This window comes from Narcine bancroftii, chromosome 4 (genome assembly GCF_036971445.1).
Source record: "Narcine bancroftii isolate sNarBan1 chromosome 4, sNarBan1.hap1, whole genome shotgun sequence".
Lineage (NCBI taxonomy): Eukaryota > Metazoa > Chordata > Chondrichthyes > Torpediniformes > Narcinidae > Narcine > Narcine bancroftii.
Genome location: NC_091472.1, coordinates 179,761,247 through 179,833,335, shown reverse-complemented (window position 1 = coordinate 179,833,335; position 72,089 = coordinate 179,761,247). Strand labels below are relative to the sequence as shown.

The 72,089-nt window shown below is 41.3% G+C and overlaps 1 long non-coding RNA gene across 1 annotated transcript; it reads left to right on the top strand.

The window, feature by feature from the left end:
- Nucleotides 1–53,934: 53,934 nt before the first annotated feature.
- Nucleotides 53,935–65,196, top strand: LOC138759994 (uncharacterized). The gene is made up of 3 exons (XR_011355308.1): nt 53,935–54,013; nt 64,508–64,598; nt 64,690–65,196. It is a non-coding gene; the product is annotated as an uncharacterized lncRNA (long non-coding RNA).
- The last annotated feature ends 6,893 nt before the right edge of the window (nt 65,197–72,089 follow it).

Sequence of the window (72,089 nt, the reverse complement as noted above, 5' to 3'; positions counted from 1 at the left end):
AGGTCTGAGGAATGTCTGGCTCGCTCTGCATGAAAACACCACTGTGCTAGCTGACTCAAAGAGTTCAGGCCATGTGAGGATGGGGCTTTTAAATAACATTGAAACAGTTCTTCACCTTTCAGTTCTATCTATACTGATGTCAAAACCAGGAAAGCACAGCAGAGACTCTACTTTCTCAGAACCCTGAGGAAGCTTTGCATGTCCCTGAGGTCTCTTACCTCCTTTTACAGATACACCATAGAAAGTATCTTATCTGGATGCTGGGTACGGGACCTCCACTGCCCAAGAGCGCACAAAAGTGAAGAGAGTGAGTGGTATACACAGCTCAAGCCATCAGGAAAACCAACATCCCCACTAGCAACTCCATGGGAGAGCTGCTAAAATATGAAAGGACCTATCCTACCCCAGTTTCCCTCTCTTCTCTCCCCATCCATTGGGCCAGAAGGTACATGTGCCTGAGAATGAGAACATCCAGAATCAAGTGCTGTTTATTTCTTGCCATTGACTGGATCTCTCAATGGCAAAAGTTGATGCCTGTGCACATCACATTTCTAAATGGACAATGAATCACAGACATGACCTCTTCAGTAATTTATTTATCTATTTATTTATTTATTTATTTATTAGGTAGTGTTTTTATGGAAGTGTAATTTATAGCAATTTTTGAATCTCTAATGCACAATGATGCTGTCATAAAACAATAAATATTGCCACACATGTTCATGACAATACATTCTGATTCTGATTTTCTCTATTCCCCGCACAACGCTACTTCAATTTTCCTCTCCCCCCTGCATTATTTGATTGCTGCTCACTGTTGTCTGATATATTTGTTATTATATTGCACTACCTGTTACATAGCTTTTTTACTGCATTTCGTTACACATGACAATGAACCAATTTATTTTTTTCTTTGAAGATACAGCACTGCAGAAGGCCCTTACGGCCCAATTACACTTAATTAGCCGACCAACTGCGTACTTTTTGCAGGTTGGGAGGAAACCGAAGCACCCAGACTCCTGACAGACAGCTTCGGATTCAAACCTGGGCTTCTGACAGGGTAACAACCTTACACTAACAGCTAGATCGCCGTGCAGCCTATAATGGCCTGCTTCATCTTAAAGGCATAGGACGCATGCAAATACCAGAAGGATGACTTGATAGATGTCGAGGTGCATGTCCATGTAAAGCACACAGTGAATTGACACTGATTATCCAAAGCATATTACACGTGCATAAAGTATACAGTCATATAATCCATAAATAAATTGTGCCATAATATGGAATTTTTAGACGATTGCCTCTAAATCTTTGTTGTGTAACCAATGATTTTCACCGAGTTAACTGCGATTATAATCCTTGGCTTTAACTGCCTCTTTTCAGAAAAGACAGCACCATGTGGCGGGTTAAAAGAAATTGTAAGGAAAAACAAAATATCTGAAATTAAAACTGAAAATAATGGATATAGGTAAAAGGGCAACAGTTGCTGCACAATATTTTGCATTTCTTATTTATTCTTTGTTTTTTTTTATTAAATCAGAGGTGACATAATGCAGGGTGTATGCAATTGACAAATGGAAGTAATGCACACGGCTGTCAAATTGAACTGAATTTATCCAAATTGGTGCCAGTTACTACTTTTAATTCATCCTCTTTGCATTAAAAGATAGACTTCTGTGTGGAAGTAATCTATATCCTCTATACCCTGGGGGTGCATTTTCTAAAATAAATGCGTGTGACCTGGGATCGCTCACTTCCATGTACTTCTGTTATGTCATGAACTCTGGAGTCTCGGAGGCTTTGCAGAATGACTAATCTGAGCTCCCGCGGCAGAAGTGTGCGTCACTCGCGCAAGGTGCTGTGACCCAGTGATGGAGGGGTCATCGGTCTCTGCCCGTCGCCACCAACTTGCTGTGACACGACAGCCGAGCGAGGGTCTACTGGAGCCATAACACTGGCAACCCGACACTCAAATAAACCTCGTGGAAACCAGCCTTTAATTAATAATTAACATTGCGAAGAGAAGTGCAACAGTGCACCCTATAAAGGCAGAGGAATCTGAAAGCCTCTAATTATTCAGCCTAATCACTCTTTAAAAAGGCCACTGTGGCAGCTTGAGAGATTTGTTTCTTTAGCTGGGCTGATGGAGCCTGGAGCCAAAGTGTGAGCAAAGCCCTGGGACCAAGTAACGACCCATAAAATGTTACTCCAAGGTATGTTGTCTAACCCCTCTGGGTCAGAGGTCGGCAACAATCTGAGATAATGACAACTAATAATGTCATCTGATCAGGTCAGAAAAAGCAATGAGATCTGAGAGAAAATTATTCAGAACAAAAGGGGGGGGGGAGAAAAAAGAAGCAAACTCTTTATCCTTTGTTTAGACTTCAATAATCCTTTCTCATTTGTTCACTCTTTCCATTTCCCTCATTATAGGCAGCTCTCAGCCCAGGCTCGCTCTGACTATTCCTGACGGCATTCCTTTGCTTGTACAGACAAATCTTTGGCCAGTTCACCATTCAGGTACCATGCTATGCACAGCCACCATTAAAGCATCTCACTCCGCTCCCCATGCCAGAAGCCACTATTGTGTCCTCCTTTCTCTCTCTGATTATCTGCCATCAGCTGCTCAACCTTCGAGCCCACAAGAACACAAGACAGAGCAACAAAAGAAAAAAACAATCAGCTGGCTGAATTCAGCAGGTCGAGCAGCATCAGTGGGAGAACAAGAATGGTCAATGCTTATCAGTCTTGATGAAAGGGCTCCAGGCCAATTCATTGCCTCTTCTTTTTTTTCTCCCGCTAATGCTGCTGAGACGCTGAGCTCCTCCAGTTTCCAGCTCATTAAACTGGCTCCATTAATTGTGGAAGTTTCCATGTAGGAGATGACCAAGGAGATGATTATGCCTGCGGCAATCTCTGAAGGAACTATTTAATGAATCCAATTCTGCACAGCATTTTTTCCAAAGCTCTGTAATATTTTGTTTTCCTTTTATAAAGAGCGTGGCAACTATAGATTAGCCTGGGGCGTTCATCACATGGAATGGATTCAATATGTGGATGATACGTGACTACAATCAGACCTTCTCCCAGATCAACGCAATGCACCTGGCCCACTGACCTCCCCTCAGAGTCACCGCTCCATTTATTCTTCAAATTTGATTGAAGACAGTTTTGAGGAAAAGACTGTGCTGATTTTCCTTGGCAAAGGGGAGGGTGAGGGCAAGTATGACGGAGGGGGAGAAAATTATGAGGGCCATAAACTGGGCAGATGGTTGCTGCCTTTTCTCTGTGTTTAATCCCAGAGGGACTGGGATATTGGATAGGGAGAAGGAGTGAGTGGTTTTGAGCAGGATCTAAATGGTCTGAGAGTGGTTGGAAGTTTGGATTACATGGTCAAAGTGGAGGGCAGGTACTCACCTTAAGGGCAGATCAAGATGAGCACTTGAATCTGTACGGCATAGAAGGCTATGGGGTAAGGGCTGATAAATGGGATGCTCATACATGGCAAGCTATGGAGCTTGATTCTTGTGCTCCCTGCTCAGGGACAATCGGTACCCAGGGCTAATCAGGGCCAAGACTGAGGGGTACAGTGTACCAGCATGATGAGTCATGTGCTGGAGTGAAGTTAGAAGAGCAACACAAAGAGGTTGAGATATCATTGTGTCTCCTTTCTCACCTCACTGATTCTGGTGAGTCCAGTGAACTGCAGGAAGTGGAAAGAACACTCTCTTGCTGTGGCCATCTCCAGCCATATGTGTAAACCCTCTCTTTCTACCACTGGGGGTATCTCCCAGCTTCAACATGACATCCGGTGAGGTGTCAGGAACAGCGAGTGGGGCCCGTGCACAAGAAACACCCTCCTGCTTGCAGTGGAGGCAAATGCAGAGTGCAGCATTGGAAATGTGCCTTCAAACACCACCGCTGCGTATGGGCTGTGTGCTTTCCCAGAGCATGCGGTCTGCCAGTTGCTCGGGGAGCCTGAAATTATTGGCTGGGTTAAGCCCACTCCAAAAATTTGCATTGCCAGCAGGATCATCTTTTTGGAGCGCCGCTAAGCCACTGGAAAGTTCAGAGTACCCAGAAGTTGGAAAACCGTGAAGATTAATGTCCCTATCCAATCTCCCCCTAGTGCTGTTTGACCCGCTGATTGTACCCCCATCCATAGTTGGCAGAGAGCAATAATGTAATCTGCAAATAAAATAACAATGCATTTCTCCGCCGACACCCTCCCCCCCCCCCCCCCCCCTTACCCCAGTACAAATAACATTGACAGTGTGGGCTCCTTGCATTCTGCAAAACTATTATGCTTCATGGGATATCACGTATCCTGCTACTTTATTTTACAAGTTCACATATTTTTATATCCTCCAGTTAGTTAGTTTCAGGCCTGGACCTATCCACTTTAATCCTTGCAGATCTTCAGCACCTCAGCGCTCTCTACTCACATACGAGTTGATGATTGGCACTTATACTTGAGCATGAGGGAGGCATTGAGAGCTGCTCGGATTAGCTTCTGTGGCCCTTTCCAGCTCATTCTCTTTCCTGGTTGCTGGCTGGGCTCCCTTCCCCTTTTTCTCAGGGGCGACCACTGAGTCTTACCTCGTTGCTGCTCACTGCAATTCCTACAACATACAAAATGGGCTCTTCAGCCCTTCTAGTCTGTGTTGAACTACTTATTCTGCCTAGTCCCACTGACCTGCACTCAGTCCACAGTCCTCAATACCTCCCCCCCCACCACACCCATCCCATCCATGTACCTGTGCAAATTGATCTTAAATATTAAAATTGAGCCCTCATTCACTTCAGCTGGCAGCTCGTTCCACACTCCCGCCACTCTCTGTGTGAAGAAATTCCCCCTCTCGTTCCCCATAAACTTTTCCCTTTTCATACCCACGTCAAAACCCACGTCCTCTGGTTTGTAACTCACCTACCCTCAGTGGAAAAAGCCTATCTCTCTATATCCCTCATAATTTTGTATACCTTTATCAAATCTCCCCTCATTCTTCTGCGCTCTGGAATAAAGTCCTAACCTGTTACCTTGTAACTCAGTTCCTGAAGTCCTGGCAACAACCTAGTAAATCTTCCCATCACTTTTATTGCTACCTTACCTGTGGTTAGGTGATGAAAACTGCATGCAATTAACTGGACAACAGATCCGTGTGCCCCTGATGTGTGCCGGTCTGTATTCACTGCACTCCTGTACACAAGCCTCCCAAAAGTAGGTACAGTGATGGCCCTGTGCTTCTCTTGCTAGACTAGTAGTCTAAAGGTTTGGATCTGAGTTCAAATCTCTTCATGATAGCGGCACAATTTGAATTCAGGAATTTGGGAACCACTCTCTTTGATAATGAAGACAACACTAACTATTGGGGAAAATCTATCTGATTCATTCTAACCCTCCGGGAGCATGCAGAGTGCAGTGGTTATTTGCCATCTATACCTGGTCTGGCATGTACAAATCCCTATCTTAATACCCTCTGAAGAGACCTGGCAGTTTCAGGAAGTTGGCTCACCATCACTTACCCAGGGGGCCATTAGAGATGGGCAATAAATGCTGGCATTATTAGTGATGCACCGATACACAAATGTAAAAACAGCATGTCATGCAGAATTTAATACAGCTGCCTGCCTTTGCTCAGTTTCTCTTCACCTCTCCCTCTTCATTCCACAGCCACTTGAGTTCAGTGTAATGATGGCAACAGACTAAACACTGGTAAAGGGAGTAAAAATCGATTAATACAATGGTCAGCATGGCAGGGTGGCTGAAGGGCCTGTTTTTTGCACTGTACAACTCTGTGGTCTCTCCTCAAACCTCCCCTCTGTAACTCCTTATGTTCTATGGTCATCCTGGGAAAGCCAATGAATGAGGAAAGAAGCTGCCAAGTGCCTTTGCCCCAAAATTCACACAGAGGTCAGTGGTTATATAGTACAAGCCTGACAGATACAATTACAACAGTGAAAAGGCACTTGGACAGGGTCTTGGATAGGAAATGGGGCTAATGCTGGCAAATAGGATAGATCAGAGAGGCATCACGGTCAGCATGGATGAGTTGGGTCAAAGGGCCTGTTTTTGTGCTCTACAACTCTGAAGTGAAACATGAAAGTCTGCATACACTGTGAATTTAGTAAAATCACAGAGATGGCGGGGGACCTCAGCCGGCCTCGCAACGTCCATTCGAGATATATAACCTACGTTTTAGGCCTGAGCCTTCCTTCCGCCGTCTCTGTGTTTTAATTCTATGACTCTGCTCTTCGACTGTCCTCAAGCTCACTCTTGGTGGCCTCCAACTCAATATCACTCTGCCCGCACTCCCAAACACTCCTTAAGCAAAGTGAGCATGAACATCAACAGACTCGAGCCTTGACTTGAAATGATTACAGTTTCATTTCTCACTCCCTCAGTCTAACTCTAATCTTCTGAACCATTGTTAACAACATGGGAGAGGGGAAAAAAGTACCTCAGCTGTCATCTGGACCAGATCAGGGAGTTGTAACACAAACATTTTTAATATGCTATAAGAACATAATACCAATAAAGAGATTATTTTCAGGGAAATAATCTTTTCTCATCGTGTGATACTGACACAAGGCAGATGCTGCTTCATATGTTCCACACAACAATGCTCACTTGCCTCGCATTTGAACAAACCTGACCTATTTTGGAGGTGATGACAATTAACCTTTGGAAGAATTGAGAGATAATAATGCTGAGCCATCCATTTAACACAGTAAATAGTCATGTGTGTTCAGGGATTAATGCAATCTCAGGATTCTGATAAATGCATCAACCACTCAAGCTCTGCTTTTTTGGTTTATATTGTAGGAAACCTTTATAAATAAAGTAATGTATACTGGGTAGCCAAATTCATGGGTATAATTTTCAGTAAAGCAGTCTTCCTGTTACACGATACTGAGGCAATGCAGGTCAGCCTTCATAATTGTAGTGACTCCTCTGTTCCTGTCACACAAGTATTTAAATCTTGGAAGCAGTCCTAAAGTGATTCCTTTTCCACAATACACATCTAATACTGATATCTCTCGAGGCCTGTGTTAATATGCAGTAAGCTATATTATTACAGTGACCAGACTGAATTTGGTTAATAGTTTAGTTGGGTGCAAGCCTATTTAAGATGGCCTGTCAGAAGCATGTCAGTCTCTAACCAAGAAGTCTCAGTGGCTCAGATGCAGCCCCTCCCCCATCATGTCATCTGTACAATGGTTAAAATGTTGCTCTTAACTGATGTTGACTGTCCTGTCAATTCTCAGCTAACATTAAAAAGATTAAAGCTGAGGGTAACCTAATGGAGCCAAAACTACTCACAACAAATGCCAAAGCAGTGAGTGGATTCAATAGCCATTTGGAGAACTCAAATCAAATGAACCAAGAATGGAGTTGTGACAGAGTTTCAGGCTATTGTATCGCCTCCCTCCATTCGTATAATGATTGATCTGATGCTGGATTCAAATGCATTGACTTGCCTGATCTGCAAGACCTTTGATGGTCCAGAATCTTGTCTCTTGCAGCCCAGGATATACTGAGACCCCATGTTCTCAACTCTATGAAAACCCAAAGAGTCACAACCCTTAAATTCCTTCACCCCCTGATCCATGAAGCCATATCTCCCAGTTGTGACCTTGGGGACGACTGTTCTTGTGGGACAATCCTATTCCTCTATTGATTGGTCATGAATTTGAGAGATCTCTAGCTTAGAAGAATTTTCTTCCTCTTAAATATGTGGCAATAAATTCCCACCATTCAAATCGCTTGCAGAACTTTTCAGCTCTTTGATAATCATAATAATATGGCACAGACTAGATGGGCCTGATTCTGTGCAGTAGTTTTTTGTGCTTTCTTTTTATTACAGCAGGGGTCTGTATATAGGGCCCTGAAACTGACTTCTAATGTGTTATGTAATCTTGAAGGATGTGGATAACATGGGCAAGCATTGGCTCAGCATCATCACAGCTCCTCCAAATGATTAACAGGACTGCTCTGAGTTGGACTCATGAACCTGCCCACCTGCATACACTGGGCTGGGCACCAAGGTGACCAAAAAGACTGGGGAGACATCTGATGAAGCACAGTGATGCCAGAGAGCTAACTAGGTCACGTGCAGTTCATGACTGAGGGCCTGCCCCTCAAATGCCCTGAAATGGTTTGATAGGCGTCAAGGATGAAGATGGAGCCTTGCCTCCTATTGAAGTTTGACCCTTTTGACGTTTCTGTTCGACCAGACTTCAGAGACATTTAAAGAATACAAAATTACTTTACATAATTAAAAAACAATAAAAACTAAATGAAATCAATCAAAACACATTGGAGCACTGGCAAATAACTGATATAAATAAAACGGATCTTTCTCCTCTCTGATCTCTCTGTTCGAAGCCCTCTACCAGGTCTAACCAGTGCAGAACAGGGGAGATGGCTTCCCTGTTGAACCTTTGGAGAATCATAGTTCCAAGCAAGCTCATCGCCAGATTCCAGGGTCTTAATCTCGGCATTCCATTTTGCTGACTTCCTGTCCTGTAGAAAGCAATCAGTGAGGATCAGAGACAGCCCTTCTTCCACCATCACTGTGAATGCTGGTACCTCACAGGGCTGTGTACTAAGTTCCTGACTAATACTCTCTGTAAACACATAACTGCGCAGTCAAGCAGCACTCCAACTCCATTTACAAATTTGAAGAAGACACCACAGCCAGATCTTGAACAATGATGAGACAGTGCCAGGACAACAACCTTTGCTTCAGTGTCAGTAAGACAAAGGCGTTTCAGAAGAGGGGTTGTGCCCACACTCCTGCCTGCATCAATGGTTCTAAGACAGAGGTCTAAATATCTCCAATGATCTCTCCTGGTCCAATAACATGGACACAATGGCCAGGAAAGCACACTAATGTGTTGACTTGCTCTAAGGAAAGTCATCATGTTTCCCCATGTCCCTCAGTCATAAATGAATGAGCAGAAGTATCCTGTCGGGGTGCATCACTGAAAGACACTGCAATGCGGTGAACTCAGCTCAGACCATCACACAAACTACCCCCCCCCCCCCCCCCCACCATCTCCACTCCATTTACTCCGTCTACTCTTTGCACTGCCTCGGAAAAGCAGCCAACATGTTAAATGACTCATTCCACCGCAGCCATGTTCTCTTCTTCCTCCCACCAGGAAGAAAATATATGTGTGAAATCATCCACCACCAAGGACAATTTTTTTCTCGCTAGTATCAGACTTCTAAATGAACCACGTTTTTAGTCAAGCCACGTTGCCCTAACAGGGTAACCCTCAGTACTCTGTACTGTACTTAATTTGTTCAACCTACATATGGATTGACTGACTGCACTGCACACAAAACATGACTCACTCTACCTCGGAGCTTGTGACAACGAAATAGAATCATGAATACTTGAATTGATGGCTGTTTTCCTTGGACCAAAAGAGGTGGAACAAAGATTGAAGCGCATAAAATTGAAAGAGGCCTAGAGAGAGCAAGCAGGAAGGACACCCTTCCCTTAGCAGAGATTTAAGTTAGTTAGGAAACAGAGGAAAGGAGAGCAGAGTAAACCCTTTTCACTCAATGAGAAGAGGAGGTTGGAATTCACAAGAAGAAATTATATTGGTGCCAGAAATCTTTATGACATTTAAAATTACCTGCAGCACCTTGAAGAACCAAAACTTGAGGACTTTGGTCCAGGAGCTAGGGCAGTGGTTTCAACCTTTTTCTTTCCACTCACATGCCACTTTAAGTAATCCCTATACCATTAGGTGCTCTGTGATTAGTAAGGGATTGCTTAAGGTGGGATGTGAGTGGGAAGGGAAGGTTAAAGATCACTGCTCTAGACCCAATTGTTACTGAAATATTTTGCTTGAGTAAAATTGTCATTGACCTATTTCCATTGGAGTTATGAAACCGTGAACATAACGAGTCAATCAGGTCCGATTAAAACAGTGGTTTTCAAACTTTTTCTTTCCACCAACATACCACCCTAAGCAATCCCTTACTAATCACAGAGCCCCTGATAGCATAGGGATTGCTTAAGGTGGTATGTGAGTGGAAGGAAAAAGGTTGAGAATCACTGAGCTATGGTGAGGGATTAAACTAAAGACTGCTTTTGCCCAGTCATGGTGCAACGAGCTGAAAGATAGTGTATATGGTTACTTGAAAGTGAAGATGGTTGACATCCAAGTCACTAGTCTTTGAAGCAAAGTGAGCAAGAAATTGTGCTGATGGGTTTAATGCAGTGGTTCTCAACCTTTTTCTTTCCACTCACATGCCACTTTAAGCATTCCCACCACCACCATCTGCAATAGGACCATTGTCTGTGAAAGGCACCTTCAGCGCTGAGATGCAATTCCAAATCAAATCAACACCCCTTAACAAACTTCCTCGCCCAATTGCCCACAGTCTCAGATCCAAACTTTCTCGGTCAGAAGAGCTGGCTTTGTTGGAATCATGCGGGCAATACATTTGACAAAGCAGCTGGTTAGAAATTAGAACAGCAGCAATGAAAAAAAGCAGAACAAATTACAAGCTGTTATTATACTCAGGGTGACAACAAAAAGCCTCTTGTTACCTGAATTCTAGGCTTTTGAATCTACTTGCAATTTACCTCGCACAGGTTACACCTGAGTAATTAAAACATACTTTGAGTTAAAACAACAATCCCTGATGTAACATTTCATTTTTCACGTAGTAATAAATTCCTAATTACCTTGCATGCTGAGGCAAAATCCAAGAACAATGGGATTTGTTTTCACATTGCGAAACGTGCAAGATATTTCACAAAAGGACAAACAACAATGTTGTTTCGACTGCAATGCCCGGAAAAATCTCTGAAAAATTAACATAAATTACTGCCTGTGCAGTTGTTCACACTGGGTGCCTATTTAGACTTCAAGAACCTGAGCTCAACAGTCCTGGTGGTTGGACTTGCAGTACAATGGATGACTGTCAACAAATTTCTCCGGTATGATTTACACAGCAGGCTTCCTCTAAAAAATTGTAAGGGTCCCAGAGGATAAATCCCGATGCAGGAATTGACTCAAAACTCCTTTTTAGACTGCCCGAGTTGCGGCAAAATTCCTTGATTGTGCCCTCATATGCCTGCGGTCTAAAAAACCCCAATTGACACCCAAACCTCACTGGAAATTTCAATTGCAAAATTCTCAGAGAAATTTCAGTCTCACCAGCAGCATTGATCCAAGTTCCACAGTTTGTTCTGGGATTTAGAATGACTCCAAGATTGAGAGCACTCTGCTTATCTCTTCTGAAAATTCTCCAGAAAAAAAGAAATCTGCAACGCAAAAGCAGGGTTCATGACAGGTTCAGAGATAATATTTTAATCTCCCAGCATTTAGCTGACACTTTAGGGTCAGTTGAAAGAGGCTATGCCAAGGAAGGACAAGTGAGGATGGTGCAACAAGGCAAATATGGATAAGAGATAGGGTTAGCTTGAGATCAAGCGGCAGAAGTTAATGGAGGTGACTGTGCACGTGTGAGAATTGTCATTTATGGACATGACTCTCACTTTGTTTCTCTCTCCACACATCCTGCCTGAGCTGCAGAAGATTTCTGCGTATTTTTCTTTCACTGGAGGTTGTCCACATCCAATGGCGTTTGTAACTTTCATCACAGGATTTCATGAGGAGCTTCCACTTCTGTCAAAAGGATGAGAAAATGTGACTCATATTTCATGTTAATGTGGTTATGCTGCCAAACTGGATGCAGTGCCATCAGATCTCTGAGAATTACTGCCTCCACTGAAGTCCATCTAAACTGGAGAATGGCAGATGCTGGAATCCATTGACTAGCAACTCAACAGCACAGTGTGAGAAACGGAAAATCAGGCTCTCAGAGGAGACCCAACCTGAAACAGTCGCTCCAGCTCGCTACATCTATAGCATGTCCTGTTGCTCTTAACCCAGGCTGCCGTGGAACTCTGCAGGCAAGAATTCTGTTTGTTCCACCATGGCGCTGGACTCACTAAAATATTCGTGTGGCTGCAATGAGAAATGTCGGACAAATTGGGACAGGATCATTCTGGGAGAAGAGGTATCATTCAGTGAGTAAAACAGTTCATGCCATCAAATTGGTTCATTCTCATTTCTGCTTTTTTTCTATATTACTCTTAGGTTGAAACAGTTGATCATTGTCTTTTGTTCAGATACATAGGGTTATTAGGAAGCCTAGCCTCTTCTCCCAGCTTAGTGCAGTGCTGAGTGAAGGCACAATGAGCACTTCCAGCTCTTGCAGGAAACCTGACCATTTCTCACCATGGTGAAAGGCGCCACCCAGTGGCTTGGCCTGAGAACTTGTTAAACTCACAGGACATTGCAGGCGGACTCATCTCTGAGCTTTGCTGATGCCTTTCAATCATAGCAACCGTTTTAAGACAAGGCATGAGAGCAGGAAGTGAAAATGTCTCCCTTTCGGATTCATAAAATCACGGGCTATCTGGTGGCTGGTATAATGGGGACACCTTGGTTGGGTATATGGATGTAAGAAAACAAGAGGATCAGGGGCTGTGAGACTGGGGTGGGTTAGATAGATGGTGTAGTAGGTCAGCTCAGCATTGTGGGCCGAAGGGCCTGTACTCTAGTCGTCAAGTTTAACATCATCTGATTGCAAAGAACAGCCTGATTAACCAGTCTTCTCTGAGCCTCATGCAAAACATGCAACCAGACATAAGATACATATAGACAAACAATATATATGCAGGACAAGTAATCATATATACAAATAAATATTGTTTAATAAAAATGAGAGCCTTGAATGGTTAATGTGAGGAGTTCTGTTGGTCGTTCAGCATTCTCACTGCCCGTGGGAAGATGCTGTTCCTCAGCCTGGTGGTGCTGGCTCTCATGCTCCTGTATCTCTTTCCTGAAGATGAAAGATGCTGTGTGTGAGGTGGAAGGGATCCTCAATGATTTTAAGCACCCTCTTCAGACAAAATTTCCCAGTAGATCACATCAATGGAGGGAGGGTGACTCCATTGATCCTGCATACGACTCTTATGGTCCTGTGGATTGACCTCCAATCCATTTCGCTGCAGCAACCATACCATACTGCAATGCAGCCAGCCAGCATGCTCTAGCTGGAGCTCATGTAGAATGTTGACATGATAGGATGAGAGGAGATGTGTGTTCACTTAGGTTACTAGTGAAGTGGACTTCAAGGATTTTGGTGCTCTTCATTCTCTCCACTACAAAGTTATTGATTTCAGTATTCTATCTTTATATTTACATTTGCAAGTGCTTGTTTTATTCCAAGCTTTTGGTGGCAGAAAATTGATTAATGCAGAAGTCCTATTTTTAAAAAAATCCATGCCTTTCTCCTTGAACGTGCTTCTTTTAAATCTTTATTTCGTAGGAATTGTGCATGTGTGGGTTTCTATCTTGTTCCTTTAAATTATGGTTGCATTCAACAGCATGGAGAAGGAACAGAATACAGAACACTGAAAGAACTCAGCAGGTCAATGTGTGGAGACAGAGATGGAAGTCCTTTTCCCTCCACAGATACTGATTGGCCTGCTGAGTTCTTTCAGAATTCCTATTTTTGATCCAAGTTCCAGCAATTTGCAGTTTCTTTTGCTTTCATGTTCAAAAAGGATGCATTAATTTAGTGTGTGTGTGTGTGTGTGTGTGTGTGTGTGTGTGTGTGTGTAATTTAACTTTTAGACTTCGATTGGAAGGATGAGGTTATACAGTCCTGAAAATGATCAGAAATGATGAAGATCAGCTTGACTCCAGCACGGCGAGAAGTGATTAAAGCTTTAAACAACTTAGTTACCAGACAGTAGATGGGAGCGACTGCAGTCATGTGGTGTTTTGTTTTCTGCCGTTGGGTGAGGCTCTCCACTTCAATGATTTGCTTCTCTCTCTTTTCTACTTAATGGGGAGTTGTAGGTCAATGGAACAGAATTTAACAAGTGTTAGCACATGACCATGATATTCTTATTCATTCAAGACAGCTTTTCAATGAAAGTTGCACACTGGACTTCTATCCTTTAGCAATTATGGAGAATAATCTACTCAGATTTTTCATCATTTCCTGTATCATACTTTGACTCAAGACAGGAAATTGAATGCCAGAATTTCTGATTGCCAGTATGTAGGGAGCCAACTGGGACTAGTAATTACCCATGGTAGCCTTAGCCTGCCTTCTGATGTGCCAATTTGGCTCAGATGATAATAGCCTGAACACATCTGGTTCATGCGGTTTTGACTCTGAGTCCAATCCAGGGCTGGGATCTTTAATCCAGGCTGATGATTCATGGCAGCACTTAGGAATTGTTGAATTGCTGGATATTAAACCAGTGCTTGCTGCTTCCAGCAGAACGATTAGATATTAAGAAAATAATAATTCTGAGAGAAACAAGTAAGTAGCAACTTTGGCATTCTCATCAACAGTCTTTCACCAATACTCTGTGTCATCAACTGACTGTTTGATCAACCAGTCATTGCTTTTTTGCGGGATTTTGCTCTAGGTTCCTGTGAGTGTGCACATAATAATACTCATTTCTACAGAGTATTACAAGATACATCCAAGCTCTACAATGAAGCACAATTTAAAGAAACTTTACTCAGTTTTCATCTCCTCCGAGAGGCATGGTAGTATCGTTCCAAAAATTTTGCCTTCACCTCTACAATTCTCATGGCCATCAGTAAATCACCTTACTAGCACCACCACCACCTTATTCCCATTCTTGATTTCTTTCTTCTTTTTGTTTTACTTGTCTTCAATTATTTCATTTGTATTTTAATACTGTTTCTTATTTCCAAGTGGCTGAACTGGGGAAAAAAAGAAATTTAAAACTCCATCTTCCAAAAACAATGTATGGAGTTTGTAGGTTAATGGCGTATTTGGGTAGCTTGGGCTCGTAGGCCAGATGGGCCTTGTTACCATGCTGCGGATCGAAATTAAATTAAATGCTGGTAATCTTGTAGATGACAGTGTTTCAACTAATATTTTCATGGAAATAAAAGGAAAAGCATAGAAATACAACATTGCTTAATCCCATGCTATTTAGGTCCCTTTTAAATAACATTTTGAAAGAACACAATGTGAAGATATTGGTGAACTTTGAACACCACCTCCAATTCTCTCATGAGGTAATGATGTATTAGCACCTCAATATTTATCATTTACTGCTGACTGTCAGCTAACTATTGGCAAAAAAATTAACATGTACTATAATGTCTGATTGTATAATATGTAGGGGGGAAAACGACAAATGCCCAATCAGTAATCCTGATTAAAAAATCAAAGCTGAAACTGTTAGTAACTCAACCCTGTGTGTGTGTGTGTGTGTGTGTGTGTGTGTGTGTGTGTGTGTGTGTGTGTGTGTGTGTGTGTGTGTGTGTGTGTGTGTGTGAGAGAGAGAGAGAGATAACATTTGGAGGAAAATGATGGGATGCTTGTATATAAAAAAATTGCCAGCATATACCACAGCACTATATCACTTAAAAAAAACAATTAAACTGTAACCAAGAGAGTGAGCATCTCCTGCCAGTGGCAGGCAATGAGCTGAGTACAAAGTGGGTGTTGAATTAAGACTGAAAGTTGACCCAGCCTGATAATAAGGTTCAGGGTCAGTCTAAAGGTCCAGACTAATCTCTGTGATTCTATCTCTCAGATCTACAGCTAACCTGCTGCTTCTTATCAATGGTATTGAGGCACCATCGCATTGATTGGATTGAGTTTCTCCTTTGGCAAAACAGTTGAGAAATGGACTTGTGAGCTCTGTGTTTTGATCTGTTGCCTTTGGAGATGTTTTGTCCACAATTGTGGTGAGGATTAGCCCTGCGCTCCTGCCCCTTTGATCTGCTGGAGTCTTGTCTAGTTCCAAATGACTTTATTTTTAATCAGTGGCGATGTGATTAGCTTCATATTTAATGTGGATCATGTTCTGATGGAAGGGATAAGACGTAGAAATTGCCTCTCCTGCATTTGGCTATTTGAGGTTGATCTCTCTCTCTAAAGGTAGTCAAAGAGTAATTTGTGATTACACATCTGCTGTGTTGAGACGTCATCTTACAAAATTGTGCACAGCAGAACCAGATGCTTTTCTTTACTTTCAGTTGTGCTGTTACCTTGTGCTCACACAGGACTGACACAAGTATTTAAAGGCAATTTCACAAAAATAAACGAAACTGTTGAAGGACTTTAATTGCAACAGTTCTGACCCATATCCTGATGTTGAATTGAAACCATGATTCAAAGCCTCTGTTCTGAAAGCAAAATCCCATGTTTGCAACACAGGATCCCATTTGCCCATCATGTCTGTGCAGGGTCACAGAGCATTCCCACTCCCCCACCAACTTTCCCAGTTGCTTATTCTTCCTACATTCCCATCAACTCCTTCTATTTTCTACCATTTATCTTGGGGCAACCTAGAGTGGCCAATTAATTTACTGATGAACATGTCCTTGAGGTGTGGGAGGAAACCAGGCCACATGGAGCAACCCATGAGGGTCAAGGAAGAAACATACCAAACATTTAGAACCAGGGAATCATGGGGCACTACGGAACTGAAAAAAAAAACCTTCAGCCCTTCTAGTCTGTGCTAAACTATTATTCTGCCTAGTTCCACTGACCTGTCTTCTATATCTCACCTATCCATGTACCTGTCCAAATTTTTCTCTAATATGGAAATTGAATCCGCATTCACCACTTCAACTGGCAGCACATTCTACACTCCCATTATTCTCTGTGTGAAGAAGTTTCCCCTCTCACCCTTAACTTATTTGAAGTGAAGGATTCTAGATTTCTGAGATACTTCTGTGAAAGTCTCCTTTAGACTTCTATCCAAAATTGCCCAGCTCTCATTTCATCAAATCATTAAATCTTTATTCTTTCATCAGTGAAAATTTCAAATGCTTCGGTCCTGAAAACCACATCAAAATTTTCAATGCCCAAATCACCCATAATCTGTTATGACACAAAGAAAATTGACCTGATTTAGATGCAGGAACTGCTTAGCCATATATGAGAAACATATTCAAATGTAATAGCAAAGTCAAATTCTGCACCAGCGTGTGTAGCACTGAGAGGTCTAGGAGAGGGCACAAATGGGCTGGGTCTGAACTTATTTCCCCATTCTACACTATGTAGCCCAGAATTGGCAACTTCCTGGCACTAAAGACGCATTTGTCCCTGTTGTATGTTAGGTTCCTTTCTTCGGCTGCCTGGAAGAAGCGTTTTAAATTCGTGTCATGATCCTCCTGAGTGTGGCCACAGATTATCATGTTGTCTAAGTAGGGGAACATCGCTTTCAGTTGGAACTCATCTACTATTTGCTCCATTTCTCTCTGAAACAGGGACACTTCATTGGTGACACCGAAGAGGAGTCGCAGAAATTGATACAGCCTGCTGTCTGCCTCAAATGCCATGTAAATGCGATCGCTGTTTCTAATGGGCAGTTGGAGGTATGCTGCCTTCAGGTCTATGGTGGAGAACACCTTATACTGCGCAATGTTGTTGACCATGTCTGCTATGCATAGCAGGTGGTAGGCATCTAGTTGTATAAATTTGTTGATGGTCTGGCTGTAATCCACTACCATGCGCAGTTTTTCTCCTGACTTTACTACAACCACCTGGGCTCTCCAGGGGCTGGTGCTCTGCTCTATGATGCCCTCCTGTAGTAGCCTGCGGACCTCTGTCCTAATGAAGGCTCTGTCCCTCGGGCTGTACCTCCTGCTCTTTGTGGCTATTGGTGTGCATTCTGGGGTCAGGTGTGTGAACAGTGGAGGGGATTCTGTGTTCGGGACAGACAGGCTGCAGTGTTGTTTCTTCGTAAGGCGTAGTGGGGGGTGAGGCCCATTGTGCACGATTGTAATGTTTTCTAACTGGCACTGAAAATCTAACCCCAATAGTACCGGGGCACAGAGGTGAGGGAGTACTAGTCATTTGAACCCTTCATATTTTGTGCCTTGGATTTCTAGAGTAACCCCGCAAAACTGTTTTACCTCAGCCGCAAGGCTGCTGGCTGTAAACAGGATCTGGTGCTCACTTGGGCGTGTGGGGAGGGCAAGGCGGTTGACTAACCCCTGGTCAATAAAACTTTCAGTACTTCCACCATTCTATTAAGCAATTTACCCTCACATCATTAATTTTGATGCACACAGTGGCATCAGATACATAGTGTGGATTCGCCTGATTCATGCATAACTAAGCAAGTCTGGCATATCCTTCATGTCCTTCCATCCGATAGTATTCGGTGTCATATTCATCTCCTGAAGACTGTGTCCTCTACTTTGTAGCATTTGTCCAAGATGGCCGGCTGCACATGGCATTCTTCTTCTTCTGTTTGTCTGTGGAGAAAGAAGAGCTTTCCCGCCTCTCATTAGCATGAGAATGGGCCTTGGCTGTGGCCTTGGGGCTTTTGCAGACTTTTGCATAATGCCCACATTTTCCACAGTTGGAACAGACATTTTCTCTGGCAGGGCAGAGGGCTCTGGGGTGCTTTCTTTGTCCACAGAAAAAGCACTTGGGACCCTCAAGGTGTGCTGCTGCTGTGAATTCCTGCGAGGCAGCATACTTTTCTTTTCGTGGGGCTAGAGAGTCCAGCAGTGTGATGTTTGTCCTAGCCCCAGGGTCCTGTGAATACTCCTTCAATTCTTTCCTGGTCCTTTCTAAAGCTTCTGCAATAGTCTCTGCCTCATTTAGCCCCACCATTCCTTTCTCCAGCAATCGATGTCTCGTCTCAGTGGACCGTATGCCCGCAACAATTCTGTCCCTAATAAGGTCCTCCGCATACTCCTGAGCTGATACTGCTTTAAAGTTGCAGCCTCTCACCAGGTCTTTCAGAGAGAGTTTAACAGCAGCATTAATAGCTCTTTATCCAATGCCTCAGCACCCTCCACGTAATTTAGAAAGCATCTCTGCCAGCAGGTGAAGTGTGTGCCAGCTCCGGGATTTCTGGGTCGAGCTCCAGCTTGTCTGGTCGCAGCACATGGCTAAGCCACAGTCTCTGGTCCCTTAGGTGTAGCAAGGGTGGACCCTGGGGTACTGGGAGCTGCTGGTAGAGCCTCTATGGGGCTTGTGTCTGCTGGAGAAGTAACCTGGGTGCTTGGGGCTGTTGGCTGAGTCTCTGGCTTTGGGACATTTGCAGCAGGCTTAGGGGGGATCCCAACGGTAATGTCAGATCTCCATGGTACTGGGGAAACTGCTGCTGGGGGAGTGATGGTAGCAGTGTCTGCTTTCCTTGGCTCTGGAATGGTCAGGAATTCTGCACATACGTGGCGATCAGGAGTATGATGTAGAGATCCCTCCACCCGCACTTGTAATGGTCCATTTCTGATCAGACCGGGGTTTAGGGTCAGTGGTACCTGTACCGGCGAACCCATGGGCAGGCAGGGCTCTTGCCTGTTTCTTACCTGCCCTATCATACTTCTGTGGTCTTCCTCGCATTCCACCATGATTCCAGTACAGTGGTCCCTCTGCATCTCTGTCCTCGGATGCACGTACATGTCAGTCATCCCTGGATTCCATTCCTCAGGAAAAGTCTCCAGGTGGTCGGGAATGTACCTTGGAGCAGAAGCAGCTTCCATCCTATTAGCTATCGTATTAGTTTATTAAATTGTACTGACAATAACCACATCAGCAGTGCAAGTATAAGACAGCTTTAATAAACTAATATGTCCACTAAGAGGTCTTGTCTCTCTGCAAGACAAACCTGGAAGGCTAGATTGTAGTTCTGGACTGCTTTATATACAAGGTCACCAGGATGACCCCTGGTGACCTAGTGATGTAATTACATATCACCACATTGACGAACCAAAGAAGCAAAGATTCTGAGAAAAGCTATTTTAATTGTCACAATGCCAGCAGGGAAACAGACCATACAGCTCAACCTCCATCTGTTCGCTTCCATTCATGCAGATCTCAGTTCTCACCAGAATTAGCCAGCTCGTTTCCATATCCAACAGTCACATCATTTGTGCGACCTCTTTAAACTGCAGACCCTCCAGCTATTGCTATTGCTTTCTGATGTGTTTGCAGCTTCTCCTTCACTCTAAATGTTAGGCTTGGGGCATTGAGTGACCGAGCGATGAGGGTGGAAAGGGCGATCAACAGGGGCAGGAGGTCAAGAGCAGGGGAAATAACCCAGCAGGTATCTGAAGTTGGGAGCAAAGATTGGGGTGCCACTTCTGTGGATGGGGAGAGGTGAGAATCTGAGTATCTGCTGAAAGGAAAGTTAACAAGATGAGCTGCATGTCAGAAGAAAGGAGAGGTCAGCAGATTGGAGGGGGCAGGATAGATGTAGTGAAGTGCCATTAAGGCCCAAGGACTGTGGCTCTTCTCTTGCCCACTGGCTGTGGGACAAAGGCCATATTCTCCAAATCGCCCAACAACAGTGTGGCAACAGTGTGACAATATGCCCTTGATGTGGAAATCTCATCAGGATCACAGAATGATCCCTACTACCAAGAACCCAGTTTATTTCCCGACTGGAAGGATCTGATCTAGAATTGGTAGCAATCATGATTAAATTGATTTTCCATCACTCAGTGCTGAAAAAAAGAGCAAAATGGTCAAATTTCTGGGCAACAGATTTTTTTTAACTTTTAACTAATCAACTATATTAATGTCTGAATTTCTTAGCTCTCCATCTAGTTTTATGGAATACTTATTTTGGAAAATGTATTTATTATCATCCCACAAAGAGTAAAAAACATCTTCCTCAATTCCCCCACTAAAAAGAGCACCTTGTTCCCAGTCCCATCTCTCCCATTCCCTGCACTATTTGGAGTTCTCCAGAATAATTTATGTTTGCTGTTCCTGATTTCAATCCTTAAAAAGCAGAACCTTTCAAAGTGCAGGCATCTGAACAATATGGGCAATGTGGAAAAAAAAACACCGATAACAAATGGATGAAATCCTGTTCTTCAGGACCAGTTTTTGCAGCCAGTCCCTCTGCCCTTCCTTTTAATGCAACCAGCCCATCGCTCTGCCATAAGCCTATCATGACACCACTTCCTCCTTCTCTATATGTTCGTCAGCACGTTGAGTTGCCAGTATTATGCAAGATACAGGTGGGAAGGTGAATGACACACAGGGTTTTGTGAATGCATCCTGTTGTTGCTGTGGATCAATGTCCGAGATGAGGTGCCAGAATACTGCTTGTCTCCAGCCCAAATACTGCAGAGAGATGGTTTTATCATTGAATCGGGATTTAAATTTCAAACCATACCAATGCCTAATCCTATAGAAATAATCTGGATGGCAGATTTTATGTGACAGTACATTGCATGTCACTTAAAGTCACAACTTTAAGAAAACTGACACAAAAAAAGGCAAATGACATTTTATTTTCCACGCACAGAGAGTTATTACGATCTGGACAGGGCTGCCTGAAAGATTGGTGGAGGTAGGTTAATTCAGCAGAACAGCCAAGGGGATTTGGGAGTATGTTGAAAAAATGCTGATTCACGAAAAGAGCAGAGCAGCTGTACTAGTTTATTAACCATTCCAAGAATCCACCATATACTCAATGGGCCGAGTGCCTACTTCTCTGCAGCATCATTCTATAACTCCATGGCTTGTCTTTCTTTTATTCGATCCATAATTTTGTCGCTGAACACAATTGATCCACTGCACTGGCATTGGTGCGGGCCAAAGATAACACTATGCAGTGCCCTCTCTGTTTGTCCTGATGAGGTTGTTGATACTCTCCTTTCAGTTCCAGATTGCAAAATGTCAAGGAATATTCTATTCTCTGTTATTCAGCAGAATTGTGGACTAAAGAGCCAGTCATCAATTGCCTCATTAACTGAAGGCTATGAAGTGTGTTTGAATTTCCCTCAAACATCATGCATCTTTCTACCAACTATTTCTGAGAAACAAATCATAACATTTAACATGAATTGTGTAGTTTCTTAATACAGTAAACAGTAGTCTGAGGAAAATAACATTTTACCTGTCAATTTAACTTTCAACTCAGTTGATGTTGCCACAAAGGGAAGGATTTCTTTTAAATGTGGAGTACAAAACAGTCCAAATAACATTGCAGCCAGTGTATTGAAACCACATTTGGCTTTTGCATTGATAAATAGACAGTCATTGTAGATATCCTCCAGCTGTTTTTGATTGAATGCAGTTTATCAAACTTCACGACTAACCAAATATATTCTTGATCCAGGAATCACAGTCTCGTCTCTAAGTTAGTTTGTCATTGGGCCATTTATCTTTTTGCTTGTTGGAAGATTTTGTTTTTAATGCGTAAGAGTTTGCCGTCACATCCAGGCATTGCATCAATGAGATTGCCTCAATAGGATACTTGATTGACTGTAAAAAATTGTGAGATGACATGAGATTATGAAGGTTGTTGCAGAAATGCAAAGCTTTCTTCAAATTGCCTGGTCGAATTATGAGTAGCTTAAAGAAGTAAATCACTCTCTTGTTAAATTGAAGGTTGTTGAAGTGTCCTGATGTTGTTTCTGACAATAATAAGTAACTTATAGAAATATTCTTCTCTGCTCTTGAACGCTATTATAACATGCAGCAGATGGGACCATCTAAAGCTGGCACATCTGCAGCAAACTCTGGTTATCTGCCCTCTGTGTCTCTGCATTCAAGTTTCAATTTATTATCTCAGAGATAAAACAGTGTCATATGATGTGAAATTTATTTTTGCCTGCTGCAGGGCAGACAGATTCACCACCAGCAGGAACTGCCTCAGCGCCTCTTAGAGTCAGACTTACAGTCCGAGAGAGAAGGATCTCTGAGCAAAGGTGAAAATCTGAGATAACTTGAGGCCAGGTCATTGGGAACATAACTCCTCAGCCTACCACTGAGTTCCTAGATAGGTGAAGGAGAGAGTTTAAATCAGGACTGGCTGGCAATAGAAACACCAGCAGAATCATTTGGACATGATCACCAAACCTGGGGGAAATGTTCACTGAAGATGCTTTTCTTTTTCCCACTTTGTTTTAACATTTTAATTTTCTATCAGTATAGTACATTTCTGTTCGGCTACGAATCATGGGTCCTCTACCGGCACCACCTACGGCTCCTAGAACGCTTCCACCAGCGTTGTCTCCGCTCCATCCTCAACATCCATTGGAGCGCTTACATCCCTAACGTCGAAGTACTCGAGATGGCAGAGGTCGACAGCATCGAGTCCATGCTGCTGAAGATCCAGCTGCGCTGGATGGGTCACATCTCCAGAATGGAGGACCATCGCCTTCCCAAGATCGTGTTATATGGCGAGCTCTCCACTGGCCACCGTGACAGAGGTGCACCAAAGAAAAGGTACAAGGACTGCCTAAAGAAATCTCTTGGTGTCTGCCACATTGACCACCGCCAGTGGGCTGATATCGCCTCAAACCATGCATCTTGGCGCCTCACAGTTCGGCGGGCAGCAACCTCCTTTGAAGAAGACCGCAGAGCCCACCTCACTGACAAAAGACAAAGGAGGAAAAACCCAACACCCAACCCCAACCCACCAATTTTCCCCTGCAACTGTGTCTGCCTGTCCCGCATCGGACTTGTCAGCCACAAACGAGCCTGCAGCTGACGTGGACATTTACCCCCTCCATAAATCTTCGTCCGCGAAGCCAAGCCAAAGATAGTACATTTCCAATTATCTGAAAATCACTTAACTGAAATTCTCAGTTATTCTCCCAACGACAGATTTAGGTTTGTGGGAGAGGCCAGGACATTACATGTGGCTCCTAATGATAAAACTTATACTATTTGACTCTTTATTCTGCAGCTCCTTCCAGGTTAGTCTCCTTCTACCAATGTTCTCCCATCTTGTCCATTGACCTTGTTTTGGTTGAGATATGATTTTGGCAAACGTAGTTGCTTCTTCTTGTGGGTGCACTTCCTCCACCACCTGCTGCCAATGTTCAGATGGATTTGCTTTCTGCCAGGTGGGTTTCTCAGCCGAAGTCCCCTCTACCTTGTTCCACATAACCCATTATGTCCTGGTGTCGGAGGGCTGATTTTGCAATCCATACTGCTTCAGCTGGCGTCCATTTTCTGCCTGTTTCTAAGGCTGGGGCATCACCTCTTATGCACAGGTCCCACAGCCTCACTTTGGGACATATGTAATCCTCCACAAGGCTAGACAATGGCAATGAAAGGATTACATGCCCATAAAGCCCTACTCTAGTAAGATATCTGGGTAGTCCGAGTCACTTCTTAATTTACAAACGAATCAGTCTCTCCATTTTCTCAATGTTTGATAGAGTAGCTTTGTATATTGTTAATGGCTACAGGATTCATGGTAGCAGCCTGAACTGGAGGCACCAGACCTTTAGCTTTCCTGGGAGAGCAGTTAATTAGCTCAAGGCAGGCGAGTATATCCTGCCTGAGTTTCTCAACCTGCTCGGTGTCTTTTAAGATTGCATTAGACCAATGTCCCAGGCTTTTGATTGGTTTCTTCAGGACGGTTGGTATCAGTTCTTCATTAATGCAAAACCTTTCGTCTGCAAGCCTGCCCTTGACAATGGAAAATACATCGAGATTTTCTTGGTTGGATTTCCATTCGTCCCCATTTCATGTCTTTATGAAGCTTATTGAGGAGATGCTTAGTGCAGGCTTTTGTTGTTATTGTGGTCATGTCTAAGTGGAGGTAGAGTGAATCAAAGGCAGTCCAACCTAGCTATTATTGAACTCGGTGTTCCTTGGCATCTGCAGAGTTCTAGGTATGCAAATTTGTATGAAATGTGAGCAACTGCCAAGAACCGGGGCTGAATTTTGTTCAACTGCTTAAATTACGTGATCCTTGTGATTTTAGATATCAGGGAGTCTCAAAGATGTTAAAAGGTAACAGCAACCAGGATCCAATTGTTTTCCCTGTCCTACTTCCATTATAATCATGTTATCATACAATTTATAAAACTATCTGAATCTTGCTCTATATCCATTTTCCCCTTCAGCTCCCTTTCTTTTTGCATTTTGTTCAAGACGTACTGAAACTTTTCTTGCAAATTTCAGTAACGTCTAATCTGAATGGTGTGAGGTTTGGAACAGGAGATGTCTCAATGTGAATTCTTTTCATCCACATAAGAAAAATAAGCATTCTTCCAAGACATTCAAAATTTGCATATTGTTGTATGTATGCAATATTTCCAAAAATAGTTAAATCATTTAAAATTAGACTTCTGCACCAGCTGTGATAAATGCAACAAAGTATGCTCAGATTAATGTGCAGAAGTAAAAATTGCTTCAAAATTAGAAGGTTATGACTTTAATCAAGGCTGGATCATCAGGCTTTTGGGGAAGTGCTCTTAATAGATGAACCCTCTTCTCGGTAAGACCTTGCAGGGTCCTATTTGCCTTTTTAGGATCCAGGTAAAGGATCCAACACCATTAATTAAAGGAAGGACAGTATAATTCCACCGACCAATATTTGTTCTTCAATCAACAGGCTCTCTGCTGCTATTATGACTGCATCCCAGCCACTGTAGACTGAAGCTGGTCGACATAAAAGGTCTTTATTCATCACATTCAGTTGATCTTCTGGAGAATCTGTTTTTTCTCTCTCCTGACACTCTATACTCAGTAATGTTTCATATTTTTAAACATAAAGATCGCAATAAACAATTAACTGAAGATTAAAAAGCTATAATTGCCCTGTTAGCTTTAAAATTCTGAGTGTAGACTTTGCAGAATTAAATATTTACAATGGGAACACATACAAATCCAGAACCTCTGAATAAACAAGGGTTCGGAGCACAAAACATCGGACACCCAAATCCTATTACTTTTATTACAATGTTGGGTGATGTCTCCCTGGATAGAGCCAGAATGTTAATTAACAAAACAGACATGTCCTGCTCCTGCACTGTCTATATTCTTTCTTTGGCTTGGCTTCGCGGACGAAGATTTATGGAGGGGGTAAAAAGTCCACGTCAGCTGCAGGCTCGTTTGTGGCTGACCAGTCCGATGCGGGACAGGCAGACACGGTTGCAGCGGTTGCAGGGGAAAATTGGTGGGTTGGGGTTGGGTGTTGGGTTTTTCCTCCTTTGCCTTTTGTCAGTGAGGTGGGCTCTGCGGTCTTCTTCAAAGGAGGTTGCTGCCCGCCAAACTGTGAGGCGCCAAGATGCACGGTTTGAGGCGGTATCAGCCCACTGGCGGTGGTCAATGTGGCAGGCACCAAGAGATTTCTTTAGGCAGTCCTTGTACCTTTTCTTTGGTGCACCTCTGTCACGGTGGCCAGTGGAGAGCTCGCCATATAACACGATCTTGGGAAGGCGATGGTCCTCCATTCTGGAGACGTGACCCATCCAGCGCAGCTGGATCTTCAGCAGCGTGGACTAGATGCTGTCGACCTCTGCCATCTCGAGTACTTCGACGTTAGGGATGAAAGCGCTCCAATGGATGTTGAGGATGGAGCGGAGACAACGCCGGTGGAAGCGTTCTAGGAGCCGTAGGTGGTGCCGGTAGAGGACCCATGATTCGGAGCCGAACAGGAGTGTGGGTATGACAACGGCTCTGTATACGCTTATCTTTGTGAGGTTTTTCAGTTGGTTGTTTTTCCAGACTCTTTTGTGTAGTCTTCCAAAGGCGCTATTTGCCTTGGCGAGTCTGTTGTCTATCTCATTGTCGATCCTTGCATCTGATGAAATGGTGCAGCCGAGATAGGTAAACTGGTTGACCGTTTTGAGTTTTGTGTGCCCGATGGAGATGTGGGGGGGCTGGTAGTCATGGTGGGGAGCTGGCTGATGGAGGACCTCAGTTTTTTTCAGGCTGACTTCCAGGCCAAACATTTTGGCAGTTTCCGCAAAGCAGGACGTCAAGCGCTGAAGAGCTGGCTCTGAATGGGCAACTAAAGCGGCATCGTCTGCAAAGAGTAGTTCACGGACAAGTTGCTCTTGTGTCTTGGTGTGAGCTTGCAGGCGCCTCAGATTGAAGAGACTGCCATCCATGCGGTACCGGATGTAAACAGCGTCTTCATTGTAACTGTCTATATTAAATGGCAGAAATACATCTTTAATGCACAAGATCACCACTAAATACCTTTCCTGATTCCATTGTAGGGGTTTCAATGTGGGCTGATTAACATGAATATTAACAATGGTACAGAATAAGAATGTCCCACGTAGAATGGTTGGTTTCAATGGCCTTGAAGAATCAGTGGAATTTTAAACTGTGAAGAGATTTTTTTTTGAAGAGTGGTTCCGTTTAGTATTAATGCCTGCTACCAATATAATCCAATAACTCTTGAATGATTCCCAACAATTGGGGTGAGACAATTAGAGTCATGGGGTTAGTGCAATGCTGTTAAAGCGACAGCGATCGGGACCAAAGTTCGAATCCCACGCTGTCTGTAAGGAGCATGTACGTTTTCTCTGAGTCTGTGTGGATTTTCTCCGGGTGATCCAGTTTCCTCCCTCTGTTCAAAATGTACCGTGGGTTGTAGGTCAATTGGGTGTAATTGGGTGGTACTGTGTCATGGACTAGAAGGGTCTCTTAAGGTGCTGAATGTTGAAATTTATAAGTGCATTGCTCTTTTTGAGATCATGCTGTGTAGAATTCAACTGTTGCAATTAAATAGTTATGAATGTGACTGCAAAACAACTTCATTAACTATAAAGTTAGCATATTTGGGAAAAGTTCCCTTGAATTTAGCACTCAGTGGCAATTCACAATTCTGGTTAAACCCGACAGTGCCATTACTTTTGAAATCTGCAGGGCAAGTCCATACATCTGATGAAAGATGCACCTTGCAAAAGTTGTCACACTGCAGTAATTTCTTCCTGCAGCTGAGCAAGTGCACTTGACTCATTGATTACTTTATCAGTGATAGCCTCAGAACCTTCGTCAGTACTGCTCTCTTTTCCAAACTTTATGAAGATAGTCCAGCTGTTTTTATCAGGTGGCGTGTTTCAAGGTTGGCTGGCGTGCTTCTTACCACACATCAGTGACCACTCTTTAAAATACTTCATAGTTATGAAGCACTTTGGAATATTTTATGGTTGTGGAAACAGCTGAAAGAAAGGCATGTAATGGAAAGTTGCAGAACACATGAATTCCAATAGAATGAGTACTTGATTTCATCAAAGTTGCCTCTTACAGAGGAGACCAAAATTACATCTGAGCTGGTGTTCTTCAGAAGGCAGTTTAACCCAGAGTGCACCAGCATGTATGAAACCCCAGAGCACAAGTTATGACATCACCCGCTGACTTGGGGCTTCATTTTCAGAAAAGTACTCAGCCCAGAAGAACAGAACAGAGAATGGAAGTTAGAGGTTTGGGGAGAAAGCAGATGAAATATACTAGATGGGGGACTTAATTACATTGAATCACGTACTCAGAAAGGTGGAGGGAGAATACAGACATAGGAGCAGAATTAGGTCATTTGGCCCATTGAGGCTGCTCCTCCATTCAAGTCATGGCTGTTATTGTTTTTCTTTCACCCCCGATTGCTTCCTAATTTACAGCCTGGATTAGTTATTAGTCAGAATGAAATCTCCAAATGGTAAAAAAAAGTTGTTGGACACAGAGAAACAAAACTAAAGCCTGCATTAACAGCAAACAACATGATGGAGGGAGTTAAGAGTGCGTATTTTTGGAGTGCAACCTAACTAGTTAATTGACGAACAGGTACCAATGGGCTCTTCACTGATTTAAGAGTCAAAATCCAGCCTCGAGCACCAAATTATAAATGAAACGGGGGCCTTTGTTACTTGTACGTAGAATGCACCCTATTTTGAGAGTTCATTCAGTTTGGAAATAACTCCAGAAAATGGAATGGTTAATGTAGGGGGCAGCATCAAGTCAATTTAATTGTCATCTGACTGCCCAAGTACAACCCAATGAAATAACATTCTCCAGTCCTCGGTACAAAACGTGTAGACACACAACCAAACATTACACACATACAGACAAATACTACATATGCAGGAAAGTAATTTTTAAAATCTATAAAAATAACTAATTAAATTATGCTTTGTACAAATGAGAGATTCAGATAGTTAGAGGGACAGCATATTTAGCAATGGGGGTGGTATGGTTAGCATAAGGGATGGCATGGTCAGTGAAGGGGTGGCATGGTCAGTGAAGGGGTGGCATGGTCAGTGAAGGGGTGGCATGGTTAGCATAATGGATGGCATGGTCAGTGAAGGGGTGGCATGGTTAGCATAAGGGATGGCATGGTCAGTGAAGGGGTGGTGTGGTTAGCATAAGGATGGCATGGTCAGTGAAGGGGTGGCATGGTTAGCATAAGGGATGGCATGGTCAGTGAAAGGGTGGCATGGTCAGTGAAGGGGTGGCGTGGTTACCATAAGGGATGGGATGGTCAGTGAAGGGGTGGCATTGTCAGTGAAGGGGTGGCATGGTTAGCATAAGGGATGGGATGGTCAGTGAAGGGGTGGCATGGTTAGCATAAGGGATGGCATGGTCAGTGAAGGGGTGGCATGGTCAGTGAAGGGGTGGCATGGTTAGCATAAGGGATGGGATGGTCAGTGAAGGGGTGGCATGGTCAGTGAAGGGGTGGCGTGGTTAGCATAAGGATGGCATGGTCAGTGAATGGGTGGCGTGGTTAGCATAAGGATGGCATGGTCAGTGAAGGGGTGGCGTGGTTAGCATAAGGGATGGCATGGTCACTGAAGGGGTGGCATGGTTTGCATAAGGGATGGCATGGTCAGTGAAGGGGTGGCATGGTTAGCATAAGGGATGGGAGGGGTTCTAATCTTTTACTGTCTGTTTGGAGTTTGTACGTTCTCCCCATATATGTGTGGGTTTCCTTCAGGTGCTCTGCGTTCCTCCCAGCCTTGAAAACATATGGGTGTTGATCAATTGGGTGGCATAGACTCATGGGCCATGTTACTGTTCTGCATGTTGAAATTTAAAAATTTAATTTAAAATTTAACGATTTAAATATAATTAAAAACTGCTACTTGGTGTTACAAAAAAAGTCAAATTAATTGATTCTGAAATATGGGCATCTTCTTCCTATCAATAAACGTAGTTAATGTTTCTTAATAAACACAACACTCTGAGAGAAAGTAGTGGAGGTTTTCCCCACCAAACTTTGGGAAGGAAGGAAAAAATTAATGGCATCTTGTGTGCTGCAACTTATCTTATCATGCATCCTTGCAATGTGACCTCATTAGTCTTCAGTATAAAGATCCTTGTTTAAAAATTAAAGTAGTTATGAAAGTGAGATCTAAAGCAGGGAAACTATGAAGTTATTCTTCAGCTTGATTCAGAAGCTTGTTGGTGTTGGTGGAAATGTTTCCATTTATTACATATTGCTGCTTGGAGGGGTGGTGAAGTTGATCAATTGCTTTGACGGCAGCTATTTTTAAAAATATATATATTGATCTCAGCCTAGCTAAATTCTTGCTAATTTAGTAAGCGAGTCTTCAAACCAGGCAATGGCCAACACGTTGTATGAAGTGAAATGATACAACAGCAGTTGGCCCAGATGGACAACATTTCCTGAAATTCCCTGGCATTCCAGTGGGTTAAAATTACTCTGAAGTTGAACCATAAACCTATTAAATCAAAGTATTAAACAATCAAATTTATCCTCTATACCTTATCTTCTCATAGTAACAACCGAAAAATGTAGGGGATAATTTTCTATCTTTAGTAATCTTCAAAGTATGTTTAAAATTAGTTTAAGCTTCATCTTATGACAGTTGAGATTCATTGATGGTGTGTTCTTATATAATATTGGCATTCAACTATTTTACATTCAAAATGGAGCACTTTCCTGTCATAGTCTCACCACAGAGTTTTGTATCTGTTCAAGATCATGAATGCTATTAATGAGCTTTGTTCATATGTGGTTAGCCAATCAAAGGAGAATCCTGTTGGAAAAAATAACTTTGATTGAAGTGCTACACAAGCCACATGTTCCAGAGTTTCCATGACTCATTCATTTCATGTTTGAAGCTCATAAGTAAGTACACTGACAGCCTGCATTGAAGAAAGAATTGAGGATAAATAACCAATAACATTCCGGGGTTAGAAAAGAATCTGCAATATTGGCAACCAAATTAATCTGTTGTGCATTGCTTCCAGCTTCTGTGTTTTCCTATCATTCCCAGATTTTCTTATTTTATGTTGTTAGTGGGTTCTCAGTACACTGGCTGATTACAAAATAATCATGGTCCAAAACTCAAGAAAAGGAAATCAGAGAACTGCTGAGCACTGAGTCTGAAAGGATAATTAATAAACGCACAGTGCATAAGCAAAAGGAATATAAACCACAAACTGAGGAATAATTCCAATCCATCTCTGGAAGAGCTGCCAAGATCACATTCAATCAGTAACCCTATTTCACTAAGGTAGGATTATTGTATTTAATCAGAATTTTGTAGCCAGCAATGACAATAAAATGGCGATAAATTACAAGCTAATAAAACATTCAAAAATTCAATCAACGTTTATGAAAACTGATGCAATATTGAGGGTACAATCATAATTTAATTGTTTTTAAATATTTTTTATTTTCAATATTTATTGTAATTGCATTGGGTTCTGAAATAATCACCTGTAAATACATTGGCCTTTGACCCTTTAATTGTCCCACATTTAAATCCAATGTCTGCAGTGGCCTCTACTCTGAATTCTGGAACTCCGTCCATAAATCTCTCAGCCTCTCTACATTACTGTCCCTTGAGACATTCCTTAAAACTTTAGTCACCTGAACAACAGAAAAGTACAAAGAACCATTCTTATTAGATTCATTTTTGTTCAATGGACAGTTAGTTAATAACATTTAAAAAAATAAAACCTTTCAAACCTGCCTAGCCGTGGGTGTCCTTGGGTCTGAAAATAGCTTAAGGTTGTAATTCTGCAAAGTGGAACAATTAGAGGAACCTTGCCGTGGTGATTAGTTTGTTTTGGCTCACGATCAGTGTTGAAGGCCAGGTTCAGCTTCCAGCCCAATGATTTGTAACTCGTGCAAAAGGTTATGGAAACCCAGTTTTTTTTTTTTGCAGGATGCAGTGTTTTGCCTGAAATCACTTCAAATCTTTCTGCAGGTTTGGATAATTTCAGCTGAAGGTGCGATATGGTGGAAGCTCAATCTCACTGCGCTTCTCCTCAAGAACTGGGAGCAAAGGAACTTTGTATATGTTTAAAGTCCACATCAGAAAACCCTGCCAATGTGTGCCATCAATCAAGTGAAAAGATGAGATAATCCTATCGGTGCTCTGTCTTCGGATGCTGCACTGCATTGCCACCTTCTGATTTTATGAGCTAAAAGATCATTCACGATGTTACGTGCAAGTGGTTGAAATACGACTGGGAATCAGCCCCAGCTTAACCTATTAAATACACTGTAACTGCATATCTCAAGGTAAATGAAAAATAAGAGGAATCTCCCTGCGCAACATGTCAAACAGTTTCTATTTTGAAGCTGTTTCTAAAGTCTTTGATCACTTCCAAAATTAATAGCTTTTAACAAGGATCTAAGTAAAAGACCGTTTTGTGTGCCCGATGGATGTTTGGCCTGGAAGTCAGCCTGAAGAAAATGGAGGTCCTCCATCAGCCAGCTCCCCACCATGACTACCAGCCCCCCCACATCTCCATCGGGCACACAAAACTCAAAACGGTCAACCAGTTTACCTATCTCGGCTGCACCATTTCATCAGATGCAAGGATCGACAACGAGATAAACAGACTCTCCAAGGCAAATAGCGCCTTTGCAAGACTACACAAAAGAATCTGGAAAAACAACCAACTGAAAAATCTCACAAAGATTAGCGTATACAGAGCCGTTGTCATACCCACACTCCTGTTCGGCTCCGAATCATGGGTCCTCTACCGGCATCACCTACGGCTCCTAGAACGCTTCCACCAGCGTTGTCTCCGCTCCATCCTCAAAATTCATTGGAGCGACTTCATCCCTAACATCGAAGTACTCGAGATGGCAGAGGCCGACAGCATCGAGTCCACACTGCTGAAGATCCAGCTGCGCTGGGTGGGTCACGTCTCCAGAATGGAGGACCATCGCCTTCCCAAGATCGTGTTATATGGCGAGCTCTCCACTGGCCACCGTGACAGAGGTGCACCAAAGAAGAGGTACAAGGACTGCCTAAAGAAATCTCTTGGTGCCTACCACATTGACCACCGCCAGTGGGCTGATATCGCCTCAAACCGTGCATCTTGGCGCCTCACAGTTCGGCGGGCAGCAACCTCCTTTGAAGAAGACCGCAGAGCCCACCTCACTGACAAAAGACAAAGGAGGAAAAACCCAACACCCAACCCCAACCAACCAATTTTCCCCTGCAACCGCTGCAACCGTGTCTGCCTGTCCCGCATCGGACGTCAGCCACAATCGAGCCTGCAGCTGACGTGGACTTTTACCCCCTCCATAAACCTTCGTCCGCGAAGCCAAGCCAAAGTAAAGTAAAAGAACAGGAAGTCATTAATCTAATCAGGTGAAGATTCAAATGGTACAATCTTTTTTAATATGAAGGATTTCAGCAAAAGATCAATGTTTCTAAAGAGAATAATGTTGATCAAAAGTGTGAGAAATACACAACCTAGCATCTGGAAATTGAAAATGAAGGTTAACACAATCTTTCGCCAAGTCCCCTTCCAGAGGAGATGAACAGAAGAAGAAGAAAAAAGTTTTATTTCATGAGAGTTCCTACTTTTTTCTCTTTCCTTTTCACCCTCAATGATATTCCTATCTGACTTCAATGCGTAAGATACAATAGGTCATGGAAGAAGAGGTGTTTCATCCCTTCCCCTTCTAAAAGCCAGGCAGAGAGAGTGGATCGAGTGAAGTTTGAAGATTTTTAGAAACTCATAATAAACCCCAACTTTCCACCTCACTGACTTTCACTTTAATTATGGAGCAGAATTTGAAGGGTTGGGGTTAAATAAACATACTAATGTGATGTGCCACAGATTTTCAGCTTAACTTTAGCTTGCAGGAAATTCAGCTGGTAAAGAAGGATGGGGGGGGGGGGGGGGGCGGGGCTGAGTGGAAAATGCAAATTTCTTTACAGCACTGCTCATGGCATACACCAAGTTCAGTAATAGTTTCTCCTCTGCCTGCTCTCTATTCCCCCTCCTCCTGAAGGAATATATAGCAGATACAACTCCCATCCCAGCACTAGGGATCAGATTTACCCCTCCCATATAAATGGGGGAAGTCAGACTTCCCCTCAGGATTTTCAGCCTTTCCCCAAACCCATGGCCAGAACCAACCCAAAATATTCCCCAACAACCCATGAACTTCCCAAGTGCTTAATTCTGAATGGTTCACATGTGGCAATGGAGCCATCCCTATCATTATGGGTTTAAGGCAGTGAATCTGCAGTCATATTAAACCTGTATAACAAGTGCCCAACCAGCAACTGTTCCTCCGGCCCAAACACTGTCGACAAAATCTGCTTCATTATGTAAATGGGTAATGGAATCCAAGAATTTCACAGGGCATTTAGCAAGATGGTGGTGCATCTGATAGAGCTTCTGTCTTACAATTCACTAAGCCAACTCTTGATCTCTGGTGCTGTCCATGGCGTTTGCATGTCAGCTTTCTTGCATGTCCAACTGGCCGCTGTAAACTGCCCCAAATGGTTATGCGAGTGGTAAAATCTGGTACAGTTCTGGAAATGTGGGGAAACTGAAATGGGCTCATTGTCGGATTGGTGTTTGATGGTCGCCATGGACTCGGTGGGTTTTAAGGCCCTATTTCCATGATGAATGAATCCCTAGCTCAGTTTTTTTTTCAAGAGCAGGTTCTAAAAATGTGATCACCATGTTCATTTATCATTTACTTCAAAATCCCTTTCCATGTTTTACTTGACTCTTCCTACCCATGCTGCAGGAAAGATATCAAATAAACTCAAGCACAACATCACTGCAGTTTTTGCACACCAATGAATGTCCAATAGTCTCCAGCTTGCAAGCATCCTACGTGACAGTCACAGCCATCTGATGTTAAAACCATTTCTTTTCAATGCTATTCTCAGTGGAAGCTGAGCTGACATTCCAAGAGATGTTTCAAGTCAGACAGCATGGAAAAGGTCCATGGTTGCCCATGTGCAAATATGCTTGACGCAACACTTCACACCATTCTGTGTTCTTATTCATGTCCACAGTAAACAAAAATAATATATTTACCCGAATTGTTGTTGATACATTCATAGTTGAAGATATTTGAATTCCCCATCCCCAAATGCCCACAGGACGATAATGGTGAGCTGCCTCTTGTACTGCTACTGTCCAAATGATGAACTTTCATGGTGCTCTTGGATCAGTAGGTCCAGAATTTAGACCTTGCCAAGGCAAAGGAACAGTAACGTATTTCCTGTTGGAATGGTCTGCGAATTGCGGGCTGGTGTGTTGTTGGTGATATTTCCATAGATCTCCTGCTCTTCTTCTGGACATCCTGACTAAGTATTGTGAAAAACTTGCTGCAAGGCTCCTGTGCTGTGATTGGTGTAGAATGTGGATATGGCAGCAATCAGGCAAGTTGGAGGCCTTTGATGCTACCAGGATTAAGTGTTTTTGGAGCATATTTCTCCAGGCAAGTGGACAATATTCCATAATTCTTTGGGGCAGTGGCTCTCAACCTTTTTCTTTCCACTCACATACTACTTTTACCCCTATGCCATCGGTGCTCTATGATTAGTAAGGTGGTACGTGAGTGGGAAGGGAAGGTCGAGAATCACTGCTCTAGACCCAATTGTTACTGAACTATTTTGCTTGAGAAAAATTGTCATTGACCCATTTCCTCTGGAGTGATGAAACCGGGCACATAACAAGACAATGAGGTATGATTAAACCAGTGGTTTTCCAACCTTTCCTTTCCACCCACATAACACCTTAAGCAATCCCTTACTAGTCACAGAGCACCAATGGCATAGGGATTACTTAAAGTGGTAAGTGAATGAAAAGAAAAAGGTTGAGAACCACTGCTTTAGAGTATTGGCAGTCGGGGAGGGAGGAGGGGTTTGGTGAGTCCCTCACTGCAGAATACCTATCCTCTGATTATCATGCTCGCCACAATATTTATATGGCTGATGCATTGAAGTCTCTGGTGTGATGCTTATGTTTCAATGGAACATGTGGGATATTGATGGTGGGAAAATTCACTGATGTTAAAGAAAGATGGTTGGACTCTCTCTTGTTAACAATCAAATGACAGGGCATTGGAAGATATAGCAAATGTGGAGGAAAAATGGAGAAGATGCCATTTCAGTTCAAGACACTGTATCTGAACTGAAAGGAGAAAAAAAATCCTGCCTCTGGTATTGGGAGGAGGGAAAATAGAAGATAGGCTCCTGGATGGAGAAGGAATGAGGATTACATCTCCTATGGTTAGAAGTGATGTTAATGGGGACTGGGTGGGAGGGGTGGGGAAAGTTATCATGAAGTGAGTGCTCCCTGAGGAGGGCAGAGAATGTGGAAGAGGGACAGTTTGCAGAAAGGCTGTGAGATGAAATATCAGATGCAGAGGTTAGTTGGGTGAAAATGGAGGAGCAAGGGAACTCTATTACTTTTCTGTCTGGGGAGAGAGAATGTGTGGGAAATGGAGAAATTACAATATGAGGGAACCTGATGGGACCAGGTAAGGGAAAGGGGAATGTTCCAGATTGCAGCATTTGCAGTGTCTTTTATCTATCTCATTGTGAAATGATAATGTGTTTATTGTCATGCACATAAGAGCATGAGTATATATATCACTGAAATTCATACTTGCCACAGCTAGTTACTTTCTTTTAATAAAAACAACTGTTAAGGATGGCCATCATCTGACACTTGTATAAAGTGCACGTTACCTATCAACTCATCTGAGAAGGTTGTCCATGTCAGACAGCATGCAAAGACAGCTTCATTTTTCTAAAAAGTAGAAATGAGCATTGGGTAATCATTTACATATCTGCCAGCGTCACAGACACTGAACATTTTCCCTGTAGAGGTAGGAGAATCATCGAATGAAGAAAGAGAACTAAATGGTGGAGGAAATGTGTTTGGGTGAGGACAAGAACAAAAGGTAAAAGAGAAAGGACAAATCAGGGCTGTAAGTAGGTTGAATGGATATTGATACCCAGAGGCACCAGGAAATATCAGAGCTTGCAAACCCAACAGTGTACTGCTGATTAGACCCAGAGAAAGGAAAAAAGTGCAAAAAGGAAAAAAAAAAGGTAATTTATCTGAATGCTTGCAAATCCATAGCAAGATGGATGAATCAGTGGCAACTCAATGATGAGCCCAACCACTCCGAATGCAGCATCTTACAACTACGTTCTTCCCCCAGGCAGCGAGAACATGGAACAACCAAAGGAACTGCTCACACTAACCATCTGGGACTCTGCTTTTAATATGCAGTATTCATTTATTTATTTTTACATTATTTGTCCTGTGTATGCATTGTTTGTATGTGTGCCGCGTTTGGTTGTGTGCCTGCAGGTTTGGCACTAATAACCCATTTGGACGTGTTGTAACTGTGCAATCATATGACAATGAACTTGAACAAACAGAAATAAATGATTTGAATATGGTATGATTGTACAGTGAATATGAGCGACAGAATCTGGAGGGACTGGATGGAGGTGTGGAGAAAAAGCAGGGCGGGTAGTGCAGGTGAATGAATATTTGATGGGTGGCATGGGCTTTGTGGTCAAAGGACTTGTTTCTGTTCTGTATCTATGTGTGTGCTGAGCAATTTCTTCATCCATTCAGATCTTAACCTTTCTAGTCTTCTTCTGGTGAGGGATAAGCAAGGGGCAAAATGACTATCTTGTTATGTGCCCTCTGTCCAAGTGTAGCGTTGCAACTTGGATGGTCTGGTTGGGAGAGTGAAATAGGGATATGAAAACAATCTGTATTTAACTAGCAGGTTTTGCATAGAAAAATATCCAACGGTCCTGGAGAGCTGAATTAGAGATAAAAGCAGGCAACACACCGTGGAAGATGTTAGAAGATAGAAATAGTCATCAAGGAGGAACATTTTCCAAAGACAAATTAATTTTAATTTGAAGTTCATCAATTTTAGATTCAATCTTACTGATTTTTTTCTTAAAAAACTTTTTTTTCCCCAGCTTTGGACTTTTCCTCTTCTGAGCTTGAAGTATCTTCACTTTCATACGCTTCATGCTCTGAAGTTGATATGCCGGACTGTCTCCTTAAGAGACTTTGAATTTTTTCTTAGCCTGCTTTTCTATTGCACCACACATGACCAATTTCTCGCGTGTGCGAGAAGCACTTTTAAGTTTTCCACTGGTGCCATCTTTGCGCTCATGTGAAGAGGGCTTCGGAGGAAGGTCCTTCACCTGGATCTTCGCCGGCAGATCCAGAAAGTACTTCAGCAGCCTCCTTCGACACTAAGCTAGGCCCATATTTTTCTTCTTCTCTTCTGATTTTTTAGTAGGAGTTAGCTTAAAAGTTTTTTTCTTTTAGGTGACATCTTGAAAATTTAGTTATATCCTTTATACTAACTTCAAGATATTTTAATCTTGGAAAAAACTCTTCTAAGTAAGTTATTTTTACTAATCCTATGGGAGTTGTGAGGTTACGTGACATCCCTCACGGCATCATGTGATCCCCCCCACCAAGGAGGAACTTGATGACAGATGGAGTGACAGAGTTTTTGGGATGCAATCACATCAATAGCTCGTAAGGTGGGGAGGGGAGACGCAATTTTGGTAATGGCAAGGATATAGCATTTTCGTGAACTGGGCCAAGCGACAGGCAATGCTTGCAATGCACAGAAGAGCTGGAGAAATTCAGGAGGTCACACAGCATCTATTGAAAGTAAAAGTAACCAATGTCTTAGGTCAGAGTTTCTCTGGCAGTTTTGAGCACTGTAGAGCTTCAAGTTTAACTCCACAACAGACTGCACTTGGGCTTTTTGTGATATGATTCATCTTGGCAGCAGATAGTGTTTTGGAATTGAAGTGTCACATTCATTGCTTCATTTTAATGCAGAAACAATGCAGCGGGAGAGGAGCATTGCACTCTGTGCCCGATGGAGACAGTTAGGATCTTTAACAGCTCATTTAGAATAGCTTGATGGTAGAATTACCATATATAGTTTCAAAGTACTGTAAACCATATTATCTAACACATCTAAAGATGAACTATGGTACAGAGAGTAATTGGGGCTCTTTAAATTGCTTTTTCAATAAATTGCTTAATAAGACAGGTGCCTGTGTTCAGGCCAGTCAAATCAGAAGAGTGAACAAATATTGTAGCTGAGGTAATTAACTGCCCTTCCTGAGGTATCTATTCTGGTACTGTCAGTAATAAACGGTACACCCTTAACCCGAGACCAGGACAAACTTTAAACATTGTGAAATTCTATCCTCAGCTGCAGAATCAGTCTTTTGAAAGGAATTATCTAAAAAAAGGACATCTGTTTCCCATTTCTTTTACACACAAGCTCGAGTTTTGCATGTTAGCAGCAGGCAATGATTTAGGTTCACAGGATCTTTTCAACTTGAACCTATTTCCAAAGGAAAACAGGGAGGGGGAAGAAAAAAAACCTGCTTCTTTGTGTAAAATTTGTCATGTTGATAACATTTGATTTCTACATGCAAACAAACTAATGCGTGCACTTCATCAGAGTGTAGTGATGCTTGGAACAGATAGGCTGAGTACTTTCCGTGTCTCTCCTCTGAAGAGGTATCAGTGCGATAACTAGCAAGCACTATTTGGTGCCAGCTGAAGATGAATAGTGTTTGGAGTTGGACTGAAGGCCCCCTTCCACTTTCAAGGGTAAGTGGTTGGATATGGCGCCTCTGGTCTGCAAGCACACCCAAGTAGCTGATCATCGAGGGCAGAGAACCAGACAGCTCCGAAATTCAGTTGAGCCCAGGCATCTACGGAGAATGTGCAATCAATAGTAAAAGTCTACATCCCTCAAAAAACACCAGAAGCATAGCAGAACCAGTAGCACTCAAAGCCTCATGTAATCATAGAGTCAGCCTTGCTGCTCATTAAGCTTCTGCCAGCCCATCAGAGAACAATCCCATCAGTTCCATCAACCTGATTTTTTTCCTCCTCAATGTTAGAAATGGTTTTTGATCAAATGCCTGTTCAGTCTATTTCCAGCCCCTATAGGCAATCAAGGCCATTTAACCATGTTGCCATAATATACCACATCTCCTCAACCTCTTCTCAAATTGCTTTGCTCCAATGAAATGAACTCTAGCTCCTCCAGACTAACTTCGAATTCAACATCCCTGCAGCTGCTAAATCATCTCCTCTAGGGCTTTCATATCCTTCCTCAAGTGTGCAGGTGAAAACTCAACAAAATAGCACCATGTTTTGTAAAAGTGTAAAATAATTATATGGCTCCCGATCTTTGCATTTTGATAAAATATCTGTTTATGAAGCTTCGACAGTGTACATTTTATGAACCCACTTTCAACACCTGTCCTTTTCAAGCCATTTATATCCAGATTTTTCCAATCCTTGAACTCTTCATGTGTTGTAAGCTTATGTTATTTTTAAGTGAGTGTTACTTTGGGGGTTAGAGCAGGGTGCAAACTACAGACAGCCTGGCACCCTTAAGCGATATTGAGTCCAAACATTAAACAGAGTTAATGGTTTCAACTATGAATCCAGAACAATGGATTTTTTACTCAAAGAAAGACATCTGGTGAGAGGTTATATGATTATGAGTCATCTTTTTTATTGAAACAGAAAAAGAAAGCAACATTGATCAAACAAGTGATCTAAAAAACAGAGTTGGAATGGCTCTGTGAAATGGACACTTCTGCTGTTTCTCCTTGTCAAGGAAAACAGTGAACCACTGTGACCACTGAAATGGTCATTTTTATTGGCCCATATTTCGGTAAAAGAAGCAAAAGAATTGCTTCATTGGATCATGATCATTCTGATGGTCATTTTGACTGATCCTTGCATGGGTCTTTGGAAGGATTGTGGAACAGAAATGTTCCACAAATGTTTCATTTCCCTTACAGAAGGAAGAGTGGAGTGTGACAATCATTCACATGAAAGAATATTTCTCTGGAAGCATCTTGACCAGGATTCATGAGTTTTGTGCAGTCTGATCACTTAGTGTCTCATCTACTTCATAATTACTTCTGTGCCTCAGTTTAAAGGTTCTGAGTTTCAACACAGGATTGTGCCTGAGCTGTAATGGTTTGGGTAGGTAATACATGCGCGCGTGCACACGCACGCGCACACACACACACACACACACACACACACACACACACACACACACACACGTATATTTGCAGATATTTGAGGTTATGTTTCAATTTAATTATGATGTTATATTATCAGTAATTAGTAACAAAAATATTGTTTTAAAAATAACTGTCTTTGCTAAATTTCTATTGATGCTGGTCTATGACATAACAAATTGGGGGATAATCTGGAATCTAATCAAAATTGGAGCTTATTAATCAATTTATTTTTGATTTAGTTAGTTGCATTCCTTTTTGAAAGTCAATTAAAAGGCTTGTGTGTGTGGAAAAATAGCAGCAATGGATATTGACAAGTTTGTGGGATCGCCAATGTCTGCAGATTTGCAGAGGGTGAAAAAGAATGAGATGTTGACTATCACCCAAAAGTTGGAATTGTGGGGGTAAAAGAAGTGATGAACAAGGCAGAGATCCAGAATGTTCCAGTTGACTACTATATAGAAAAAGTGAAGTTTGAAGATGAGGAGAAATCATTTCCTGAGACTAAATCCTTTGAGCAGCAGTTAAAGTTGGAACAGATTGAGCTATAAAAATGTAGATGAGGTGACGGAAGCAGAGAAAAAAAAGGTGGTTTTGAGTTAGAAAAATGTAGAATTGATGAGGCAGAGAAAAAAAAGGAGATTTGAGGAGAAGGAGCAGAGGAACAAAGGGAGTGTGAGGAAAGAAGGATGTCCACCTTCTGATACTAGTGAGACGTTTATGTGCAATATGGAGGTTAGGTTAGTTCCTCCATTTGATGAAGCTGAACTTGATAAATACTTCCAGGATTTTGAGAAAGTTGCTAAGAGTTTAAAGTGGCCAAGAGACCATTGGACCCTTATGTTACAAAACATGATTAAAGGGAAAGCCCAGTAGCCTTACTCTGCACTTAGAATCTGACAAGCTGCCGATTATAATACTGTAAAGTAAGGTGCGCTTAAGGTTTATAAATTGGTTTCAGAAGCATTTAAACAAATATTCAGGAATTTGAGAAAAATCGGTGAACCAGTCTTATATGGGTTTTGTATACGACAAAGCTGTGTGCTTTGACCGATGGCACATCAAAATAAATAAATAATGATTATTAAAGACTGAAAGAGATGGTGTTATTTGTGGTAATTAAAAGGCACATTCCTAATAACATAAAATCATATTTGGATGAAAAGGGAGCGTAAACTTGGCATGAATCATCGGAATTTGCAGATGAGTATATTTTAATTCACAGCTAAATTTGTGACAAGTAGAACCTTCCAAAAGAGTAATATGGACTATTGAAGTAAGTTAGAAAATAAATCGGGAAGTAGTGCTAGAGGTAAAGCAGAAGGGAACCAAGAAAAGGAAAAACCTTTGGGTCCCCTTTGCCACTGTTGTAAGAAACATGTGTCATGTGTTAACAATTTGTTCTGTGCTGAGGATAAAGAGAGAAAAGGAAGCAGTGCAGATGCCTGTATTCAAAGAGATGAAACACATAGACATTTTTAAAAGGTTTCAGAACTCCTGATAACATTAGGGATGAATTCAAATATTTTGTGTCAGAAGGTTTGGTAAAGAAAGGAACACCTTAAGTGACAGTGAAAATCCTTCAAGCTACTGGGGCTGTCCAGTCACTCATACTGGCCAGTCTTATGGAGTTTAAGACTGCCATGGGTGAAATACATTTGATTCAAGGTTTGAGGGGTGATTCGGAGTCAATGCCCCTCCATAGGATAATGTTGAAATCAGAATTAGTTGATGGACATGATACAATAGAAATCTGATCAAGTTTACCAGAGTTTGTTTTAGGAAATGACCTTTCAGAGGATAATGTTGTCCCTGCAGTGAGGTTGACAGCTAAGCCAGTCATCAATGAGTCAAAGACAGATTCTGACATATATCCAGCTTGTGCAGTGACTTGGGCTGTGGTGAAAAAGCTTGACAGTGCAAACGGTGCTGTGCAAACAAATTTAAAAGGAACTGAAATCTGTGAATAGTGCACAACAACGCTCAGGTTGTAATCACCTACAAAAGTCTTTACATCCTTCTTTACTGGACCAGATTTCTGGTGTTAAACCTAAGAGTAAGGATTGATTTTTATCCTGAAAATAATTTATAGAGAGGCAGAACAGAGATCCTGATTTGACTGAAGGGAGAGATAAGGCTCTTTCTACCGATGAAATTAAGAAAGAGCCAGTTGGATATTATTTCAAGGAAGGCTTGAGATGAGGAAGTGGAGACCCCCTGAAATTCCTGCCAATGAAAAATGGGCAGTTGCTTACCAAGTTGTAGTTCCTAAAGTCTCTGGGGATGAAATTTTAATTTTGGTCCACAGCGCACCTTTGGATGGTCATCTTGGTGTAAAGAAAATTATGTACAAGATTATGAAACAGTTCTATAGGCCTGGTTTAAGGAAGGATGTTGGGACATTTTGCCAGACATGTCGCATTTGTGGTTAAACCAAATCAGGGTCCCCCAGTAGCTCCTTTACAACCCATTGCTGCTTTTGACTAACCCTTTTCTAAAGTTATTGTGGTTCGTGTTGGCCCATTGCCCAAGACGAAATCTGGGAATCAGTATTTGTTAAATGTCATGTGTTCAGCCTCCAGGTTCTAGAAGCAATGCTCCCTGAGAAATATTAAAGCAAAAACTGTGTCGAGATCTCTTGTAAATTTTTTCACTTTCGTTGGCTTGCCTAAAGTGATCAAATGAGACCAGGGAAGTAATTTTTTGTTGGGACTGTTTCAGCAGATAGTTTATAAATTGGGAGCTAAACAGATCACGTCATCTGCACATCATCCAGAATCGCAAAGAGAGGTTCCATTTGACCATCAAAAAACCATGATGAGGACCTGTTATTGTGGGAATGAGAAGGACTGGGATGAGGGTGTCCATTTTCTTTTGTTTGTAGTGAGAGAGTCTGTACAAGAATCATTAGGCTTTATTCTTTTTGAGCTGCTATTTGGACATCAAGTTAGAGAACCTTGAGTGTTGTTGAAGGAGCAAAGGGTTAAGGAGGATGTGCTGTTGAATTTGTTAGATTATGTTTCAAAGTTTAAAGATTGTTTGCAGAAAGTCTATAAATTAGCTGAAGGAAAATTGAAAATGGTTCAAAGGTATGATTTTATAAAAAGGCTAGGGTGAGAACTTTTAAACCAGGGCATAAAGTGTTAATCCTTTTCCCAACAAATTTCAATCCACTTGAGGCAAAATTTTCAGGCCCATATGAAGTAGAATCAAAGATGAATGCAGTTATAACACCTGATCGGAGACATAAAGTGCAGTTACCATTGAACATGTTAAAACCTTATTTTGAGAATTTGGCTTTGAGCAAGGAACATCTTTCACCAGAGGTATTAGTTATTGACAAAACTGACGAGTTTTGGGATCATGAGATGGTACAAGCTGACTCTCCTGAGGGTCACTATAAACAAAATATTGTCCCAGTTCCTCTGTCTAATTTGAGTATTTGGCAGAATTTAGATACCAAGTTGGCTCATCTTCAGCCCTAGGAAAAGGAACAAATGAAGCAGCTGCTTTTAAAATTTAGGAACCTGTTTCCAGATGTGTTCTAAGAGACCCCCAATAACTTGTCAAGATGCCTAATGATGGAGATGCAAAACATATCAAACCAGGTCCGTATCAAATAAATGCTGAAAAGTGCAAACTGGTAGATCAAGAAATTGAATATATATTAAAGAAAGATATTATTTGACGTTCTACCTCAGATTGGAGTTTACCTTGTGCGCTGGTGCCTAAATCAGATGGGACTGATTCTGCATTGATTATAGAAAAATTAATGTGATAACAAAGACAGATTCTTATCCTATCCTTAGGTGGATAATTGTGTGGACAAGGTTGGAAAGGCTAAGCTTCCCACAAAGATGGACTTATTAAAGTCCACTAGTGTGTTCCCTTAACAGACAGGGGTAGGGAAATTTCTGCATTTGCAACTTTATCAGGGCTACATGAATATAATGTTTTACCATTTGGAATGAAAAATGCTCCAGAAACATTCCAAAGAATGATCAATTCTGTGATTCAAGATTTAGAGCACACAAATTGATGATTTGGTTACAGGAAATTACACCTGGGAAGCACTCATCTCTGAGTTAGAGAAATTGTTTGACAAATTTTCAAAGGCCTACCTTAGTGTTAATTTAGCTAAAATTGAATTTGGCCATGCTGCTGCGGCTTATCTTGGTTATGTTGTTAGTCAGGGCTAGTTGGCACCTATTCAGGTGAAATTTCAGATGTTTGCTGAGTTTCTTGTTCCCCGGGTAAGAAAGCTGTTAGGGTTTTTTTGGGAATGGTAGGGTATTATAAAAAGTACTTTAAAAACTTTTGCTGATATCACACCTCCTTTAACTAGCCTTCTGAAGAAGGGTGAAAAGTTTATTTTTACAGAACTTTGTCAGGAAGCACTTGACAAACTGAAAGCCATTTTATGTCACCAGCCTGTGCTTAAGTCGTCTGACCTTGAGAAGCTAATGATGAAGCTGCGGGAGAAGTGTTATTACAAAAGAATGATTGTGATGATATTGACCATCTGATGGGTTACTTATCCAGAAAATTCAATGAACATCAAAATAATTTTTCGACTATTGAGAAATAATTATTGACCCTTGTACTGCTTTGCAGCATTTTGATGTTTACATTTACACAGCCAAGGGAACACTTGTATACTGACCATATCCTTTAGTGTTTTTAATTAAAATGAAAAAAAAAATTGTTAAACTGCAGTTTAATTCTGCAAGAATATGATTTAATGTTCTAATATTAAATGCAAGGATAATGTAATTGCTGATTTCCTTTCAAGATGGTAATTTTGCAATGTTGCTAAAAAAATATATTTGCCTGTATTATATTATATAACAACAGTGTGCAGTATTAAAAATGTAGGTTGCTGTTAAACCTTTGCTCTTAAAAGCTTAACATTTTTCTCTTGGGAAGGTGTTGCAGGCTTCTGTTATTTTTCGGTGAATGTAACTTTGGGGGTTTGAGCAGGGTGCAAAGCACAGATTTTATAACAACCCATTTCTCTTTGTTCGGGAAAACAGTGAACCACTGTGACCATTGTAATGGTCATTTTGATTGACCCATATCTGATAAAAGAACCAGGAGAGTGGATCATGACCACTGACCCTTGAAAATATAAAATCAGCATGTGTTAAACGTGGAACTAAATAAAATTGGAGAAAATAAATCAGTAAAATTTATATATAAGCGGAATCAATATTGTTGATTACTGATAAAGATACATCCTTATTGAAGCATTTACACATGTTTGGAATAAAATGAATCAAGATATTGGTGGAGGGTTTTTAATCACCTAAAATGTCATTGATTAATCCCCTTTTATTTATTTCGAGAGACAATCAGTTCTTAAATGCATGTTATCGTAAAGGAATTGTTAATATGGAAGACTGCTATGAGAGATGACAATTAATGTCATTTGAACAAATGAGGAACAAGAATTATATACCATTATGTACTACTTTTTTGTTATTTTCAATTAAGGCCATATTTGAAGGATAAATTAGGGCCAGCAATGTTTTTGCCTGATTGTACTGAGGGAGGACTTGTTATTAGGAGTGGGAATGTCCAAAAAATGTTCTTTGATATAATAATTATTATAAGAAGAAACTCCTAAATTAGAATTATATAGATCTAGGCAGAGATGGGAAACAGATTTGAATATTATGGTAGATCAACAAATTTGGGAAAATTTATGTATAGATTCTATGACTAATACTATTAAATGAAAGGTACAGATTAGTTCAATACATGAATTATATCTTACACCACAGAAGTTGAATAGATTGAAAACAGATTTATCAGATCAATGTTTTAGATGTGGTGAGGATATAGGATCTTTTAAACATTCAACATGGTCTTGTCCAAATGTGAGACCTTTTTAGGTGCCTATAAGTAATTTTCTACAAGTTACAGGAGCTGTTTTTCCATTAAATGCTGATTTTTTTTATTAGGAAATATTGAAGGTACACTTCCTAAATTGAAAGTATCAACTTATCCATTGAAATTTGTTAAATTAGCATTAGCAGTTGTGAAAAAATGTATTGCAATTACTTCGAAATCAGATACATCTTTAACATTGCCAAGGCGGCCTGCTGAAATTCCAAGTTATATCCCTTTGGAAAAATTACTTATAATTTAAAAAATAAATATTCTGTGGCAGCCCACCACCACAGCAAATAAGCCAGATCTGGGCAGTGAGTGCAACGTAAAGCCAGCAAACCATGCAATAGCACTGGCCCTAGCAGGCGGACGAATGCCTAAAGCATCCTAAAGGCCCAGCGACCCTAAAATGGAGCTGGCCCCGCTGTACAGCCAACAGACTGGGGTAGTGCATAGGGAAGAAGCTATTGTCATGCAATGGTGTACCCGGACATAGGAAAACTCACCTTTTTCATGTAGAATGTGATGTCAATAATCGGGGCAAACAGCGGGAACTGGAATGATATAAAAGTCGGGCTTGAGCCCTAATCAATGAGAGCTTAACTTGACCACACTCTTGAGTGTTGTACTTTCATGTAGCACATGGCTATAATTGGTGACCCAAATGGTTTAGACGGCATATAACCCCAACAATGAGTGAGCAAGCAGTAGTCCATGCAGTCACCCTCAAGCTGCTGACCCTCTGGACATGGATGGATTTGAAAACTGATAGTCTCCAAGCTGCCAAGATGATGGGTCTGACCTGTCTAGTGGCCACGTCGCACAGGAGGGTGAGGAGGAGGTTAAAAAACTGGAAGATCTGGGCATCATAAGGCAGTCAGACAGCCCATACACATGCTGCCTAAGGCTACTGGAGGTTGGAAACCATGTGGTGACTACTGCTGCCTCCGTGAGGCCACCACACTGGATCAATATTCCAAGCCGCACATCCAAGACTTTGAGGCCAACCTGCGCAGGGAAAATATCTTCTTGAAAGTGGACGTCGTACAGAGATATCGTCAGGTTACAGTGCACTCGGATGATATTCCCAAGATGGCCATCAAAACTCCTTTTGGTCTATTTGAGTTTCTGCTGATGCTGTTCAGATTACAAAACACCACACAGACTTTCCAGCGGTTGATGGAAACTGTGGGCCGAGACCTGGACAGCACTTTTGTCTACTTAGACGACATCCTCATGGTGAGCAAGGACTGTCAGGAACATATGATGCACCTCCACAAGCTCTACACCCAGCTGAGCGAATTCAGACTGACCATCAATCTGGCCAAATGCCAGTTCGGGCTGGAGACCATTGACATCCTAGGGCACAGGATAACCAGGGAAGGAGCCACACTGCTACCTAGCAAAGTAGAGGCCATCCAAAAGTTTCCCAGGGCCCAGGGGACTGCAGGTCAACTTCTACCACAGATTCATCCCCTCAGCAACCCGGATCATGCGGCCATTGTTCACCTAGATGGCTGACAAAGCAAAGGATATTACATGGGACAATGACTCAGCAGAATCCTTTGTGAAGGCCAAGGAAGTCCTGGCAGGCACTGCTCTACTTGTAGACCCCAGGGCAGATGCTCCAACAGTCCTGACAGTGGGCACTTCAGGAACGGCAATCGGCAGAGTCCTGGAGCAACAGTTTGAAGGAAGTTGGCAATCGCTGGCTTTCTTCAGCAAGCATCTGCGAGCCCCAGAGCTTTTGACAGGTGCTGTATTTGGCCTTCTGTCATTTGAAGTATTTCCTTGAGAGCACGACTTTCACAGCCTTCATGGATCACAAACCCCTGACTTTTGCCCTGGCAAAAATTTTGGACCCCGAGTCAGCCCACCAGCAGTGTCACCTCTCGTACATTTCCGAGTACACCACGGATGTTAGGCATGTCTCAGGAAAAGACAACGTGGTGGGCGATGCACTGTCCTGGAAGAGTATCCACGCGCTGTTGAAAGGAGTTGACTTTATGGCATTGGCAGAGGTGCAGCAAGAGGACAAGGAGATGTCCCAGTACAGAATTTCCATATCAGGACTACAACTTTGGGACATCCCAGTGGGTGCAGGTAAACTCACACTCATGTGTGACGTGGCCACTGGACAGTTCAGACCCATCATCCTGATGGCTTGGAGACAAACCAGTTTTTGACTCCATGCACAGACTGGAGCATCCATCCATCAGAACCATGGTCCGGCTGGTGACCAGCAAGTATGTGTGGCATGGTTCACGGAAGCAGGACAATTAATGGGCGAAGGCATGCATGCAGTGTCAAATGGCATGGTACAGAGGCATACCAAGACCCCACTGCAGCACTTTGAGCCCGCCGAGCAAAGGTTTGACTATGTCCACATGGACATAGTGGGGCTCTCGTCAGTATCTCAGGGTTACCGCTACTTGTTCATGATGGTTGATAATTTCACCAGGTGGCTGGAGGCAGTCCCCCGGCAGACACTTCCATGACTTTATGCCCCAGGGCCATCATCGCGTCCTGGGTGGCAAGGTTTGGATTGTCTTCACACATCATATCCAGCAAGGGAGCCCAGTTCACCTCCAGCCTGTGATCTGATCTCACCAGCCTGTGAGGTGCCCAGCTGCACCATGAAACGGCCTACCACCCACAGTCAAATGGACTGATTGAGCACTTCCACAGGTACCTCAAGGCTGTGCTCATGGCCAGACTCCACAGACCCAACTGGGCAGACGAGCACCACACCCAAGGAGGACCTCAACACCTCATCGGCGAACTAGTTTATGGAGCTCCACTGGTCATCCCAGGAGAAATCTCACCATCCTCCAGCAGGCAACAAGATGACCCACCAGCCCTTCTCCGCAGACTGAGAGAGTCATCAACCTGGCCCCAACACCACCATCCCAGCACAGCACTGCAAGGACCAACATACCCAAGGACCTGCGGGACTGTGAATATGTCTTCATTCGCAAGAGCATGCATAACTCTCCGCTACGCTATGAAGGCCCTTTCTGGATCCTACACAACAACAAGGCCACATTCAAGTTGGAGATCGGAGGTGAAACTGAGATCTTCACCCCAGACAGGTTGAACCCAGCATGCCTAGAACCAGCGGAAACACCAGCGCCACGCAAAAGAGGCAGGCTGCCAAAACCTGCTAAAACTCTACCTCCGGGAATCACGGACAATTCTGCCAATTCTTTGGGGTGGGGGTGGTCAAGTTGTGGCCTGCTGCCGCAGCGAGCAAGTCGGCACTCTGGGCAGTGAGCACGAGCGTAAAACCAACAAACCACGCAGTGGCTCTGGCCCCAGCAAGCAAACCTGCAGGTGAATGGCTAAAGGGCCAGAAACCCTAAAATGGTGCTGACCCACTGTACAGCCAACAGACTGGGGCAGCGCACTGGGAAGAAGGTATTGTCATGCAAGGGTCTACCCACGCGTGAGAAAACCCGTCTTTGCCATGCAGAATGCAACATCAGTAATCGGGGCAAACGGCAAGAACTGGAATGGTATAAAAATCTGGCTTTGGCCCTAATAAAGGAGAGCTTAACCTGACCACACTCGTGAGTGTCATTCTTTTGTGTAGCGCACAGCTACAATTCTATGTTTTTACAAATTTGGTGCTCATATACTCAGGTAATGGGATTAAATTTATAGTGATATCCTTTCTATATCTCTCTAATCCTGCAGAACCCTCCTCTATATGTTTGTGTTTGAACTGATGAGTTGTGACATTTCTCTCTGCAATCCAAGATTCTTTCTTACTTTTTTTCCCTCTCTTTTTATATTTTTTTCCTTTTTTGGGGATGGGAGGTTGGGTGGAAGGGAGGGGTTTTGGAATTGGTTGAAAACTATCATGTATGTAATCAATTTGTCCTTTTTTTGATATCTGCATCTTATAATAATTGTAATCACTACACGTATGGAGTATTAAATAAAATATTCAAAACAAAAATTCATCTGACTTTGCCTGCATCTTTGAAAGCATCTTAGAAGTCACACGTTTGTTTCTCTAATGCAAGGAGGAGAGGAGTTGTGACAATCATTCATATGAAAAAAAATCATTTCTCTGGAAGAAACTTGACAAGGATTCATAAACTTTGAGCAGTGTGATCACTCAGTGCCCCATCTACTTCATAACTACTTCTGAACATCAGTTTAAAGGTTCTGGAAACCAACACAGGATTTCTAAGATTGAACTTTGAATTGACTTTCCAGAATTGTACATAAACTGTAATGATTTGGGTAATTCACGCATACGCTCTCGCGCATACGCTCTCACGCACACGCTCTTGCGCACACACACACGCTCTCGCGCTCACACGCACACACTCACATACACATATATATATAACTATATTTGTACATAATTGTGACTGTTTAGATTCAAGCAAGATGTTATATTATCAGTAGTTATTAATTAAAATATTGTTTCAAAAATAACATTCTCTTTCTGAATTCCTGCTGGTCTATGTCATAACATTACGGCATTGCTGCAACCTGTCTAGGCTGTCCTCATTTTTTCCTGACTTATCCTATCATTCTGCATTGAATTTAATTGGTCATATCTGCTCATTCCGTGCTGATATCTGCATTCTATAGCCATCCATTACCATTTGCAGCACCACTTAATACTTGTTCCCACATTGTTCGTGTTTCACTTTCCTTCTGCACACCCACATCCATGTCATAGAGCTGCCAAAGAGGCTTGTCACATCACAGTGCAGTCTAGTATCCGTGTCCCAATAGTACTGCATCGTTTTACTATTCTAAATGCACATAGATTTTTCCTTTGAGATAGATTAACGCACTTGGTGTGCTTTCACACAATTCTCTGAAAAGAAGTTTCTTTGTGACAATGTTCCTGATAAATTTGGCAGAATTGAATGTGCGTGTTCTTTTAAAAGAAGCATCAACATCTCACAGAGGAACACCATGTGCCAGATGATTGTAAGTTCAAGAGCTGGAACAAAAACAATTGGTATTTATTAATGGAGTAAGCTATCACAAGGTCTTTTACAGAAGAATAATCAAGCAGAATTTGACACCAAGCCAAAAGTAAGTGAAACGCAGATGACCAAAAGCATAAACAAGTGGCTGTCAAGGATTATTTTAAAGATCCAAAGAGATGTTCGATTTCCACAACTGAATTATATAGCAACAGCTAATCGAGGGAACATCTTTGCACTGCTTCTTCATTAATAGCCCTTTACCATTTGGAAAGACAAGGTACAAAGAACACTATCCACCTTGACCTCCCTGCCACCCCCAATTTTCAAACCCCAACCCCTTTCTGCAATTCAGATTATCTAGATGAAGAATGTGGTCATTCCTCCACTTTGTTAGGTCAAAATCTTGAAATTATACTGTTGTCCCAATCAAGCCCCACATTCAAACTGTAGCAACAGAATCATGCTTTCAGTTGAACAAATCAGTCAGCCATGATTTTTAACCTTGGAAAACTTTTATCTTTTTATTTCAGTAAGTTTAATGTCCTCATTTCCAATGTACTTGTTTTCCCAAATTTTGTTATTTTGCACCCATTGTGGCATGAATATACTTCTTTGGTATCCCTTATTCATAATACCACCAGGAGACTTCTTTCTCTACGCACTCTATACCATCAATCCAATGCATTCTCTTAAAATGTTACCATCACTCACGTGTACCCTTAAACCATACACGTGTACATTGTTTAAAGATCTATTAGATAGGATTCAGCCTCTCAATGTCCAGTGCTGGCAAGGCTTAGACTGTGGTCTTTCCCCATGACTGTAGTGTGCTTCAGTGGTACCCTTATCACTCAAGCAGACTACAGCACCCTGCAATATGCCAGTCAGCAGTATTCACTTGTTCCATCATCTGTTGGAATACCAAAAGGCTTCAGGCAGACTGAAGTGTGCCGTTCACTGATTTGATAAGGACCATTGGTTCAGAATGATGAAGTAGTCAACTGTCATTTCATTACACGCTCTTTGTGTAACCACTGTGTCAGGATGATAAACTAGTTATTATATCCATCCTCATTATGGCGAGACTGTTAGAAAGCTTGAATAAATCAAATGTAATTTCTTATAATGTTGGATTGCAGGATTATCTTTGGTGGAGCTTAATTTTTTTTAAATAAAAACTGATGTGCTTGATGGTAACCTGTAAAAGAAAGGCTAGAAGGCCCGCCTTTACCCCAGCCTAATTTATGGCAGTAGAAATAGTTGTTGGTTTCTAAACTCATTTTGTCCTTTAAGGAGGTTTGCCACTATGCAAGAAGACTATGCAGATCCATCTTATCGGTCATTCAATATTAACCTCTCACAGACCCTGTGATAAGCAGTGAGAAGGCTGAATTACCAAAGGAACTGCTCACACTAACCATCTGAGAGACTCGGACATGCAGGAAACAATATTTATTTATTTAGAGAGAGAAGGAGATGGTGTGTGAGAGAGAGAGAGTGAGCGGACAAATACTTATCCTACATATGTATTGTCTGTATGCATGTGTGTTACATTTGGTTGTGTGTCTGCATGCTTTGCACCCAGGATCAGATAACGCTGTTTGTCGGGTTGTACTCGTGCAATCAGATGAAAATAAACTTGACTTGAAAGGACATGCACGATAATAAGAAACTCAGCAGGTCAGACAGTGCACTTTATGTGGCAAGGGTGAAGATACATAACCAATGTTTATGTAACCAAACCTTCAAAGTGCAGTTTCACCTGCTGAGTTTCACCAGGATTCTGATTTTCATTTCAGTGTCTGCAGACTTTCATATTTTACTCACATGCATGATACTGTTGTTTTATACTCCTCTGTTTGTCTGAGAAAAATAATAATGATGTAGCCTATGTATAGTGAAACCTAGTAGATGGGATTCCTATCAGATCATTTGCACGGTCTGATTGCTTTCCTTTCGATCTTGTCATCCAATCAGGACACCTCGATCAGCTGCTGTGAAACATGGGGATGATTTGAAGCTAGAGTCATCTGAGGCTGGAGCAAACTCTTTTTGGTTGCAATTTGAATGAAGCAGCTCAGGTAATTACTTTGTAGGGTCAGTAAACTGTGACTGTGTATAAACCTAACTACAGATGTAGGACTAATGACTTTTAAGCTGCCCTCTTTCGGAAGTTAGTTCTTAATCTTGCCTTCCTGCTCCAAAAACATGAACTAATCAATTCCCATGTAAAATAACTGAAAGCCTGGATGCACCTGGTATGAAAAAGGTTATGGCATGGAATAAAGCTTTGATCTGGAAGTTTCGGTTAGATAGGATTGACCTACACAAACATCCGCCACATGCAGAACCAATTTCTATTTGCTGCAATTTAAAATATCATAGTCAATTATCAAAGTTCATCTTTAGTTTTTTTTCCACTGCATTCCAAACATCTTTAAGCATTCTTTTAATCTGCATGTGTCAAATGCCTCAGTACCAAAAGAGCAAAGTGAAAGGGACTAGGAAGATGAGGGGATAACACCTGCAAACATCCAACACACACACTCTCACATACACATGGGAGTACACTGAGGACAAAAGACCGTCTTTCCTTGACTTTCATCTTTTAATATATTGATTTTAAAATATACACAATACCTGGAGTAAACAGAAATTTTATAGCTACTGAATATTTCACTTGCTAGCTACTAAAAAAAAAATCATCGATCACTGCACTCAGCTTCAGTATGGCCATTATAGTTAGGTAAATTACACCCAAAGCTTTGTAACAGATCAGTTTTTATAATTTATAACAGGAACAAACATGAATACTCTTACTGTTCATTGCAATAAAGATTCCTCCCATGTGTTCTATTTATCCATTGAGCAGGTTCTTGAGAGAGTTCACATCATTATAATGGTTTAGTCTAATTTTCTGACCAAGCTAGTTTATCACTTGAGCTCAACCATTTCACGAGTGGGTACAGACCTATACCGCAAGCTGTACATAATTTGATTGGCTGCAGCATGAAGAGAACCTACAGGACAGATGGTACAGAAAACTGACTTCTGCCACACTCTTCTGATATTGGAAGTGTTGGAGCAAAGGAGAGATATTATCATGTCGTGGAGATTGATTAAAAGGTTTGTGCAAAATGAAAACACATGTTCCATTTCCCACTATTAGTAAAACTCATCACATTTTGAGAAACAAGCTCATAAAACTTTCTTGCTCATTTTGGGTCACGTCAATTTGCCAATGCCTTTCAAACAGGCATTTTTAAAAAAAATTGTATAGCTTTTTCGATGTCAATAGTTGAATTATAAAAGAGGTACAGGTGGGAAAATTTGGATTGCATGGGAGAATGTGTGCCGGGATTAACCTTGAACCTGTTTGTCCAGGTGCAGGATACATATAAACTCATTGACCAACTAGCATCGATGCAATTAAAAGCCGTGGTGCTTTCCAACTGCCCCCAATTTCAAGAGCAACTAATAAAAAATAAAGCAAGCTGCCATTGATTGAAAGGGAGGTGCCACTGATTGCAACCAGTTGTGGGAAGTCACACCACAGGTTTTATAAAGCAATAGATGACAGTGAATATCAGGAATATGCAGCATGGCTTTGGATAATTTGGTTAATGTGTTAGAGAAGAGGGGAAGTTCTTCCACAGCAGGACATCCATAAAGTCCTCTGGAGAGAGTCAAATGACAGTGAAAGAGATACCAAGGTCAGGGTCAGGTGTGAAGTAATAAGTAGGTTGACACAGTGTCACAAGGAATTTAATTATCTCATATGTGAATAAAGTCAGTGCAGATATCAAATCTAGCCTCCCAACAACTGTGGCAGTGGTCTCACTTATCTAACAACTATCTTGAGCCAAGCAAGATAACTCTCAAAAGCTGCATTGCACTATCTCACACTTCAAGCTTGAATGTCACATCTCAATAACACACTGACAGCTGTTCAACACACACTCATTAATACTTAGCATCAATGGCGATGAAGTGACAATGGAAGACTTCTTCGGATTTATTGTCGGAGTACATACACGACATCACATACAACCCCGAGATTCCTTTTTCCTACGGGTGTGGAAGAATTACCACTAATTGGTCGTTAACAAAAAAGTACACAGTATGAAATGAAGGCAATCAAAACAAATGTAAACAGAAAATGGATGTAAACAAACTGACTATGCAATGCCGGGGGAGTATAGAAGATCAATAAACTGCTCAAGTAAGAGTCCTTAAATTAATCCCTGATTGAATTTATGGTTGAGGAGTCTGATAGTTGCAGAGATTCCTGAACCTAATGGTGCGAGTCTTGTGGCATTTATACCTCTTTCCTGATGTCAGAAACGAGATCGGAGCACGTGCTGGGTGGGTGAAGGTCTTTGATGATTGCTGTTGCTCTCCAACGGCAGCGCTCCCTGAGGATGTGCTCAATAGTGAAAAGGATTTTGCCTGTAATGTCCTGTGTTGTAGCCACTACCTTTTAGAGGGCTGTACGCTCAGGGGTATTGGTGACCCCCATACCAGACTATGATGCAGCCGGTCAGCACACTTTCCACCACGCCGCTGTAGAAGTTTTCCAGGGTTCCTAAGAGTGTACTGTGTGGTATGGGAACCCATCTGCCCAAGACCACAAGGAACTGCAGAAACGTGGCTCAGTTCATCTTCCTCTCCATCAACTAAACCCATCTTGGTAAAGTCGCCAACATATTAAAAGCCTCATCCCATCCTGGCCACATTGTATTCACTCTCCTGCCACCGGGAAGGAGATTCATAAGAGGGAGATCACGCACCTCCAGATTCAAGGACAGCTCATTTCCTACTGTTATCAGATTTCTGAATAGTAAAATTTCACAATAGTAAAAATTTGTTGTGTTGGTTTTTGCCAAATGATCTCTGTAAATTACACTTCTGTAGTCTTACTTGCATTGAATACAATGTATGGGATGTCTTGCTAGACTGTTTGCAAATAAAACTTTATCACTGCATTTTGATACATGTGACAATGAACTGGAACTTAAACACCCATTTATTGACATCTGATTGCACAAGTACAACCCAATGAAACAGTATTCGCTGGGCCTCAGTGCAAAAGGCGCAGACACACAACCAAACATGGTGCACCTACAGACAAACAACACACGTGAAGGACTAGTATTCATATCTAAAAATAAACATATAGATGTTGTTTCATAAATATGAGAGTCATAGATGGTTAGTGAGAGCAGTTCCTTTGGTTGTTCGGCCTTCTCACTGCCCATAGGAAGACATTTCTCAGCCTGATGGTGCTGGCCGTGATACTCTTGTATCTCTTTCCTGACAGGAGAAGTTGAAAGATACCATGTGTGGAGTGGTAGGGGCCCTCAATGACGCTGCGTGCCCTCTAAAGGGAATGATCCTGGTAAATCACGTTGATGGGGTGGGGGAGGGAGACTCCAGTGATCCTGTCTGTTGCTCTGATGGTCCTATAGATTGACCTAAAATGCATCACTCTATTCCTCTTTTTGGAAGGCAGCATGACTAGCACCAGACTGATAGGTGAAAAGCCTGTGATGATTAATTCATTGGCCTGGAGGGGAAAGATTGGAAGAAGTGTTGTTGATTCTTTGTCCGTGGTGGAGCTAAGACCTCTGAAGGTGCTAGTGGTCTGAGTAATGCACCTCACCATAACTCTACCTTTGTGTATTTCTTTTATTGGGTCTTGTGGTGACTTAGTCTGACCCTTGAAGCCACCAACTTAGATACAGGCAACTTAATACTTGAGAGAAGGTAGCTGAGAATCAGATCGGCACTTCATCCTCTGCACTGCATTTCCTCTTCAGAGCTACTCCATTCATTTTACCAAAGGTATTCCACTGTACAACCATACGGAGTTAGGAGCCAAGTGTATTGTGAACATCCCTTTTATCCTGAAGCATGGAAGATGCAGAGCTGCATGTGCCCATTTTTCCGTACAAAATTTCAAAGATTACACTCTACTGGATTAATCTTCTGGTTCACGTTTTTAAAACAATGCACCTCAACAATATCCATCACAACATTTCGAATGTTAAATTACAAGTCTTTTAAAATACAATTGTTCACAGTTGGTTATATTAAATGTGCTATAAGAAATATTAACCTGCAAAATACATTGCTGATGATGAATTTCTAAACACGTGTAAAATTTAATATCCAAAAGCAATTTTCTGTCAGGTCAGGACTTCACTTCAAATGTAAAGGGTGCCACACTTTGTCTCAACTCTGGTCGAAACACAGCTACTCCAAAGTTCCTTCCATTCTGAGTCTCAGTACACATCAGAGACCTCCTTGGCAACTCCTTCGTATTTCCCTTACAGCCTGTGGTTGTTTTGTACATTCGATATATTTAGAATTCATAAGTTATAACTTTATCATATTGACTTTAGCAAATAAACTATACTTAAACTGGGCAAATACAAGTTATTTAAGAAATTACATCCCAATCACAGTGCTTGACTTGTGAGTATACCATTGCTGAGCAATGGGAACCTATTGCAGAACCAAACAGTTCAGCTTGGATTGATAAATCATTCCCCTTTACTCAGCTTCCCTCTATTAATCTCACTCTCATCTCTCCTCAGAAGTAGTACAACCAATTATCCTTTGAACCCATTCACATGGTCCACTCCAGAGTGCAGGATTCTTTCCTTCTATTACCTTTCGGGTTAAACTCCTAAATTACCTTCTTATTCCTACTTGTCCAAAGTTTAGCTTGTATTTAACCTATTGCCCCAGCAAATAATTTGCCCGGATAAGCTTTGCAATCCTTTCATAATCATTTAAATTCTAATGAGGCATCTTGAAGTCTTATTATTTCACAGAAAACTCCACATTTTATCAGGCTTCATAACAAGTGGAATCTATTTTGCCATATTGCTGGATTTTAGTTGCAGTTTCCATCTATACATTACAGCCACTCTAGTAATCATATAAAAGTGATTTACGTGAATCATTATCTACTTTATGGATATTATCATTGTTCTTATTTATGGACCTCTCTTTATGGCTATGTTATAAGTACCCTGCTCGATCCAATTTTTGCTTCATTTATCCAGGCCAGCATGCAATTTGTGTCATGCACCCGGGAAAAAATTCTTTGGAATCAAATCTCAGATTAGGCAGTAAGCATCTGCCTGTATTTTTCTTATTCCTGACTGGAACTGTCAGTTTCCCTTTATTTCCTCCGGAAGCTTTGTGACCAGCTGAGTTTCTCAAGCACATATGTGTATTACACTTGACCCCAGAATCTGCAGACTTTCTTGTTCATGGACAGAGAAACAATTAAAATTGTCAGGTCCATGGCTGTCCATCGGCACTAGAAAAGTGAGAAGACAGGCTTGTTTAAGTTGGAGAGAAGGCAAGGCACAGGGAGAGCAAAGAGAATATCAGTGAGATGTTCCAGTTCTGATGAAGGTCTGCAACAGAACCAACCATTTCTGAGTGGATCATTTTGGGTCAATGGTTCTGTCCAGTCTAGTCTGGTCAGTGTGTCTCTTAGCCTTACCATCAGCAATAATTACACAATCAAGAAAGCTTAATTTAATGTTAATTGTCACATTAGGTCATCCAGTCTCACCCTCTCATAGATATTCCCTTTGCACCACATGTCACCTTCACTCATCTTCTCTACAACTTTAAGATTCAAGGTTCCTCTATTGTCATGTAATATTTCAGAAAATGTAATATTATACAAAATTTCCTTCAGCCTGCCATAGGGTAGACAAAGAGTCACCATTAGTGTTGTCCAGTGCCCCTTATAGTAACCAACATTAGTAACATTTTCTCTTTTACCCAATTCTGATGAAGGATCAACATTTTTCCCAGTTCTGACAACAAATCATCATGAAATACTAACTGTTTCTCTTTCCTCAGATCCTCTTTGACCGGTTGAGTGTTTCCATTTTCCAGTAATTTGTTCAACACCTAATCGCTTGACTCTTTAATAAGCCTTGGTTGAATAAACTAGGTTTTCACATTACTGAACTGTTTCAGAAACACATCAGAATCAACCTGGACAAGAGGTGTTTGAAAATTAAAAATAAAATTGCAGGAGCTGAAAACCTGAAACGGAAACAGAAAATGCTGGAAACACTCAGCAGGACGGGCAACATCTGAGGAGATAGAAACCTAAAGTTGAACGTTGAAGATCCATCATCAGAACTGGAAAAATGAAAAAAAAGTATTGTTTTAGGCTGCAGAAGGAGTGGGGAGAAGATAATGAGGAAAGGGAGCATCTCTTCTAGGTTGAAAGGCTGCCCAGGTAATACAGATTTATTTGGTGTTGTCTGATGTTTACAACTTTAAATTCATCTTGCATCCCAAAATTCATCACTGCATCAAGATTAAAACCTTTCAAGATTTTACACAAAGACCTACAAGAATGATTTATTTTGTAGTGAATTAAACAGTGCCTACAAGCTGGATCTCTGTTTATTTTGAATATAGTTACAGTATTGGTGCTTAGACTTCATAAACAAAGCTCTGAAATACCCAAATAGTTTCCTCTCAGCCCTGGCTTTAATTCAGCTCTTCCTCCATTTGCATGGAAGTCACTGGATGGAGATCATATGCAAAACCACTTTACCCATATTCATTTCACCCCTATTTCTTTCTGTGATAAAACAGACAGTGAGATAGATATGCCTTCACTCTGTTGGAGAGAAAAAAAACTAACTTGACATTTAATGGAGAAAATCTTGAATCATTTCAGCTGTAGTACGACGCTAACATTATTTCTCTCCACCATCTTATCAGAAGCTCGTTCATTCAAGTTGTTATTAAACACTTTAAACAATGATTAACAAGAACTTATAGTTTGCAAAAAGCTAATTATTGTTCATTCTTAACCTTTAATGGAAGTAAGAATATTAGCTCTGATTTTGATGAAAACATCTTGGACTGCACGAAGATATAGTTTAACTCACCCTGTGACATCCTCATTATTCATCCAGGGCTTTGCTCCAAATCTAATCAGCCAGGTCACAAAGATTTTACAGTACCTGAACTCCAACCCCTGAAATATAATTTGGTGGCTTTGTCAGAATTTAAGCTAACAGTAAGCAAGCATTTTTCATCCATAATTAAGACTAGTACCCTGATGTGTACACAGGTTTCACTGCCAGTTTTTGTCAGAGGTAACAATTTGTCTGTTCCTTACTTTAATTCCATTTGTTACTATTAATAACTCAGGAAAACCTTCAGAAATACCCTTCAGATTGCAGGAAATTGCACGTGCAGACATCGAACGATACAATCCTCTCATACCTAATCTAATGGACTTTTCCATGTGCAGCATTTTAAAACACATTCACCTAGTATTACATGCTGAAAGTGTTTTCTTTTGGACCATGCAGCGTAATAGCTGTACACTCAGTCACAATTGTTAATTGTCCAAAATAATTCCATCTGAAAATGATTAAATGCTTGCATTGGGTCTTTAAGGCACCAGACAATGAATAGTTCATATTGCCCTCCCAGTTTCCTGTCACTCAGCATCTGGTGCAGTTTTAACTCAAAGGCTTACAAAACATATTTTCCATCAACCAATGCATGATGAGTTACTCATTCAGCAAAGCCCAATACAGCTGAGGAACTGACTTTGCATTGCTGCCAGTATAGAAGTGAAATGATACCTTTTCTTTTGGATCAAAAGACAGTATTGTGATAGTACAGGTCTATCACCAATGTACATAGTGTATATAGTTACCGTATCTAGACTGTGCTTACAGCGATTGGCTGAGAGCTAAGCCACGCCTATTGTCTGGGCCTTAAAGGGTTGTGTCCCTAGCCAGGTCGGATCATTCCGGACCACCTGTGAAGAGCTCCTGTCTTTTGCTAATAAAAGCCTTGGTTTGGATCAACAAGTCTTTGGTTCTTTCGACGAGCTCTACAAGTATGAAATATTATTATGATTGCAAAGACCTGTACCAATACGCCTTGGTATGTAGCTTGGCATGCAGATTCCAGAAGTGATTCAAGATTTTATAAAAATACCCATGCACACTTCCAACGAAACTTTCCCCCCCCCCCCCCCCCCCCCATTGATTACATGGTGCTACACTTGACTCTCTCAGACTTGAACTTAAAAAAACCAGGCTTTCTTAATTCCAGTACCTTTTCACGTAGAGTATTATTTAAAGTTATCAATCTGTGGAGAATTTGCAGAACAAACTAAAGATTGCACATCAAAGATTAAAAATAAAATAAGGTTAATACCATTATAGTTCAAGGAAGTAATAAGAATGGCCTCAAGATGTTCAATTCACTCTGGAGTTAATGACATATTTTGTTAAATTTCATCACTTGTGTGATGCCAAATAAATGTTTTTTTTTGGAACTGGTTGCAAACTCACAATAAAAACTGTTACACACACTCGTGCCCACCACCCACCCTCCCATACATGCACACATATACACAACAATGTGCAAATCTGGCTTTTCAAAAATCGAGAGCAGCGTCCATAGACGTATATGAAACCTAAGCTGTACATCTGTATTTTCTCAGAAAATAATCATAATGACAGTGTTTAACTCATTACTGTAGTCAGAGTGATTCTGAAGTTGTTATTTTGCTCTGTTCCTCCCACGGGAGTAGGAGATTTCAATGAGAGATGGAGGGCTGGAGAGATGCAGGGATTTTTGAAGGAATGGATACAACAGTGAAGTGAAAAACAACCAGCAGTAGACAAAAAAATTCCAAATTAGAGCTGTGTAAATATATTTGGATTGAAATCATGCCTCAGGTGGAAGGATCCAGAGGTGCTTTTTAAAAATCAACTTGCAAAAAAAATGTTTCGGTTTTCAAGATGAGCTATTGTACAATAATTGCTTATCCCCAACGACCCTTGAGAATGTAGTAATAAGCCACCTTGTTGAAACTACAGCCTTTCTGGTCACAGATCTATCTGAACAGTGATTTTCAGGTTCAAAATCCAGAGGTCAAGAAGCTATGCCAATATATTTCCAGGATAGGTTGATGTGCAGTTTGGAAGGGATTTTTTTCTGGAGCTGGTGTTCTTATACCCTGCAAACTTGCCCTTCCAAGCAATAGAAGCTGTGGTTTGGAAAGGCATTTTGCAGATAACACACACCACAATCATCATGTCTTGTGATGGAAGAGATAATTGTTGAGAAAATGGGTTGCTTTGTTGTTGAAGCTGCTCTCATTCTGGTAACTGGAGTTTTTTTTTCCCCCCCCAGTCACACTCTTGACTTCTACCTTGTAATAAGCGGACTTTGGAGAGACCCAGATCCATCAATCATCACAGCATATCCAATCTTTGATGTTTCGCTCATAACCTCAATATACATGTGGTTGGTTGAACTGAGCTTTAGTAAATAGTCACTGTAATGGACCCTCATGGTCAAGGATATTGATAGCAGGCAACAGTCAGTCACGGTAATGTCAGTGAATACTTTTGCTAGCTAGTTAGGTCCTCTCGTTTTGGAGATGTAATGGCCTGGTATATTTGTGCCTGAATATTGCCTTGATCTTGCTCCATGTAGGCAAAGAGTTCTCATCTTCTGGGATGCTGGATGGAATTAAGCATGTGCAATCATTGCATCCACACTTCTCACTTTTTGATGGGACATCTGAAGATGTAGTATGGGATTGCCCCGACAGACTCCTGCAGCGGTGGATTATCTGGCCTCCAACACCCAGACCTGTGTCCTTTGAACAAAGTATGAGTCCAACCACTGGAATATCTTTCCCCCTATGCCCACTAATTGCAAATTCACAGATGCTCCTGAGAGAATAAAATATTAGTGTCAGAGAATACATACATATAAAGATGGTTGGAAGATGGAAATTCTCTTTTCAAGAGCATTAATAGGACTGTTAAACATTTCCTGCATGTGGCAGTCAAATGAATACCTCTGGAATTACAAATGTAGAAATGAAACTCAATCTCATGTAAATCATACAGCAGGTTTTCCCCAAATGGTGCAACAGGTTAAGGGAAGGTAGTTAACCATCGGTACCATCTGCTCAAGGTCAGGGTGATGAACGTAGAGTTTTATTCCAACATTGTGTTTTCTGTGCTCTAATTAGGACAGCAGAATGGATGTTGGGAGAAAGTAGCAAGGTTGCTGAAAGCTCTGTCTCAGTGCGTTGAAGCAGCAAAAGAAAGATCACATTACGATCCCTTGGTTTGGTGAGAAGAGTCACCTTCAGGAAGAACAGAATCAAAGGAGAGAGGGAAATGAAACCCCTGCCCACAAAAACCTCAACAGTGCATGCATTTATAATAAATAACTCACTGAAATCCTTGGTAGCAATTACATTATTCATCAAATATTTATTCTTTACAGCAGTTAGCATTTTGTCCTCTTTCAGCTCCCACAACCAAGTGCTTTTTAAGCTTCAAAAAAAATCAATGAAAAGATGCTTATTGAAAAAAAAATCTTTGTTAACTGCAAAATCAGAGGAAAAAAAGAAAATGTTTCACAACAAGAAAACATACATGAGGCCACACTAATTAATTAAAGTGCCACAGATTTTGCTTGTTTTATTTTCAAAACATTGACTTCTTATTTCTTTTGGCATTTTTCCATAGGAAGCAATCAGCATTAAGCAAATTACGGGGAATCAAAAGGGAGACATTCACAGGCTTTCAGACAGACAAATGTTCCAAATTAAATTCTAAGGTTGGTGGTAAATCATTTTACTCCAAGCTTCATCATGCAATTCAAAAAGGCTTCGCTTTTATCGCCATAATTTCTGTTCTGTTTGTTTCAGGCAAATCCCCAGTAAAATCCACAAAGCCTTGTCAAGAGCATATTAGGTCTTTATCTTTACGACTAAACATCTTTACTATTCACGGGTCTGCCGATCTCTTGTGGATGAATGCAAAAAGGAAATAGCATAAAACTCTCACAGAAGGTGAAGAGCAGGAGGGCAAGCAGCTGAATAGACCACTGTTTCCTCTATACAGAGTCGAACCACTCATGGACATTTTGTTAAGTGCACAATGCAGACATTCATGGTCGGCATTGTTGCAATGAAACATTTACAAAGTCGCATCAGAGATAAACATGTCAAAACAAATGGACAAAATGCTTTTCAATGCAGAAAGAAAACAACAAAATAATTCTGAAATAATATATACATCCTTCCTTTGAACCATGCAATGATTGAGTGGAGGTAATCTGTTCAAATATTTGAATGAACTGTTGGAGATTTGCTTTGTGTCAAGCCAATTGCATCGAAACATATATAAATGTTTTAAATAAAAAAATATCTAAATAAAAGCATAAAATCATAATTGCTGAAGCATTTAGTCTCAAATACAATTTGAAATACTGTCTTTAAACTTAATTTTTATTCTTTCTCATTTATTTCCCAGGAGCTCCTTGCCCACAACTAGCTCTCTTTAGTAATTCAAGTTAATGGACAGCCCAGCATCATTCAAAGTTGTTTTGTGATCAGTTGTCACGAGATGTACTGAGAGCAAAATAGGTAATGGCAGTTTTCCCTCTGCAGGGGATCAAGGTTCCCATTATCGCAAGGTGCCCCATCTGGCTGCCAAACGCAAGAGCTTTCCTATCAATGGCAGCAGATCAACTGAGGTGAGAGGAAGTTTAATTTGTGTTCCAGTCCCAAAATATCTGGGAAGGGAGCAGAGACTCTATGTCAGATGGTTCAACTGAGGAAGAAATATCCTTGTGAATTTCAAACTTTTGCTTGCATTGATATGAAACCTGATTTGAATAGAGTATGTGTCAGAGATTTTTAAATCAATTGTGATCTTGCAAGAAGGATAAAGAGCAAGAGTTTATTTGTTATTGCTTTTCTTGCTTGCTTCCAATTTATAAACATTTTCTTCCTCATAAAAAAAATGAAACAAGATACTTGAAATGGTATCTGCAGCAATAAGCAAACTGCTGGAAGATCTCAGCATCTCAGGAGATGAAAGGATTGTCAACATATCGCCTCAAGATCCTGCTTGATCTGCTGCTTCTTCAAAAGAAGGTTGTTTTTGCCAAGCAAAATAAGGCCTTTTTCTTTCAACTTGGAAGCTATTTTCTCCCCTCTGGAACATAATTATTAACAGTTATTTAAACTTCTGCTTCGAGGATTTACTCAACGCTGTTGATCTCGAGGAAGTGCGCACATGCAAACTGCGAAAGGTTGAACAACTCATTTCCATTCCTTCTCTGTGCTCTATTCTCCTGCAATCCCCTCACCAGGCCTGCATGATGTGAATCAGGATATCGACTTTATAGTTTGATCACCTTTCAATGCCTGAAATGCCTTCCTGTTGCAAAAAGAAATGAGGTTGGCCATGATCATTATAGTTAATAATCTTAAATTATAAAAGTGGTTTAAATTTTTTTTTAATGAAAAATAGTTATGTTTGTTTATAGCTTTTGAATGTCAGAAGCATCCAATCTTTGACCATTTCACCTATATGACTTTGCTAGCTGACAGGAGGTGGAGAGGTTTGGTCTCTCTCATATAATCCCATTACCATGTCCATGATTGGTCCCATCACCAGCAGTGTGAGATGAATCCAGCCAGCCTTTCCCCACAAGTTACCACTGAGCAGAATATTTGAGGAACCAGTTGGTATAAGGGAGCAATCACAGTGGTTTACTACTTGTACAAAATAGATTGAGCAAGTGATAGCAAGTTCACTGCTGGGGTTATCAATGAAGTCACAAATGCAGTTCATCTTCATTTACCCAAAACCCAATAAATATGTCACTTTAATGTTTTGAAGATAAGATTTTAAACACTGATTGAAAGCACTTTCATTACATTTCAATGCTGATCGTTTTCCATGCTGTTTGTAATTCTAGGAAGACTATAGAAAAACAAATTGTACATATAATCTTGCCACAATGTCGATCAGAGAACAGTAAAATCTGCCCTCTCTGCAATGAAATTGTTGCCAGATTCAGGAACCAAGTAATCGGCTGCTCAGTAAACAATCGGAGGTATTATAAAATTAAGTCTGCTTGGAATAACAGACAATTTACATCTCTAACACTAATATCTATTCCCTTTTCTTCTAAATTTCTGCAACTTATTTACTTTTTAACTCCCTCATCCACTAATGGGGGGGACCAACAACGTTGTTGATGGTGCACCATTCAGCCAAGTTTTCAAGCTTACCCCCTCTATGCCTACCAATCACTCCTTTTATACAACCCACTACCTTGGTATTGTCAGTGAATTTTTAGATGGTGTTGTTGTCGTACCGAGCCATGCAGTCTTAGGTGTAAATTGAGTAGAGCAGGGGGCTAAGAACACAGCTCTGTGGTGCTCTGGTACGGATGGAGATTGTGGAGGAGATGTTCTAAACAATCCTCACTGATTGTGGTCTAGAGGTGAGTAAATCAAGGATCCAATTACACAGTGAGGTGTTGAGTTCCAGGTATTGAAGTTTTCTGATCAATTTTGAGGGGCTGATGGTATATCGAGCATCCTGATGGATGCATCGTTTCTGTCCAGAATGTTCCAGGGCTTTGTGTGAAGCCACTGAGGTGACATCTGGTGTAGACCTGTTGCTAAGATAGGCGAATTGGAATGGATTAATGTCGCTGCTCAGATAGGAGCTGATATTCTTCAACATCAGCCTTTCAAAACAACATTACCGTTGATGTGAGTACCACTGGTCATTTAGACAGGTTACCACACTATTCTTGGGCATCAGTATGATCGACACATGTTTGAAACTGGTGATATATGAAAGGCAGTCAGGGAGTAACATGCATAGATTTTGGTTCCATATTTAAAGAGAAGCATACTTGCATTGAACATTTAAGAACTTAAATTTAGGATGTAGAGGAATTTGTAAGAGGAAAAATTGAGTGGGTTGGATTGATTCTCATTGGAATTTAGATGAATGAGAAGAGATCTTTTAAGGGAGCTTGAGTTTGTCAATGCTGAGAAGATTTTTTTTATTGTGGAGAAACTGAGAAATAAGCACATCATTTGAGAATAAATGGTAAAACACAGGATTCTGTCGACACAGTGGGGAAAAAAAAACACAAATGCTGGAGAAACTCAGCTGGTCAAACAGTGCCTTTATGTAACAAAGGTAAAGATACATCAACGTTTCAGGCTTGAGCCCTTCATCAAGGTGCAGGGTAACAAGAGAGATGTCCGAACTAAAGGAGGAAGGGGGTGGTGAGGGTGGGAGATGAAAGGTGTGGGGAGGGGGGAGGACAGCAGGAAGTGGGGGGAGGAGGCTAGGTTAGGTGGAGAGAGAAAGGAAGTAGGAACTGGAATAACTAGTTGGGGGGGGGAAAGAGTGGGAAAAAGGCTCATGTTTCCATATATCTTGATGAAGAGTTCAAGCCCAAAATGTTAATGATGTACCTTTATCTTTGCTACATAAAGGCACTGTTTGACCTGCTGAATTTCTCCAGCATTTGTGTTTTTTTCATTTGAGAATAAGTGGTCACACTCATATGATGGAGATAAGGAGAAATTTTCTCTCCCAAAGGATGCAAATGCTTAAAATTTTCTACCTCAGAGAACAGCAGAAAATTCATCATGGATAAGTCCCAGATAGACAGCTTCATGGTCTACAGGGGTGTTCAGTGTTCTGAGAAATGGGCAGATATTGACACTGAGGTCAAGATTTTATTGAGTGCTACTGCTGGCTTGAAGGTCCATATGGTATAAACACCTGCTCCCATTTCTTGTTTTCTTAAAGCAAAAATCCTGCTAAAAATTTAGTTCCTTGAATATCATACACTGATTAATTAATCAGTCTGCTATGATCCAGGCAGTTAGATGTAGATTGAGGTTAGGCTTGAAAATGCAAAACATTTTCATTTCCACCCACGCTCAACGCACTCATTCCTGGAAGTTAAAGTTTCCCCAGTGATTTCCATAAACAGCTACCCCTCCCCTATCCCACCATTATAGAAATGCAGGATCTCCACCAGTTGTGATTGGATTTCTTGGCTCCAAGTACCTGTGTATTGATGACCATACATTCCACAATGGAAGTCACCATATTTTGAAGGGATTTCATAAGGCCTCTGACAATTAGCATCCACAGGTGCACACAGTTAAAAGTCTAATGGCACTTGTGGGTGGAGCATGAATATTAATTCTCTCAGCACAAAAAAAATTTCTGCTGATAATCCCCACCATTTCCCACAAGTACCTTCTGTCTTCTCCATACCTACCCCCACACCATAATCATAGCAATATTTCAAGGAGTCCTATTAGCTTAGATTCTGAGAGAGCAGTTAGAATTAAGACCAATCCTGTTGTGCACGCTGCTCATATAATAGGTAGTAGCTCAGCTTACAGCACATAGTAGATTGGCACCACTCAACTAGAGCCTGACTGAGGTTTAGCCTGACTTCCTTAAGCCTACTTATGAAATTTAATGGAGTTTCATTGGTTATAGGTGTCATGAACAAGGCCAGCTTGTTTTAAATAGTAACGAAAAAAATATCATTCCCTTTTGGATTTAAACAGGAAGGTCCTCAGACACTATTGATTGTACTGCAATACACAAAAGTGTTGGAGAAAAAACAGCAGGTCACACAACATCCATTGGAAGCAAAGGGATATACCCAATGTTTCGGGCCTGAGCCCTTCATCATGGTTTAAGTAAAAAAGCAGGCAGGTACCGGAATAAAAAAAGGTGGGGGAGGTTAGAAGAGGAGCAAAGAAAAGAATAGGGCAGGGGAGGAGAACAGGCCGACTTTCAAGTGATCATAGGTGGAGATGGATGGGAGGGCAGAAGGGAAAAACTGAGTGATGATGAGGGATGGATGGAGAAAAGAGAGAGATAACAGAAAATGGAACAGTCAATATTAATGCCATCTGGTTAGAGAGCGTCCAGACCGAGTAGTAGGTATTTTTCCTCTAATTTGAGTGAGGCTTTGGTTTAGTACTGCATGAGGCCATCAACAAATATGTCTGTATGGGAATGGGGTGTGGAATTGAAATTGTTGGTCATTGGGATGTCCCCATTATTGCAGTGGACAGAGCAAAGGTACTCAATCAAACAATTTCCCAGTCTGGATCCAGTCTCTCCAATACAGAGGAGGCCACCACAATGGGAGCATCAGATGCAGTAGGTGACCCCTGAAGATTCACTAGTGAAGTTTTGCTTCACTTGGAAGGACTGTTTGAGTCACTGAATGGTGGTCACCTACCAGCCTCCACATCCAACATATTATCCTCTGCAATTTCTGCCACCGACGTGATCCCATAACCAGATGCCTCTTTCCCTCTTCTCTCCACTTTCCACAGGGACCACTCCTTCCATGACTCCCTCATCCTATCATTCATTTCCACTCATTGCCCCCTTGGTACCTACCCCTGTGACCACAGGAAATACAGCACTTGCATCCACACCTCTCCCCTCACCACCATTCAGTTTGCTTCACTTAAATATCCACATAATATGCTTATTCCGATCTTCATATCTTGAAAAAGAATAGGATCGAGGAGAGTCAGCATGAATTTATGAAAGGAAAACCAAATTTGTCGAATTAAATAAATGTGCTTTGATGATGTGACTCAAAGAATAGATAAGGGAGAAAGTATATATAATTAGATTAAAGCATGTAGATTTTGGGTAAGTACTGATGTCAAATGAGAATTGGTTTGGTTAGAAAGGAAAAAGGAGACAAAAGTGGACCTTGCTCAAATTGGCAGGATATTGGCATTGGTAGGGATGGGCAGGTGGGGGTGGGGGGAGGGGTGTTTCTATGGTCTCATTATAACTTTGAAAATTCTTACAGGATTATTCAGGCTGTAAAAATTATTTCTACAGCTAACGATCCTCACAATCTCAGGATTTACATCCAAGGTGAGGAGATTTTTTTTCCTTTCACTCAGAACAATGTGAATCTCTACCCTGAAAGTTTGGTCAAAATAGAGACCGATAGATTTCAGAATACCAAGAGAATTGATGGATATGGGAAAAAGGAAGATTTTTTTTAAAGTAGAGGATTAGCTATGAATTTTAAAAGCTCGAAGGACCAGATGGTTTCTCCTCTTATTCCATATTCATATTCCAATTTGGTTTCTGTCATCTGCTCTAGATCAGCAATCTTCATCAATAATTCTAATAAAAGTATTTACCGGCAAGACACTGAGATTTTTATTGCATAGATGATTCAAAGAAAAGGTAAATGAGTAAACAAAAAGTTGGAAAAAAAAACGATCTGTGATTCATGAGAATTAATTGATTCCAGGTTACCAATTTGTCTTTCTGGAATTTATTGCAATCCGAAAGCAGAACCGTTCATTAGCTAAAGAGGTTTGTCCTGATATTACAAGTTAACTATAAATGCCCCTTGAACAGCCCTTGAGTTCATTATATGCAGTCACTTTGAATTTGGTAAAGATTACATGCAAAATATTACAGATATCAAAACCTCTCTTTTCGGATAATGCAGAAAAATTCTTAATAGGAGCCTCTCACCAACTCCCCTCCCTTCCCCCCCCCCCCCACCCAACCCCAGCCTTCATCAGCAATTGGCAACTAATTATTTCTTGTGCTGCAAATAAAAATTATCTGCATTTTTTGTACATTTTCAGGCAACAAATATGATAAAAGGACAAAGATAAAACTTTAACTCCATAGTTGTAAGATACAAAACAGAACACAGACTGTTTGGGGTGGTGGGCGGAGGGGTGGGGGGGGGAAGAGAAGTAATCCTATTTAATCAAGAATCAATGGAAATGATTAAATTGCAGTCTAGATTAAATTGTGATTCACATTATAAGGGCAATACCAAGTGAACAATTATGTGTTTTTTGACTTCAAGTTAACCTCCATGTAATTACTTTCTTTGAATGCAGTTATCTGAAGCACTCTCTTCATGGAGAAAAGTTTAAACAATGTTTTACCACGGTCAGCAATTCTGCTGGGAACATACAAGGCACTTTGAATAATAGAGGCTCATAGAATCAAAATGGAAAATCCTATCCTGAAGTATCTGAATCATGAGTACTATTAAGAGGTTAATAGTTTCTATTCACTCATCCAAATAAAGTTATAATTCTGTAAAGCCAGATATATCACTGATTCCAGCTTGCTTGGAAGCATTATTTGTTGATGCAGGTTTTATATTTTAGCTCTGCCCCTTTCCTTCTGCATAGAAATTTAATATTAAATAATTTCATGATAGAACAAGGTAAGAGTAAAGGTT